Here is a 72,089-nt window from a genome sequence, read left to right as displayed (position 1 = left end):
ATGTGTCTACCAACTCACCATTTAAATTTCCCAAGTGCTTTGTACAGTGCTCTGTACACAGTAAGTGCCCCATAAACATCATTGATAGTAATAATTATAGTATTTGGTAAGCACTTAGTTTATTTCAAGTAGTGCACCGAGTAATGAGGTAGAGACAAAGTAATGAAGTCAAACACAGTCCATGTTCCACGTGTGGCTTCCAATCAGAATAGGAGAGAGAACAGGAATTGAATCCCCATTCTACAGATGAGGAAACTAAGGTCCAGAGAAACTAAGTGATTTGTCCAAGGTGACACAGCATCTAAGTGGTAGAGCTGGAATTGGACCTTGAGTTCTCCGACTCCCATACCCATATTCTCTTCCACTAGGAAATACTACTTTTCTCTTCCAAACAGGCTCATATTCATTCATTCATTCATTCAGTAGTATTTATTGAGCACGTACTATATGCAGAGCACTGTACTAAGCACTTGGAATGTATAATTCCACACATGTGTATACAATGGACAACAATTAATTGCCTGTTAATGGGCAAGCCCACCAGATATATATAGATATGTCTTCAAACTCTGTCATTTCCTTTAACCAGTAAATTATTTTAGTGCCTTCCTCTCCCACTATGTCGTGAGTTTCTTTAGTCCGGGGACTGTGTCCACTAGAATGTCACTGTAGTCTTCCACACACTTGGTACAGGGCTCTGCAAGGAGTAAATGCTCAATTCTATCTGATGGATTGGGTTTCCCGATCTCAGTCTTGAGGTTTTTCAGCAAGATCACAAACCTCCCAATTCTCTCAACGTTACATTTGTTGTGGAGCCCAGAATTAAATGCAATTTTCTCCCAAGACTGCTTCTTGTAACTTTTCACTTCCCATCTCTTTATTCAGAGTTAGATTGAAGCTTCTTGAGGGTACGGACCAGGTCTCTTCTCTTTTACTCACTCCAGAGCTTAATAGAAGGCTTGGCCCTCAGATGTACCCAGTGAGTACAGTTGAATAGTATGTTACTGAAAAATTCCTGAATAATGGGAAGCAGTGTTACCTAGTGGAAAGAACACGGTCCTGAAAGTCACAGGACCTGGGTTCTTATTCCAGCTCTGCCACTTGTCTGCTGGGTGACCTCAGATTAGTCACTTAAATTCTGTGTGCTTCAGTGTCCTCATCCGCAAAATGCAGATTCAAACCTGCTCTCCATTCTACTTAGAATGTTCATTCATTCAATCATATTTATTAAGCACTTACTGTATACAGAGCACTGTACTAAGTACTTGGGAGAGTACAATATAACAGTGAACAGATACATTCCATGCCCACGATGAGCTTATATCTTAGACTGTGAGCCCCATGTGGGACCCGTTTATCTTGAATCTACCTTTCATCACTTAGTATAATTCTTGGCACATAGTAAGCACTTAAATGCCATGCAAAATGTCTTTTACAACTTTGAGGTAGGCACAGTGAAACCACTAATTACTATTTCCAAGGAAAGGAAAATTCAGAGGCACAGAGAGGTTCATTAATTCATTCAATTATTGAGCGCTTACTGTGTGCAGAGCACTGTACTAAGCGCTTGGAATATACAATTTGGCAACAGATAGACACATTCCCTGCCCAACAATGGACTCACAGTCTAAGAGGGGGAGATAGACAGCAAAACGAAACAAGCGGTCAGGCATCGACACCATCAAAATAAATAGAATCATAGATAGATACAACCATTAATAAAATAGAGTAAGAAATAATATAAACAAATATACACAAGGGGAAAGGAGTAGAGCAGAAGGAGGGAATAAGGGCAATGAGAAGGGGAGTAGGGGCGGAGGGAAAGGGAGGGCTCAGACTGGGAAGGCCTCTTGGAAGAGGTGAGCTTTGAAGAGGGGAAGAGAGTTAGTTTGGCAGAGGTGGGCAGGGCACCAGGTGGGAGGGCATTCCAGGACCGTGGGAAGACGTGGCCCAGGGGTCGACGGCGGGATAGGTGAGAACGGGTGATGGTGAGGAGGTGAGCGGCAGAGGAGCGGAGCGTGCGGGGTGGGCGGTAGAAAGAGAGAAGGGAGGAGAGGTAGGAGGGGGCAAGGTGATGGAGAGCCTTGAAGCCTAGAGTGAGACGTTTTTGCTTCGTGAGGAGGTTGATAGGCAACCACTGGAAGTTGTTGAGAAGGGGAGTGACGTGCCCAGAGCGTTTGTGCAGGAAGATGAGCCGGGCAGCGGAATGAAGAATAGACTGGAGTGGGGAGAGACAGGAGGAAGGGAGATGGGAGAGAAGGCTGACACAATAATCCAGCCGGGATATTATGAGAGCCCGTACCAGTAAATTAGCCATTTGGGTGGAGAGAAAAGGGCGGATCTTGGCGATATTATAAAGGTGAGACCGGCAGGTCTTGGGGACGACTGGGTGTGTGGGGTGAATTAAGAGAAGCAGCGTAGCTCAGTGGAAAGATCAGGGGTTTGGGAATCAGAGGTCATGGGTTCAAATTCCGGCTCCACCACTTGGCAGCTGTGTGACTGTGGGCAAGTCACTTAACTTCTCTGTACCTCAGTAACCTCATCTGTAAAATGGGGATGAAGACTGTGAGCCTTACGTGGGACAAGCTGATTACCCTGTATCTACCCCAGCCCTTAGAACAGTGCTCTGCACATAGGAAGCACTTAACAAATACCAACATTATTATTATTATTACTATTGAATGAATGAATGAAACAGCGCTTCACAAATAATTTTAGTCAGTCACTCTCCTAGCATCCCAGGGCTCTTTATTTCTCCATCTTCCAGATGGGAAAGCAAAGCACAGAAAGGTAAGGAAACCTGGCCGAGGTCAAACAGCAAACAGCTGGAGAACTGAGTTTAAAAAAAGTCCACCAATGTCTGCATTCTAGTCTGTTGTTTCAGCCATTAAGCTACACTTTAATCCTAGCGAGGGTTTGTTTATTTCTCGTGTTATAGTTCCAGTTCTGTGATTCATACTAAGGAGGAAACTCTGGACCGACATTTCATTAGATGGATCACGTGGAAAGAGACGCTCTCAAGAGTAAATTTACTCATCCAAATACAACCAATGACCTATTCTGAAGGGTGCGGTACCAATTTAACATAAACCAAAAGTCAATTAAAGATTGAAATTGCAAATGTAAACACTCTGAAGTGGAAAAATGAAGGAGTTTAGTTTCTCTCCTAGTAACATTAATTTATTCACTTTTCACACACTGATATTTTACACTATGGTACAACTCGGTGTTGTATATAGAAACTTAATTACACAAAAATATGTAGTGAAGGAAAGTTAATTAACAATAAGAACATTACCTATTGTGTTTCCAGATTTAGGGGTGTTTTCTTTTTACAGCTTTAAAAGTTACACCGAATGGGCTTATTTCTAAAATAATTAGAAATTATTTTATCTTTGTCTCACAGCCAATACAATTTGCAGAAATGAACAAAGATCCCCCTCAAAACATTGAATCCATTAATGAAAACCATTCTCTACATATATCTGAATAGTCTCAGGGATAGCAATAGATTGGAGATTTTTGGCACTGGAGGTAATGTGGAATAGGGAATCACATTACGGAATGGCTACTCTGCTTGGTTCTTCAGAAGCCACAAGGAGAAATCCAGTTAGATTCTTACTCCCAGGCTCCTCCATGAAGCTTATTGTTTTCAGACAATATCAAAGATGCCAAAGAAGATACACCCCACATGCCAAAACATATTTTCATCTCTCAAGGTGGCTATAGCATTATTTGAGAACACTCATTTTACAAAATGAGGCCTACTGAGAGCTCTCCTCCTCCAGGAGGCCTTCCCAGACTGAGTCCCCCTTCTCCCTCTGCTCCTCCTCCCCTCACCTCCCCGCCTCCCGCTCTCAGCTCTTCCTCCTTCCCTTCCCCTCAGCACTGTGCATAGTTGTATATATTATTTATTACCCTATTTATTTTGTTAATGAGTTGTCTATCTCCATGATTCTATTTATCTTGATGATGTTGTTTTGTTTTCTTCTGTTTTGCTTGGCTGTCTCCCCGTAGAGACTGTGAGCCCATTATTGGGCAGGGATTGTCTCTATCTGTTGCTGAATTGTACATTCCAAGCACTTAATACAGTGCTCTACACATAGTAAGCGCTCAATAAATTCCATTGAATGAATGAATATGAGCCTGTTTGGATAGAGAAAAGTAGCATGGCCAGGTGGAAAAGAATATGGGCCTGGGAGTCAGAGAACTCAAGCTCCAATCCCAGCTCTATCACTTAGCTGCTGTGTGACCTTGGGCAAGTCATTTAGTTTCTCTGGGCCATAGTTTCCTCATCTGTAGAATGGGGATTCAATTCCTGTTATCTCTCCTATTCTGATTACATGGACTGTGTTTGACTTCATTACTTTGTCTCTACCTCATCGCTAAGTGCACTACTTGGAATAAACTAAATGCTTAACAGATAGTATAATTACTACTATCAGTGATATTTACTGAACACTTACTGTGTGCAGAGTATCGTAGAAAGCACTGGGGAAATAAAATGCCGAGTTGGTAGATACATTCCGGACCCACAACAAGCTTACGGTCTCAAAGGAAAAGCAAACATGAATATAATTTACAGAAAGTCACAAAATTATAATGCTTACCATTAATATAACTCCAAAGTTTTAGAAGAAAGAGTTCAAATGACTGTAGAAGAGGGACACTGTGCCCCTGTGCAAAAGTCCAGTGGTATACTAAGTAGAGGAGAAGCAGCGTGGCTCAGTGGAAAGAGCCCGGGATTGGGAGTCACAGATCATGGGTTCTAATCCCAGTTTTGCCACTCATCAGCTGTGTGACTTTGGGCAAGTCACTTCACTGCTCTTTGCCTCAGTTACCTCATCTGTAAAATGGGGATGAAGACTGTGAGCCCCATGTGGGACAACCTGATCACCTTATATCCCCCCAGAACTGAGAACTTAAGTGCTTTGCACATAATAAGCACTTAACAAATGCCATCATTATTATTATTAGAGGCAGACTTCACCTGCACAATCTCACAATGGTGTTAGTTGGATGAAAGGTCTTATGCATTTAAGTTAGTGGACAGGTCTAGTTGCTGGAATGTAGATCCAGGTAATTACCTGAAAAGATTTCTCACTAATCTTTTTCAGGGTGAGTAAATCTTCTCAGTTAATGCCGAATAAAATCCCCAAACCCTTTATGTGGAGGGTGAAATCTCTTTCTCTTTTTTCTCCACTTCTCTGTTAATAAACTCTTTGTTGTCCAATTCTATTCCCCCTGGTTCTCCAAACCAACACACACACATACATGCATCCATCCATCCATACCCTTCCTCTCGCCTTTCTGGATCACTCAAGCCTCTCTTAAACCTCTTAGTTGTCTTTCATCTCATCTCTCAGCTCTGTGTTATTTGGCCCCGATTCAAAGCCGCACATGCCCTGTTCCCCACTGCCGTGCCACACTCACCAATCAGGTATCTTTGATTATGATTGCATTGATTGCAGCCAAGGAAAGGGAAGAGCTCATGAAACTGACAAAACCTGACTCACTCAAAGCAGCAACACTCATCAACGTGAGGCAGTGAGCTGCAATTTAGGAGATCTGGATTCAGATTTCAACTCTTCTGCTGCATAAAGTTGAGCAACTGTCTTTTTAATGACACTCAGCTTCCCCACCTGCAATACGGGGATAACTACTCTTGTCTTCAAGAACTTCACACAAATATACAAATGTCACCTGGAGAGTTTCCAGTACAGGAGGGAGAGCCAAGCAGTGGCACATCAATTCCATTCTTAGTTTGGGCAGTGGCTAGCAAGTGGAAGCCAATCTGCTACAATCAAAACTCACCTGTGCTGGGCAGCAGCGGCACCGGAGAGAGATGAGGACAGAGACTAAAGTTAACTGCAGGGACGAAGGCAGTGGTAAACCATTTTGTCTTTTTACCAAGAAAGCTCTATGGATATATTATCAGAATGATTGCAAATGGAGAGTGGGACATTCTGATAGAGATATATCCCTGAAGTCGCTAAGGGTCAGCGACAGCATAAGACAAGACATTAAGTAAGAAAGGCCCAGGGCTGGTGTTATGGAGAAGGAAAAGGGCAGAACAATTGCCCTCTTCATTTCTGGTCAAACCTGGGGCTTGATGGCCAGCCCTGACTAGCCACTTGGGGCCTCAACACTATCATTTTCAGGCTACTAAAATATGTACTTGGTATTAACACTCCATAGAGTGCTGTAATAATAATGTTAATAATGTTGGTATTTGTTAAGCGCTTACTATGTGCAGAACACTATTCTAGGCATTGGGGTAGATACAGGGTAATCACGTTGTCCTACGTGAGGCTCATGGTTAATCCCCATTTTACAGATAAGGTAACTGAGGCACAGAGAAGTTAAGTGACTTGCCCACAGTCACACAGCTGACAAGTGGCAGAGCAGGGATTCAAACCCATAACCTCTGACTCCCAAGCCCGGGCTCTTTCCACTAAGCCACGCTGCTTCCATAATGTATAATGTTGACAATGACCTGTACGATCTGTTTCATGCAGGAAACACTATCTGGATAATTCTAGAAAGAAAATAGACTATTTTCTTGATTTATCCAGTTGATTTGCAACTAAAAGCAGAGATTTTTCTCTGGATTGAGTTACAGTGAGGTTGGGCATTAGCCATCATTTTTGATGATTGGACTGTCTACATTTGAACATTAGAAGCAGCTTGGCCTAGTGGGAAAAGCATGGGTCTGGGCTTCAGTGGACCAGGGTTCTAATCCCGACTCTGCCCATTGCTCGCTGTGTGACCTTGGGCCAACCCTGACTTCTCTATCCCTGTTTCTTCAACTGTAAAATGGGAATTAACTACCTGTTCTGCCTTCCTATTTAGACTACGAGCCCCATGTTGGTCCAACCTGATGAACTTGAATCTACCCCAGTGCTTAGAACAGTGCTTGACACATAGTAGACCCTGAAATACCATGATAATAATTAGTAGTTGAATTTTGACATTTAGGCATTTTGAAAATTTGGTTTCCAGGCTCTTCTTCTCTACCATCTTCCTTAGGGCAAAAATTCAGCTGACTCTCTTCTATGGGCAGAACCGAAAGAAATTCTTCGAACTCGGGTGTGACTGGGAAGAGGTAAGTTGAGGAGCCAGTGCAGGACAAAGCCATCACAGCACAGACTGAGGAAAACACTGACTCCGTAGAAATGGATGCTCCATTTCGCTTATCTCATGGCTTCGACTGTCAATACACTGCATTTATAGGGGGCTAAAAGAAGGGAACCCCATGAGCTGGAATCAGAAATGTTCTCCTCCTCAGTTTGAATGAGGTAAACCGGAAGTGTTCCCTGTTTCCAGGTAACGTGACCTTAAGTCTCTGTCAGGACGGCTTATTTTCAGGGAACCGTCGAAGGAGCCACAACACCAGGCAGCCCTTAATTAAGTCAGTCAGCATTTATGCACCATGGCCTAGGGACTGAACATGTGCCTGGGAGTCGGAGGACCTGAGTTCTAATGTTGGTCCACTTGCTTTGTTTTGCGGTCTGACTCCCCTCTTCTAGACTGTGAGGCAGTTGGGTTGGGATTGTCTCTATTTATTGCCAAATTGTACTTTCCAAGCACTTAGCACAATGCCCAGCACACAGTAAACGCTCAATAAATACGATTGAATGAATGAATAATCTTCCCTCTGCCACTGGTCTGCTATATTGAGAAGCAGTATTGTGTAATGGATGAGCACTAACCTGGGAGTGAGAATGTTATGGGTTCTAATCCGAGCTCCATCACTCGTCTGCTACGGGACCTTGGGCAAGTCACTTCACCTCTCTGTGCCTCAGTTACCTCATCTGTAAAATTGGGAATGAAACTGAGACCCCCCATGGGTTTGTGTCCAACCTAATTTACTTGGATCATTCCAGCATTTAGTACAGTGCCTGACACATCGTAAGCACTTAAGAAATACTACAATTATTATTATTCATTCATTCAATAGTATTTATTGAGTGCTCACTATATGCAGAGCACTGTACTAAGCGCTTGGAATGTACAAAGCGGTAACAGATAGAAACAGTCCCTGCCCTTTGACGGGCTTACAGTCTAATAATAATATAATTATTATATAAGCTTGTCACTTATCTTCTCTGTGCCTCAGTTCCTCTTCTGTAAAAAATGAGAATTTAATACCTGTTCTCCCTTCTCCTTAGATTGTGAAACTCATGGGAAACAAGGACCGTGTCTAGTGTAATTATCTTATAAATTACCCCAGTTATTAGAAGAGTGCTTGAGTGCTTAAGAAATATCACAGTTACTACTTGTGGAGCACCTATGTGGTGCCTGACACTTTTCTAGATACTTGACGATAAGCTGTTTTGACCTTGGAGATATACGGTGTCAATACAAAATACAACAAAGCATATAAACAATATTTTTGCAGAAGATATTTTCCCCTCTTGAAACATATCCCAGAATGAAACCTCATATTACAAACAATTGATGGGCACACTACTCTTGGATGAAACTAAGATGGGCACACTACTTTTAGAAGAAACTCCTACTCCTCAGGGAATACTGTTTGGAGCTCTCTGTTCTTTTCCTTCAATATGAGTCCTTCCTTCCTCTGCTCCTTCATTTAAACATTCACTTCTCCTTCCTTCCTAAAGCAAAACCAGTGACAGAGTGCTGGATGTCACCCCAGTGAAAGCGATTGACCCTCTTAGCCATATCTGTTGTGTGTACTTGGGAGAGTCACTTAACTTTTCTGTGCCTCAGTTGCCTCATCCGTAAAATGGGGTTTTAAATTATGAGCCCCACCTGGGGCAGGGACTGTGTCCAACCCTATCCTCTTGTTTGCGCCGCAGCACTTAATACAGTGCCTGGCATATACTAAGTGCTCAACGAATACTATTATTATTATTATATCTACCATAGGCCATTTTCAGTCTCCTAAAACTTGTAGCAAAATTTCTTGGTAATAATTATCATGGCATTTGTTAAGCGCTTACTATGTGCCAAGCACTGTACTAATTGCTGGAGTAGATACAAGGTAATCAGGTTCAACATGGGCTCACTGTCTCAGCAGGAGGGTTTGAATCCCCATTTTGCAGATTAGGGAACCGAAGCTCAGAAAAGTTAGTGACCTCCCCACGGTCACACAGTAGTTCTGAGGCAATGCTGATTCGAACCCAGGTCCTCTGACTCCCAGACCCATGCTCTTTCCACTAGGCCACGCTGTTTCCCTGAGCAGCTCCGAAGAAGCAGAAATCGAAGTATGTTTAGGGGGGTTGGGGTGATAATGGCCTATGTTTTAGCTTATAATACCCAACTTCTCCTATCTGATTTCTGGAAAGAATGAACAAAAGTGTTGGAGGAGGAAAAGTGACTCACTAACCAAGTTTGACTCAAATCCAGGTAAAATAAATTTAAGATGTGCTCCCCATTACATCAACTATACCATATTGTTATGATCATATTTACTGAGTGCTTACTGTGTGCAAAGCACTGTACTAAGCGTTTGAGAGAGTACAAAATAGCACAGATACATTCCCTACCCACCATTTCTTGGCAAAATCCATATCAACATATCAGTGGCCTTGTAGAAAAATTATCCACAGTATAAAAGCTGTTAGGAGACAAGAAAGAAGTTTGTATGTGTGAGTAAAATCACTTTAAGTTGGATGTTTAATGAAGAAAGAAAAAAAAAGATGAATCATTAATGAGTACAATTTACCAAAACATATAAACACTGGCCTGCATTCAGGAACAATGTTATGATTATATTTCCATTACCATATATCTCTTGGTAGCTTGATTAATTGAAGAACCCAATATATACATATCACAGACAGTTGTTTCTCTGATGTAATGAATTTTAAACTTGATATAAAAATTAAAATAACACTAAGCCTCTTAATACTCCGAAATGGTCATTCTCTCTTCCCGAGGGGTGATATGAACCCTCAGAAATACTTAACAAAACTGAACGTCATCATTCCCTACCTATTCTCCAGAATCTATTATTACTTGGCTCTTAGCAACTCCAGGACATTTGGAAACATTAATCAGTTCTTAAAATATGTCGTTCGTTGTTAGCCAGTATTTTTTAGCTCTTTCAATACAACCCGGAGTCAAGAAAAATTAGGGGTCTTCCCTGACTAAGCCCTCATTTCTTCTTCTCCCACCTGCGTCACCCTGATTTGCTCCCTTTATTCACCCCCTACCTCAGTCCCACAGCACCTTTGTACATATCCGTAATTTATTTATATTAATGCCTGTCTCGTAGACAGGGAACGCATCTACCAACTCGGTTATATTGTTATATTGTACTCGTCCAAGCACTTAGAACAGTGCTCTGCACCCAGTAAGCGCTCGATAAATATGATCGATTGATTGATTATGGGCAAATTGAAGGGAGGTTTTCCCCATGATTCTCTCACAGAAACCCTGAGGCGTCCTTGCTTCTGAACTGGAACTCGAAAGGTTTTGACTCAGTTTTTACAGACATTAAGTTAGAGTTCTTAAAAAAGGCTTAATTAAGATATGATTCATTCAAAGTAATTATCCCTGTTTAAGTTTGAATAAAATGAAACTTAGAAGAATACTAATTATGGCTTTATCCCTCTGATATCCTCAAGCTATAAAAGGCACTTTCAGTAACTAATTTTGCCTTAACTTTCCTATTTGCCATTGCCCCCATTCTCTGATCCATTACCTTGTTTTTCCTCTCTTACAGTGCCATCCTACCTTCTGCTCAAAAATCCAAATTTCCACTGAGTAAGCCTCCTTCAGTTGCTGATAAGGGACATCGTTATTTCCTAAGGCATTGAACACACCTTCAACAATTCTTGATATCTAACAACAAATATGATGAGCAGCGTGGCTCAGTGGAAAGAGCATGGGCTTGGGAGTCAGAGATCATGGGTTCGAATCCCGGCTCTGTCACTTGTCAGCTGTGTGACTGTGGGCAAGTCACTTCACTTCTCTGTGCCTCAGTTACCTCATCTGTAAAATGGGGATTAAGACTGTGAGCCCCACTAGGGACAACCTGATGACCCTGTGTCTACCCCAGCGCTTAGAACAGTGTTCTGGACAGAGTAAGCACTTAACAAATAGCAACATTATTATGATGATAATAACAATGGTGTTTATTGAACACTACTATGTGCCAAGCATTGTGCTAAAGTCTAGGATAGATACAATATACACATACTGGACACCATCCCTTTCCCCCCTGGGCTTTACAGTTTAAGCAGGAGAATTTTTTTAATGGCATTTCCCCTCGCTCTGATTTATTTCTCGTTCGTCATCCCCTGTAGACTGAAAGCTCCTTTTGGAAAGGGATCACACCTATCAATCTTCTTTTATTGTACTCTCTCAAGTGCTTAGTACAGTGCTCTGCATACAGTAATGCTCAATGAATACCGCTGACAAATCAATTAGTCTGTGAGGGCCGTGTGGAAAAGGGACTGTGTCATCTTATGGCTTACCCGGTGCTAAGCTCCTAGAAAATGTTTAGGAAATATTGTTATTATTATTATTGTTATTATTAGTAACGGTGACAATACTAATAACAGTGTTAATAATAACAATGATAATAATCTGTAGCACTGGGAATAATAATATAATCTGCATACATAGTCTAAGTTCAGATGCCATAAAATGCACTTCTGCAAATTTGTACATATGACATTATTTTATTACACAGTGTGTTTGGTATAACAGATGTGATGGATCCTACCTCTGGCCTGGAATGTCCTCTCTCCTCACCTCCACCAAACTAGCTCACTTCCCCCTTTCAAAGCCCTACGGAGAACTCACCTCCTCCAGGAGCCCTTCCCAGACTGAGCCCCCCTTTTTCTCAACTCCTCCTCCCCTCACCATCGCCCCTACTCCCTCCCTCTGCTCTACCCCCTCCCCACCCCATAGTACTTGTGTATATATGGACATATTTATTACTCTATTTTATTAATGATGTGTATATATCTATAATTCTATTTATTCGTTTTGATGCTATTGATGCCTGTCTACTTGTTTTGTTCTGTTGTCTGTCTCCCCCCTTCTAGACTGTGAGCCCATTGTTGGGTAGCGATTGTCTCTGTTGCTGAATTATACTTTCCAATGCAGTAAGCGCTCAATAAATACGATCGAATGAATGAATGAAGTCATTTGTCTGTAGCTGTCTGGTATCTCTGAGAGCTGTCAGTAGCCACCCTAGGCAAGCCCCAGGCTTCAGGAAGTACCAGAGAGGTCTCAATAGAACATCTCTCAAACAAGAAACAGCATGTCTTAGTGGAAAGAGCACAAGAGTGGGAGTTTGGAACCCTGGGTTCTAATAATAATATTGACGATGATGATGGCATTTGTTGAGCACTCACTATGTGCCAAGCACCGTTCTAAGAACTGGGGTAGATACAAGGTACTTAGGTTTCCCACATGGGGCTCACAGTCTTAATCCCCATTTTACAGATGAGGTAACTGAGGCCCAGAGAAGTGAAGTGACTTGCCCCAAGTCACACAGCTGATAAGTGTCGGAGCTGGGATTAGAACCCATGACCTCTGACTCCCAAGCCCGTGCTCTTTCCACTAAGTCACGCTGCTTCTAATCCTGGTTCTGCCACTTGCCTCTACTGTGATTTTGGGCAAGCCACCTAACTTATTTTTGCCTCAGTTTCCTCATCTGTAACATGGGAATTTAATGTCTGGTCTCCCTCTTACTAAGACTGTGAGCCCGAGTGGGACTGGAACTGTGTGACCGACCTGATTATCTTGTATCTACCTCAGCGTTTAACACAGTGCTCGGCACATTGTAAATTCCTCCACCGAATTGTAAACTTGTTGAGAGCAGGGGTTCTATAATAACGTTGGTATTTGTTAAGAGCTTACTATGTGCAGAGCACTGTTCTAAGCGCTGGGGTAGACACAGGGGAATCAGGTTGTCCCACGTGGGGCTCACAGTCTTCATCCCCATTTTACAGATGAGGGAACTGAGGCACAGAGAAGTTAAGTGACTTGCCCACAGTCACACAGCTGACAAGTGGCAGAGCTGGGATTCGAACTCATGACCTCTGACTCCAAAGCCCGTGCTCTTTCCACTTAGCCACGCTGCTTCTCTAATCTACCAACTCTTTTGTACTGTACTCCCCCAAACACTTAGTACAATGTTCTACACTCAATAAGGACTCAGTAAACATCACTGATTGACTCTTAGCATTCAGTGCATCTACAATTATCACCATTAACCGGACTCGTGTAGCTTCCATCCGTTTTATCCATTTGTGATGACGGAATATTTAAACGGTTTCTCTGCTTACCGGCAAGACGAACGCTAAGATCTTCCCTGGAGATTAGTTCCTGATGGCACTTTCCAGAAATTATGACTTATTCTTTTTTTCTCCTCCCCAAAGTACTTTAACCAACTTCCTGTTTTCCCAACTCTCCAAATATCAGAAGAAGAAGAAGATCATAATGATGATTGCTTTTTCTGTGGGGTGAGCGAAATGAATAGCCAAATGGAATCCATTAGACAGTGTGAGCCATGCTGAGTCGTTTGAGAGGCGGAGATGTGTAGGTTGAAACTGTCTTGTTGCTCACACTTAAGGCTCAAATTTAAATAATTCAGGTTTCTTGGAAATCTTCAAAAATACTCAGTGTTCATTTTACTTTAAAACAAATGGCTGTTGTTTCAAAGAGGTATCTGTCTGGCCACAATTTGTCACCCAGGTTAACAACGGATAGAGATTCCTAGCTGACTCACCCCTTCGTCCCCGTAGACTGGAAGGCACCAAGCAATGCAGAATATTCTGGGAGAGATGTTAACTGCCAGGAGGTTAGCGTATTTCAGCCCAGGGCGACATCACCAAGACCTAACACAGGGTGGGCAACGACCTGGCAGTGGGTCCCAATGTCAAACAAGACCCCTCCCAAAGAATCTGGAGGGACCCATCTAAAGAGAAGGGACACAGGGAGACAGACATGAAAGAAACCAACGAGTAACTAATGGGTAAGGTGCTGCGGATGAAGAATTGAAAAGTAGTCCATGACTATGAGCTATGAGGTAACAACTTACCCTGCAGGCTTGGAAGCCAGAGAACGGAGTACTCTGAGTTATTATTATCATTATTAGACTTGTTAAGCGCTTACTATATGTCAAGCAGTGTTCGATGCACTGGAATAGATATATGATAATCAGGTTGGACACAGTCCTTGTCCCACATGGGGCTCAAATTTAAGTAGGAGGGAGAACAGGTATATATTATTTATTACCCTATTTATTTTGTTAATGAGGTGTATATCTCCATGATTCGATTTATCTTGATGTTGTTTTGTTTTGTTCTGTTTGGCTTTGCCGTTTAGACTGTGAGCCCGTCATTGGGCAGGGATTGTCTCTCTCTGTTGCCGAATTGTACACTGCAAGCGCTGAGTACAGTGTTCTGCACAGAGTAAGCGCTCAATAAATACTACTGAATGAATGAATGAAGGCACTACATCCTCATTTTGCAGATGAGGAAACTAAGGCACATGGAAGTTAAGTCATTCATTCATTAGTATTTATTGAGCGCTTACTATGTGCAGAGCACTGTGACTTGCTTTAAGTCGCACAGCAGAGAAGTGAGGGAAGCAGGATTAGAACCCAGGTCCACTGAATCCCAGGCCCTTGCCCTTTCTACTATATTATGCTGCTTCCCTGCGTTTTTCACTCCGTGTCAGATAGGATACGCCAGGAGAATAAGGTAGCGTACCTCTGACAACATGTGCCTGTCTAGATACAGTGACAGTGACGCAGAGGGAGTATCACAGCATGAATTTTTGATATTTCAGGGTTCTTCGAGAAAACAGCTCCTGTGTCACAGTAGAACTGGGTGTAATGGATAGATCGCATACCAGATCCTCTGGCTCGCCACTGGAACCTTGCCATGTAGCAGCCTAAGAAACGCTGGCTGCTGTGATGTACGGTCACCATGGGAGCAGGGGCAGGAGGGAGAATGGAAGCATACGACCTCTTGGCCGTCATTTTAGGAAATTTGCTTCAGGTCTGAGGTGCTGTGGGCCCAAGCTGGGTTAGCCGAGGTCGATCAATTAAACGATCGTGTTTGGAGAAGTAGCGTGGCTCAGTGGAAGGAGCCCGGGCTTGGGAGCCAGGGGTCATGGATTTGAATCCCGGCTCTGCCACTTGTCAGCTGTGTGACCGTGGGCAAGTCACTTCACTTCTCTGGGCCTCAGTTACCTCATCTGTAAAATGGGGATTAACTGTGAGCCTCACGTGGGACAACCTGATCACCCTGTATCTCCCCCAGTGCTTTGAACAGTGTTCTGCACATAATAAGCGCTTAACAAATACCAACATTATTATTATTATTATTACTGTGTGCAAAGCACTTCACTAAGCGCTTGGGAGAGCACGATATATGGTCATCCTCCACAGATACCCCAGAAATGGAACGTGCAGGCCTTCTGAAGATAGGAGAATGGCTATCCCTGAGGAAATCATGACTTCATGGTTTCGCCTGGCTTCAAATACCACCTCTGTGCAAATGATACCCAAATCTACATCTCCAGCCCTGATCTCTCTCCCTCTCCACAGTCTCGCATTTCCTCCGGCATTCCAGACATCTCTACTTGGATGTCCTTCCATCACCTCAAACTTAACGTGAGGCTCACAAAGAGAACAAAAAGAGAACCTCATCTTACCAACCAATCCAGTCCTCCCCTTGACTTTCCTATCACTGAAGATAGCACCACCATCCCTCTTGACTCACAAGTCCATAATCACGGTGTTCTCCTCTGACTCCTCTCGCTCGTTCAACTCAACGTATTCAATCCATCGCTAAATCCGATCGGTCCCACCAATATGGCTAAAATCCGCCCTTTCCTCTCCATCCAAAGTGCCACGTTAATCCAATCACTTGTCCCTTCCTACCTTGATTACTGAATCAGCCTCTTGCTGACCTCCCAGCCTCTCCTCACTCCAGTCCACACTTCACTCTGCTGCCCGGATCAGTATTCTACAAAAACATTCGGGATATGTCTCCCCACTCCTCGAGAAACTCCAGTGGTTGCTTATCCACCTCCTCATCAAACAGAAATTCCTCACCATTGGCTTTAAAGCAGTCAATCACCTTCCCCCCTTCTACCTCATCTTGCTACTCTCCTACTACAACCCAGCCCGCACACTTTGCTCCTCTAATGCTAACCTTCTCACTGTACTTCCATCTCATCTACCTTTGGCCCATGTCCTGCCTCTGGCCTGGAAGACCCTCCCTTCTCATATCTGACAATGACTCTGCTCGGTGACAGAGTCTTATTGAAGACACATCTCCTCCAAAGTCCTCCTTTCCTCCGCTCCCACTTCCTTCGCGTCACCCTGACTTCTTCCTTTAATCATACCCCCTCTCAGCCCCGCAGTATTTACATACATATCTGGAATTTATTTATATTAATGTCAGTCTCTTTTTCTAGACTGTAAGCTCTTTGTGGGCAGGGAATGTTTCTATTTATTGTTGTATTGTACTCTCCCAAGTGATAATAATAATAATAATAATGTTGCTATCTGTTAAGCGCTTACTATGTGCCGGGCACTGTTCTAAGCGCTGGGGTAGACACAGGGGAATCAGGTTGTCCCACATGGGGCTCACAGTCTTAATTCCCATTTTACAGATGAGGTAACTGAGGCACCGAGAAGTTAAGTGACTTGCCCAAAGTCACACAGCTGACAAGTGGCCGAGCCGGGATTCGAACCCATGACCTCTGACTCCAAAGCCCGTGCTCTTTCCACTGAGCCATGCTGCTTCTCAGATGATCAGGTAGTCCCACGTGGGGCTCACAGTTTTAATCCCCATTTTACAGATGAGGTAACTGAGGCACAGAGAAGTTAAGTGACTTGCCCAAAGTCACCCAGCTGGCAAGCGGTGGAGCCAGGCTTAGAACTCATGACCTCTGACTCCCAACCCCGGGCTCTTTCCACTGAGCCACGAGTGCTTAGAACAGCGTTCTGCACGCAGTAAGCATTCAATAAATATGATTGAATGAATAAACTGACTGATTGAATGAATAAATAAATACGATTGAGTAACTGACTGACTCAAGGTGACTGCCTGCTGCAGGTCACAGCACAGCAGCAAAGCTTCAGTCATCACCTGCGTAAAGAATACGGGCCTGGGAGTCGAGGGATCTGGGTTCTAAACACCACACCACTACTTACTGTTTTGTGACCTTGGATGACTCACTTATATCATAATTATTTTTATCTTTTCTATACCTTAGTTTCCTTATTTGTAAAATGGTGAATAAATATGATTAACTGTCAGATCCCTCAGCTCTGTTGAATCGTACTCTCCCAAGCATTCGGACAGTACCCTGCACATAGTTAGTGGTCAATAAATACAACTGAATGAATGAACGAATGAATGGCCAGAAGACCAAAGACATGGTCTTCTGCAGGCTTTACCAGTTCAGTGACCAAAAAAAGTATTTTTTTTTTTAAATCACCGATATTTATCAAACACCTATTATGTGCTGAGCACTAAATGAAGCATTTGGTTAGTATCCCTCAGCCTCTGCCAAATCATGTCTTTGAAACAGCAAGACTAGACTCACTCCTGTAAAAAATAGTTCCACCCTGGAGTCACCACCTCAGTTAATAATACTAAGTATCGTGGTACTAGTTAAGTGCTTATTATGTGCCAGGCACTATTCATTCATTCATTCAATCATATTTATTGAGCACCTACTCTGTGCAGATCCTTGTACTAAGCCCTTGGAATGTACAATTCAGTAACAGAGACCATCCCTGCCCAACAACGGGCTCACGGTCTTAAAGGAGGAGACAGACAACAAAACAAAACAAGTAGACTGGCATCATTACCTTCAAAATAGAAGAATAGAATCATAGATATATACACATCATTGACAAAATAGAGTAATAAACAATATATACAAATATACACAAGTGCTGTGGGGAGGGGAAGAGGGTAGAGCAGAAGGAGGGAGGAGGGGCAATGGGGAGGGGAAGAGGGGCAGAGAGAAAGGGAGGGCTCAGTGTGGGTGGGAAGGCCTCCTGGAGGAGGTGAGCTCTCAGTAGGGCTTGGAAGAGGGGAAGAGAGTTAGTTTGGAGGAGGTGAGGAGGGAGGGCATTCAGGGACAGTGGTAGGATGTGGGCCAGGGGTCAACGGCAGGTTAGGCGCGAACGGGGGACAGTGAGGATGTGAGCGGCAGAGGAGCGGGGTGTACTGGTTGGGTTGTAGAAGGAGAGAAGGGAGGTGAGATAGGAGGGGGCAAGGGGATGGAGAACTTTAAAGCCAAGAATGAGGAGTTTTTGCATCACGCGAAGGTTGATAGGCAACCACTGGAGGTTTTTGAGGAGGGGAGTGACATGCCCAGAGCGTTTCTGTAGGAAGATAATCGGGACAGTGGAGTGAAGTATAGACTGAAGCGGGGAGAGACAGGAGGAAGGGAGATCAGAGAGGAGGCTGTCACAGTAACCGAGTCGGGAGATTATGAGAGACTGTACCAGCAAGGTAGCAGTTTGGATGGAGAGAAAAGGGTGGATCTTGGCGATGTTGTGAAGGTGAGACCGGCAGGTTTTGGTGACTGTTCTTAGTAGTGGGGCAGATACAAGATAATTGTGTTGGACACAGTCCCTGTCTCATATAGGACACCCCGTTTTAATCCTCATTTTACAGATGAGGGAACTGAGGCTCAGAGAAGTGAAGTGACTTGTCAAAGGTCACATAGCAGATAAGTGGTGGAACTGAGATTAGAACCCAGTTTCTTCTGACTCCCAGGCATGTGTTCCAGTCACTAGGTCACGAGTTGTTTTCCTGCCGCCTTGTACATTCCAAGTGCTTAATACATTGCTCTGCACCTAGTAAGTGCTCAATAAATGCTATTGAATGAATATTTTCAGAGTAAAGCATGAATGTCTCAAACTCCCCAGGTGTTTCATCCAAATTGCCCTTATTCCCACTCATTAGATATTATGCTCTTTAGTTCAGGACTTTGAAAAGTAAAGCTGAGTCAGGTTTCAAGGGAACTGTTGAGTTTTCTTCCACTGTACATTTTTTAAGGAAAAAAAAAGACTTCCTTCAGCTTTAACAAATTGGGAAAATTGATACATTTTCAATCTTCCCATTCCCTTTTGCTGAGCAGCTGCCCCCATGGACCTGGGAGTCAGAAGACCTGGGTTCTAATCCCAGCTTCACAACCTAACTGCCGTGTGAAATAGGACAAGTCACCTAACTTCTCTGTGCCTTTGTTCCCTCGGTTACCTTTCTAGTCCAGCATTCAGCACAGGACCTGACACACAGTAAACACTTAAATAATATTAAAAAAAGAAGAAAATGTTGATGGCATTGAGGAAGATCCTTAAGTGCTCATTAGAGAGGATAATTGCATCACTCACATATTTGCTGTTTCACTCAATCAAGGTGTGTTTGAAAACTCAACTCTGATGATTTCCTAAGATAGCTTTATCATAAAAATTAAAAAATAAATTATACCTCCTTCTCATTCTATCGAGGAATTCCCTGCAAAAGAAATTATATTGCTGTTTATACCAAAACAATCAACTTGGCATATATGATGAGCAAATAGAAAGATGCCTTCAGGGAAAAATTATGCTCAAGGGGAAATCATAAAAGATTTTGATTATCTAACCTCTGTGAGTTCACAGGATTATGACACTAAAGAGAAGCAGCTTGGTTTGGTTGATAGAGCACAGTCCTGGGAGTCAGAAGGAGCTGGGTTCTAATTTCAATTTTGCCACTTGTCTGCACTGTGAACTTGGACAAGTAATTTAACTTCACTTTGCCTCAGTTACCTCATCTGTAAAATGGGGATTAACACCGTGGGCATCATATGGCAGATGGGCTGTTTCCAAGCTTGTATCGACCCCAGCCTCTGGCTCATAGTAAGTGCTTAACAAATAGCATAATAGTAAAAAAAATATATATCACCACTGCTCACTAATAAGATGATCCATAATAATGATAATAATAATAATAGTAATGACATTTGTAGAGAGCTTACTAAGTACCAGACACTATGCTAAGGGTTGGGATACATACAAGCAAATCGGATTGGACAAGAGTCCCTGTCCCCTGTGGGGCTCATAGTCTCAATCCCCATTTTACAGATGAGGAGACTGAGGCCCAGAGAAGTAAAGTGACTTGCCCGAGGTCACACAGCAGACAAGTGGTGGAGCTAGGATTAGAACCCATAACCTTCTGACAGATGGCTAGGAAGAACCGAAATGCTGAGTTGAAAATTAGGTCATTCAGATTCTATTGGAGGCCTGAGAGGAGATCAGGATTCTAATTCCAGTCCCACCTCTCTCCTGCTGTGGGACCTGGGACAAGTCACCTAACTTCTCAATGCCTCGATTTCCTCATTGATAAAATGGGGATCAAATACCTATTTACCCTCCCCGATAGAGTGTTAGCCTGTGGGACAGGGACTTGTGTCTTATCTGATTATCTTGCATCTACCCTAGTGCTTAGTAAGTTCCTTGACACAGAGTAAATGCTTGACAAATATCACAATTATTATTATTATTACTACTATTATCATAATCATTATAGTACTGAATATATTTTGGGGACTCTTTCCCCTGTCATCTTTATAAGCTATCTGAGGTCAGTGATCAAGTTTATTTAAGTCAACTGTAGTTTCTCACGCACTTAGTACAGTACTCTGTACAGGTGAAGCATCTAATACCAATTTAGTTATTATTAATAAATACTATTGATATTTCATTCATTCAATCAATCACATTTATTGAGCGCTTACTCTATGCAGAGCACTGTACTAAGCACTTGGAAAGTACAATTCGGCAACAGAGACAATCCTTACCCAACAACGGGCTCACAATCTAGAAGGGGGTTCTAATAATAATAATATAATAATAATAATAATAATAATAATAATAGAAAATTATTATCAAAGAGGATAAAAGGAAAGCCCTAGAGGGTGCATTTCGACCTTAATCAGTCAACCATATTGATTATTATCATTATAGTATTTGTTAAGTGCTGACTATGTGCCAAGAACTGAACTAAGCACTGGGTTAGTCAGGTCAGACAAAGTCCATGTATCACATGGGACTCAGAATCTGGAGGTATGGTATTTTTAGAGTTCTTACTGTCTACTAAACATTTGGGAGAGTACAATACAATCGAGTAGGTAGACACGAGGCAGGGAATGAATGAATGAAATGAAAAGTACATCCCGAGACATCGAGGATGCAAATGGCAGCTGTCATTTTTGAGACAGCCTCCAAGGCGCTTTCTGAAAAAAGCCCCCCTCCCAGGAGAGATTGTTGACTAGGACTGTTGGAAGGGCTGGGGCAGATCCAAGGTAATCCAGTTGGACAAAGTCCCTGTCCCATGTATGGTTTATGGTCTGAAACTCCATTTTACAGATGAAGTAACTGAGGCACAGAGGCGTTAAGTGACTTGCCCAAGGTCACACAGCGAACAAGTGGCGGAGCCAGGACCTTCTGCCTCAGGCCAGTGCCCTGGCCACTAGGCCACGTTGCTTCTCAGCACCCCTGCTTCCTGGACCTTCCTTGGAAATCCAGGGGTCTTCTGAACTGGGGAAGACTAGCTGGCAGAATAGACTAGACGCCCACTGAAACGGATCGACCCCCACCCACCCGACCAGAGTGGAGGAGGAGTGAACCAATAACAATCTCCAGCCCCGGGGGGGAATCTGCTCACCTAGATGCCGGAGGGGATGGACAATCAAGATGATTGGGAGGAGGAAGAAATTCAGTAGGGTTCATTCAATCATATTTATTGAGCGCATATTATGTGCAGAGCACTGTACTAAGCGCTTGGAATGTACAATGTGGCAACAGATAGAGACAATCTTTACCCAACAACGGGCTCACAGTCTACAGGGGGAGACAGACAACAAAACCAAACCAAACAAGTAATCTGGCATTTGATCACTAGTAAATCATCGTCTCGATCACCTCTTTTAATAATACTTGGATTTACACCCTTAGTCACCCCTCCCTAATAAATAATTATTCATTTACGAGAGCAACGTGGCTTAGTGGATAGAGCAGGGGCCTGGGAGTCAGTAGGATCCGGGTTCTAATCCCGGCTCTGCCACACGTCTGCTGTGTGACCTTGGGCAAGTCGCTTCACTTTTCTGGGCCTCAGTTACCTCGCCTGTAAAATGGGGATTAAGAGTGTAAGCCCCATGTGGGACAGGGTCTCTGTCCAATCTGATTACCCTGCATCTACCCCAGCACTTAGAACAGTGCTTGGCACATAGTTAAGTGCTTAACAAGTGTCATAAATATTATCAATGTCTGTCGCCCCCTCTAGACTGTAAGTTCTCTGAGGGCAAGGGGACGTGTCTACCGACTGTGATTTAGGGCCAGGTCTGATTTAGGGGCCAGGTTCTGTATGGGGACCTTAGTATAATAATAAAAATTATTATTAGGGTACTAGTTAAGTGCACACTATATGCCAAGCACTGAGGTAGATACAAGTCAATCAGTTTGGACACAGTCGCTGTCCCAAATGGGGCTCAGAGTCTAAACAAAAGAGTAGTACTTGACCCCCATTTTACACATGTAGGAACCGAGGCCCAGAGAAGTTAAACAACTTGCCCAAGGTCACACAGCAGGCACTTGATAAAGTCAGAATTAGAACCCAGGTCCTCTGACTCCCCGGCCAGTGCTCCTTCCACTAGGCTTTGCAGCTCCTACTTAGACTGTTTCTATGTGACAAAGTCAAGTCTGGGCCTTCAAAGAAATACATCATTTTGAACCCAAGGAGTGGGCAGGATCTTCATTGAGAAAGTTCTAGCTTTTTTCAGAAGCAGCGTGGCCTAGCAGAAAGAGCAAGGATTTGGACGTCAGAGGACCTGAAGTTTAATCCCAGCTCTACCATTTGCCTGGTCTGTGGCCTTGGGCAAGTCACCTGACCTCTTTGTGCCGAAGTTTCCTCCTCTGTAAAATGGGGATTCAATACCTGTCCCCCCCTACTTCTTAGACTGTGAGTTCCAGGTGAGACAGGGACTGTCTCCCACCGGAATAGCTTGTACCTAATCCAGTGCTTAATACAGGGCTTATCACATAGCACTTAACAGGTACTATCATAATCATCACTATGCCTGGGCCATGATTCTCACTTCTTTTTCCCCGCCAACTTCATCAAAATTATTTTGGCGTGAAAAAGGAGGAGAAAGTGCCATCGTACCTCTGGGGTCTTCAAGAGAAGGCTGGGATCTTCCCTTTCCAGCAAAATCTGACACCCACCCTAATTCTCCTAGACCTCTCAGGTGGCGCTGATCCACCTGATCCTTAGCGAGCCTCCTAAAATCCTCTATGGGAATGGCGGGAATTCCCTGGTTATTGGTCTTTCCTTTCCTTACCTGGCTCTTGGTCTTTCTCTTTGAATGTCTTGGGGGCTGTGACCTTCCTCTACCATCACTGGGGTTGCGCATGTTTTCTCTAGCATTTGCTTCTCTTCTAAGAACGCCATCCCTCGTCATACCTGGCAGATAATGATAATAGCTGTGGTATCTGTTAAGTGTTTACAATGTGCCAGGAACTGTACTAAGCACTGGGGTGGATCAAGCATATCGGTTTGGGACATGGTCCCTGTCCCACATGGAGCTCCTGGTCTTAATCCCCAGTTTACAGATGGGGTAACTGAGGCACAGAGAAGTGAAATGACAGGCCCCCTGTCCCACATGGGGCTCACAGTCTTATTCCCTATATTACAGATGGGGTAACTGAGGCACAGAAAAGGAGTGAAAGCAGACAAGTGTCAGAGTCAGGATTAGAACCCGGGTCCTTCTGACTCCCAGGCTTATGCTCTATCCACTAGGCCGTGCTGCTATCCCAGCAGTGATGATTAATCTCCCCACTTCTAAGGCCTAATTAAAAACAGATCTCCTCCTAGAGGGCTTCCCCAACTCAGCCCTCATTTCCTCTTCTCCCACTCCCTTCTGGATCTCCCTTGCATTTGGATTTGGACCCTTATTCAATCCTCCCTTAATCCCTCAGCACTCATTTATTTATATTAATGTCTATCTCCCCCTCTAGACTGTAAGCTCTCTGTGGTCAGGGAACGTGTCCACAACTCTGTTAAATGGTATCTGAGTTCTTAATCCAGGGCTCTGCAAAAAGTAAACACTCAGTATAAATATGATTGATTCATTCATTCATCGGATTTACTGAGAGCTTGGGAGAGTCCAGTATAGCCACAAAAAGACACATTCCTGCCCAGAGCGAGCTCTTAGTCTGGAGGGGACGACTGACATTAATATAAATTTATAAATAGAAAAATAAATTAATAAATAAATGGTTGATTGATTTCCCTCTTATTCCATGTCCCAGTTCGGTCCCTGTACATTTTTCCTAGTGAAGGTTTGCCAAAACCCAATTATTCTCTGACGTTTTCTCCTACATTTTGATTTGACCGCAGTTCCCACTTTTGTACAGGAGATTTTTGGAAACTGTAGGCAGAGCGGGAGGAATAGCTGGACTATTAATGATGACTTTATTAATGTGAATGACTTCAATTCTATTTCTTCCTGATCTCCAACCTCATTTTAGACCTAAAAAGCTGCATGCAACATAATCATTTTCTTGCATTAAAAATACCATGCTCAAGACATAGCACGGGAAGCTTAGTGGCCTAGAGGAAAGATCACGGGCATGGGAATCAGAAGACCAGGATTCTAATCCCTGCTCCATCATTTACCTACTGTGTGACCTTGGGCAAGTCACTTTACCTCTCCGTGCCTAAAATTGGGATTCGATATCTGTTTTCCCTCCTACTTAGATGTGAGTCTCACGTAGAACACCAACTGTGTCCAACATGATTATCTCCTTTCTACCTCAGCGTGACATATCATTATTATTATTATTGCTATATTGATTATTTTAGTGTCTATTTTAGAGAGAGAAAATGAAGGTCTTTTTCTTTCTCTTGGGATAACGCTGAGAATAAATAACAGCCAGCAGAAAAGAACCACCCGTTAATCCTATCCTGTGATAAAAGTTAATTTGACAAGAACACTGAGTTACATTTCCAAATAACAAAAGTCACATTTAATTAGAACTTAACTTGTGCATGTTCCATTCACTTGGTTGTTCAGTAACAGACAGGAGGTCCTTTCAATGTGCTGCACTATTATAGTCACATTAACTGTTATATTTTAGCAATGAATCGCCAACTAATGATGTCTGATTAAACACAAGAGTCCAGAGTTGATTATTGCTATTTTGAGCTAACTGAGGTTGGTTTTTCTATTCAAATTGTCCCTTTAGTCAGGGCTTGCAAGCATTTGTTAAGATGAGATTCAGATCTGTTCATCACGATAATGGAACGAACCACTAAGGCCATCAAAGGGCAACTGTGCTGGCAGGGTTTGAGCTGGCTGATCACTGAAACCGGAAATATTAATCAATCAGAAATAAACCGAGTCGATTTCCCTTCGTTTACATTGTGGCCATTTGGATCAAGAGGGAACGTAACTCAATCTACACTGTGGTATTTGTAGAAGACGTTGAAGAGGACAGAGTGCGTGTTCAAGTCATTTGCGTTCAGGATCACGCCACGTCCGGCAGATGGATTTCTGGTTGTTTCACTGAGTCATGTTTCGTTTCCCTTCAGTTCTGTTTTTTTCTTGCTTGGTCATCTGAAGTCAGGTGGAAGTTGTCTTAAGCACAAGTTCAGCCTACCAACTAAGTGGTCCCTATCACTATTGTTCTTGTCTGTCCGTCTCCCCCGATTAGACTGTAAGCCCCTGCTCTTTGACTGTCTCTATCTGTTACCGATTTGTACATTCCAAGCGCTTAGTACAGTGCTCTTCACATAGTAAGCGCTCAATAAATACTACTGAATGAATGAAATGTCATATTTTTTTATGGTATTTCCTAAGTGCTTACTATATGCCAGGCACCGTACTAAGTGTTGGGGTAGGTACAAGCTAATCAGATAGGACTCGGGCCATGTCCCACTTGAGGCCCACAGCCTTAATCCCCATAATTAACTGATGAGGTAACTGAGGCCCAGAAAAGTGAAGTGATTTGCCCAAGGTCACCCAGCGGACGAGTGGAGGAGCCAGGATAAGAGCCCAGATCCTTCTGGCTCCTAGGTCCCTGCTCTTTCCACTAGGCCACGTAGCTTCTCTGTGTATCCCATTTACAGCAGAGTTTTTGTTTTAGGTTTTGTTGAGGCACAAGAAGCACCACGTTGAGAGGGAAAAAGGTTTATCCTCTACCAAAGCCTCTAACAAGCTCATAACACTTATCCCGAATGAAAGAAAGCTGAGCCCACAAGACTGGCACCACCCTGCTTCTTCCCTGGAAATCGAGGTTTTGTCTTCACAGTGTTTCCAGTATGGGTTTCCTTGAGCATTTTTTTTTGTTTGAGCTAAGGAAATCATTCTTGGGTTTTGATCAGAAATTTCATCTTGGGCTCCTCAAGGTCGGAAAGAGCAAGGGTCAGGGTGACAGGAGACCCGAACGCTCAGCACGACTCCGCCGCTTATATGCTGTGTTCTTGGGCAGAGTGTAAGCTCATTGTGGGCAAGGAATGTATCTGTCAACTCTGTTCTGTTGTACTCTCCTAAGTGTTAGTAGAGTGCACTGCGCACAGTAAGCGCTCAATAAATACCACTGAAGAAGTCACCTGCTCTGTACCTCAGTTTTTTCAGCCTTCAAAAACCCGTTCTCCCTTCCCTCGGAGTCTAAGTGTCACATTTGGCACAAGGACTGTTTTTTGGCTTTGTTTTCATTTAAAATGGAATTTGTTCTCAAGGCTCCTTTCAATTCTCCATCTCAGTCTCTCCCGTGCCTTCAACTACCATCTCTACACAGATGATTTCCCAACCTACATCTCCAGCACCGACCGCTCTCCCTTCTCTGTAGTTTCACATTATAGCCCGCCTTCAGGACATCTGTAATTGGATGTCCCACTGACATCTCAAATTGAACATGTTCAAAACACAACTCCTCATCTTCCCACCCCAACCCTGTCCTCTCTCCAACTTTCATATCACTGTAGGCCACACCACCATCTTCTGTCTCCAAGTTGGCGATCTTTACATTACCCCTCAACTCCTCTCTCTCATTCAACCCATACATTTAATTGATAATGATATATTGTCGGTTCTACATTCACAACAGCTCTAGAACTGCCCTTTCCTCTCCATCTAAATTCACACCACACCGATCGTCTCCCACTTTCACTACCGTATTAGCCTTCTTGCTGTGCTCCCTGCTTCTCGTCTCTCCTATTTCCAGTCCATACTTCACTCTGCTACCTGGATCATTTTCCCGAGAAACCATTCAGTCCATATCTCCCCACTCCTCACAAATCTCCAATGGTTGCCCATCCACCTCCACATCAAGCAGAAATGCTTTACCATCAGCTTTAAGGCACTCAATCGGATCTCTCTCTCTCTCTCTCTCTTACCTTATCTCACTGATTTCCTACTACTATCCAATCTGCAGACTTGGCTCCTGTAATACCGACATCTCTGTACCTCAAACTCTTTTATCCTGCCATCAACCCCTTGCTCATGTCTTTCCTCGAGCCTGGAACTCTCCCTCTGGCCCCCTTCATATATGACAGTCAACTACTCTCTCTAGTTTCAAAATTCTCCCAAAAGGCTATCTTCACCGAGAGGCCTTCCCTACATAAAATTCTATTTTCCCTACTTGCTTTCCCCTCTGTGTCACCCATGCACTTGACTGTGTACCTTTTAAGCATTTTGATTTCTATCCCAGCCCTACCGCACTCATCTATATATCCTTATAAGTACTACTATTCCTCTTATCTGTAATTTAGAGTCTAGACTGTAGGTTTTTTGTGGACAGGAATCATGAGAGCCAACTCTCTTGTGCTGCACTTTCCAAGCACTCTGCACACATAATCATCATGGTATTTATTATTAATAATAATAATAATAATTGTGATATTTATTAAGCATTTACTACGTGGTAGGCACCATATTAAGTGCTGGGGTAGTTACAAGGTACCAGATTGGACTCAGTCCCTGTCCCACGCAGGTATCAAAGTCTCAATCCTCATTTTACAGATGAGGTAACTGAGGCCCAGAGAAGTGAAGTGACTTGCCCAAGGTCACACAACAGGCAAATGGTGGAGGCAGGATTAGAACCCAGGTCCTTCTGACTCCCGGGGCCCATACTCTATCCACTGGGCCGTTAAGCGCTTAGTCTGTGTCAGGCACTGTACTAAGTGCAGGGGTGGATACAAGTCAATCAGGTTGGAGAGTGCCCCTTTCCCATGTGAGGCTCACAGACTCAATCCCCATTTTACAGATGAGGTAGCTGAGGCTCAGAGAAGTCGAGTGACTTCCCAAGATCACACGGCAGAAAAGCGGTGGATCTAGGATTGGAACCCAGGTCCTTCTGACTCCCAAGCCCATGCTCTATCCACTAGGCCACGCTCCTTCCTAAACATTAAGCTCTCCTTGAATCCCACTGATGGGCTGATTAATTGATCCATTGGGCTGAGTCTGATTTTCTTGTATCTATCTCTCACTTAATACAGGGCTTGAGCCATAGAAAGTGCTTCAAACCCTACCGTTATGATGATGATACTATGGGTACAAGCACATCCCGAAGGAACTCTTCATTGGACTCCCGTTACCTCCACGGCCGGCTGGCTCGCCGCCTTCCGTTATGACGACGGGCCGCGTCTGGCACGAAGGCCACGACGGCCCGCATCCTGCTCATCAGTGCCGCGCCGTGCTCGTGACCGCGGCTTTCGTCCAAGACGCTCAAGGCGGGAAAACCCTTCTGACACGCAGGAGATATCCGATTTTTAATCACTCAGGGACCGGGTACTGTTGAGAATGCATTATGTCTCTAATGGAACTTCTAATTGGGTAACCTCAGCACTTAGAAATAAGGGTCTTGCCCGAGGAAAGCCCGGTTCTACACCTCTGTGAACTTGTCACAAATTCAACTGAATACATTTGTTTTAAAGGCACAGACTGTTGGAATTATGGCAGCTGACAAAGGCAAGATTGCTGAACACCACAGAATCTTCCGTGGGAGTTCAGGAAAGAAAACCGTGCAAAATCAGAGCACACTTTATTCTTCTAATGCCAACCTATCCACTGTACCTTGATCCCGACGGACTCACTGCCAACTCTTGGCCCACGTCTTCCCTCATGCCAGGAACTCCTCCCCGTTCGTAATCTGGCAGTCAGTCAATCGTATTTATCGGGCGCTTACCGTGTGCCGAGCTCTGTACTACTGTGGCACTTGGGAGAATATACTAGAAACATTCCTGCCCACGATGAACTTACAATGTAAAGGGGGAGACAGACATTAATATAAATAATTACAGATATGCATATAAGTGCATATATCTATAACTCTAGTTATTCATATTGATGCTATTAATTATAATAATAATGATGTTAAGAGCTTACTATGTGCAAAGCACTGTTCTAAGCGCTGGGGAGGACACAAGGTGATCAGGTTGCCCCACGTGGGGCTATCAGTCTTTATCCCCATTTTACAGATGAGGTAACGGAGGCACAGAGAAGTTAAGTGACCTGCCCAAAGTCACATAGCTGATGAGCAGCTGAGCCGGGATTTGAACCCATAACCTCTGACTCCCAAGCCTGGACCCATTCCACTGAGCCACGCGGCTTCTCTACCGATGCCTGTCTATTTGTTTTTGATGCCCGTCTCCCCCTTCTCGGCTGTAAGCCCAGTGTGGGCAGGGATTGTCTCTCTCTATTGCCGAAATGAACTTTCCAAGCGCTTAATACAGTTCTCTGCACCCGCTAAGTGCTCAATAAATACAACTGAATGAATGAAAGAATGAATAAGTGCTGTGGAGCTGGGCTCACAGTCTTAATCTCCATTCTACAGATGAAGTAACTGAGGCACAGAGAAATGTAGCGATTTGGCCAATGCCTCAGAGCAGACAAGTGGCGGGGTCGGGATTAGAACCCATGACCTTCTGAGGCCCAGGTCCGTGCTCTATCCACCGTGCCACGCCGCTTCTCTATAGTTCCGCTACAAGGTCTTTCTTTACACCGAAGAGTTCCAACTTCAAGCAGGCTCTGCACCCTCAAAGGTGAAACGGTAAGAAACATCACATGGAAGCAGCCTGGCAATTATAAAAGAAAAGTTGGTATTTGTTAAGCACTTAATCCCCATTTTACAGACGAGGGAAGTGAGGCACAGAGAATAATAATGTTATCATTTGTTAAGCGCTTACTATGTGCAAAGCACTGTTCTAAGCGCTGGGGTAGACACAGGGGAATCAGGTTGTCCCACGTGGGGCTCACAGTCTTAATCCCCATTTTACAGAGGAGGTAACTGAGGCATAATAATAATGTTGGTATTTGTTAAGCGCTTACTATGTGCCGAGCACTGTTCTAAGCGCTGGGGGAGATACAGGGTAATCGGTTGTCCCACGTGAGCCTCACAGTTAATCCCCATTTTACAGATGAGGTAACTGAGGCACAGGGAAGTGAAGTGACTTGCCCACAGTCACACAGCTGACAAGTGGCAGAGCCGGGATTCGAACCCATGACCTCTGACTCCCAAGCCCAGGCTCTTTCCACCGAACCAATAGTCAAGTGTTTATGGGCTTTCACTGAGGAGCTAATTTTGCACTTTGTTTGATCAGTTCAGTCCACGGGTTAAAAAAAAAAAGCTCTGAGAACGAGAAAATTGTCTATTCCTCCCAACTTACAAAACATTACAACCCGATCAGATACAGACCTCTATTGTCACCAGGAATCAATCGGGAAGATGGCAATGAGGACCTAAGGAGCCTGGAGCGGGAATGGAAATGGAGAAAAGAAGGGGGCCAAAATGGGCCTACGGGCTACTTCTCCTGGTTGAACAGCAGAGAGTTTCCAGAAAAGGAAAACTGAAAATACTTCTTTAAACTGAAAATTCAAACTTTGGTCCTCATCCGCTGTTAGTTCCTGCCCTCTAGTGGCATTCTTTCAAATTCTTCATTCCGCTCCAAGGACCTAAGCAGCCGCAATAGTAGTGATATTAGTGAATTATTATTATAGTTATTATTATTAATAATGTTGGTATTTGTTAAGCGCTTACTATGTGCAGAGCACTGTTCTAAGCGCTGGGGTAGACCCAGGGGAATCAGGTTGTCCCACGTGGGGCTCACAGTCTTAATCCCCATTTTACAGATGAGGGAACTGAGGCACAGAGAAGTGAAGTGACTTGCCCACAGTCACACAGCTGACAAGTGGAAGAGCCGGGATTTGAAGTCATGACCTCTGACTCCAAAGCCCGGGCTCTTTCCACTGAGCCACGCTGCTTCTCCACTACCAGAACGACTGCAGGTGGAAGTGGGACATCCTGGGAGAGATGTGTCCACGGCGTCGCTATGGGTGGGACACGACTCGGCAGCGTAAGACAACGACAACAATTATTATTATGCTATTTGTTAAGCACCTACTGTTTGCAAGTCACTTTAATAAGCACTGGGGTGGATACGGTAGTCAATCGGTCAATCAGTGGTACTTATCGAGTGCTTACTGTGTGCGGAGCACCGTACTCAATGCTGGAAAAGAGTGTACACACGGTCCAACATTTCATACGGCGCTCTGCATGCAGTAAACTTTCAATAAACACCACTGATCGGTTGACTCTGATGTGCATGAATCAGAGGACAGAGGAAGAAGCGGGGAGAGCGGCGTTCAGCTAGACGGTTGGCTGGAGAAGAGCGAAGGCAGAGGGTCGGGGAACGGAGATGAAGAGAAGAGAAAGGTTTGATCGGGCCAAATGGCGAAAAGTCTTGGAGCCAATCGTGCAGAGTTTTTCGTTTGATGGAAATAATAAGAATTATTATTATGGCATTTGTTGAGCATTTACTATGTGCAGAGCACTGTTCTAAGCGCTGGGGTAGATATAGGGTAATCAGATTGTCCCACGTGAGGCTCACAGTTAATCTCCATTTTACAGATGAGGTAACTGAGGGACAGAGAAGTTGTGACTCGCCCATAGTCACACAGCTGACAAGTGGCAGAGCCGGGATTCGAACCCGTGACCTCCGACTGCCAAGCCCACGCTCTTTCCACTGAGCCACGCTGCTTCTCTAAGCTTCACTGCTGCTACTTACGAGGTAACTGAGGCACAGTGAGGTTACGGGACTTGCGTACAGCAGACAAGTGATGGAGTCGGAATTAGAACCCACGACCTCGGACTCCCAAGCCCGTGCTCTTGCGCTAGGCCATGCTGCTTCTCTAGGGTGTACCAGGGTGCCAACAGTGGGGTGAAAAGGAAGGGGGTGAATCTGGAAGATGCTGAATAGGTCAGACCGGCAGGCCTTGACAGTGGACCGGAAGACTGTGAGCCCGTCGTTGGGCAGGGATTGTCTCTCTGTTGCCCAGTTGTACACTCCAAGCGCTTAGTACAGTGCTCCGCACCCAGTGAGCGTTCAATAAATACCACTGAATGAATGAAAATGAGAGTTGAAAGACGGCAAGGAGCGAAAACTGCCCCATAGGTTGGGTGCCTCTAGGAAGGGGGGAAGCAGCTTTGGCCTAGTGGAAAGAGCAAGGGCCTGGGAGTTGGGGGAGATGGATTCTAATCCTGGCTCTGCCACTTCCCTGCTGTGTGACTTTGGGCAAGGCACTTACCTTCTCTGTGCCTCAGTTACCTCCTTGGGAAAATGGGGATCAAGACTGTGAGTCCCATGTGGGACAGGGATGGTGCCTGAACTGACTTTCTTGTATTTAACCTCAGTACTTGGGGTAGCGTGCTTAACAAATGCCATAAAAATAATAACAGTTATTATCACGAAGGGTAGGATGGCGTTGTCGTCGACCTAACTAAACCACACTAATAATAATGTTGGTATCTGTTAAGCGCTTACTATGTGCAGAGCACTGTTCTAAGCACTGGGGTAGATACAGGGTTGTTCTACGTGGGGCTCACTTTTTTTTATTTTTTAATCCCCATTTTAACAGATGAGGAAGCTGAGGCCCAGAGAAGTTAAGTGACTTGCCCAAGGTCACAAAGCAGACAAGTGGCGGAGTGGGGATTAGAACCCACGACCTCTGACTCCCAAGCCCCGGCTCTTCCTACACTATCCGAGCACAGTCTCACATACCTCTGCACATCTTGAGTCTTTTCTTCAATGTGAAATCTGCAGGATTTCCTCATTTAGAAAGAACAAATAAAAGATGGATATGAAGGACAGATATACAGTCCCCTCGAGACTGTAAGCTTGTTCTGGGCAGGGAAGGTATCTGCTAATTCTCCCAAGCGCTTAGTACAGTGCTCTGCACATAGTAAGCGTTCAATAAATGCCACTGATTGATTGATTTTCATTCATTCAATCATATTTTTGAGCGCTTACTATGTGCAGAGCACTGTACTAAGCGCTTGGAAAGTACAATTTGGCAACAGAAAGGGACAATCCCTACACAACAACGGGATTTCTCAGTCTAGAAAGGGGAAACAGACAACAAAACAAAACAAAACAAACAAGTAGCCAGGCGTCAATAGCATCAATATGAATAAATAGAATCATGGATATACGCACATCATTAATAAAATAAATAGAATAATAAATATGTGCACAAGTGTTGTGGGGCAGGGAGGGGTGTAGAGCGGAGGGAGGGAGTCAGGGCGATGGGGAGGAGGAGCAGAGGAGAAGCGGGGCTCAGTCTGGGAAAATCCGATACGATTGATCGATGACTAGATTTTCTGTTCCTGCCTTGGCCTTTCATATGGTTCATTCCAAACGCTTAGTACAGTGCTCTGCACATAGTAAGTGCTCAATAGGGGAAGCAGCGTGGCTCAGTGGAAAGACCCCGGGCTTGGGAGTCGGAGGTCATGGGCTCAAATTCTGGCTCTGCCGCTTGTCGGCTGACTGTGGGCAAGTCACTTAACTTCTCTGTGCCTCACTTCCCTCATCTGTAAAATGGGGATTAAGACTGTGAGCCTCACGTGGAACAACCTGATTACCCTGTACCTATCCCAGAGCTTAGAACAGTGCTCTGCACATAGTAAGCCCTTAACAAATACCGACATTATTATTGAATGAATGAATATGATTCAGAATTCACAGCCTAGACCTTATGACAATTAGGGATTTGGGGATTAGTGGTATTGTCAAACTCACCCTCTGAATTGGGAGTTTGGCCAGTAGGCCCAAATCCCTTTCTTATAGCACACTACTCCCCAAAGCGTTTTCATTTCTGCCATCCGATCGGTGGGCTCTGATTCCATCTCCGCAACCCTTCTGGAAAGACACACAAAAGTAAGTCTAGAGTTCAAAATGCCTTAGAAAGTTCGCTCAGCTTCTTTTTTTTTTTTTAATTATACACACTAAGTCTTTGAGGATCTGTTGTACTCCGTACTGCCTTTCCCGCTCCTATTTTTGACTGTTTGGTGTTGGGACCATCCTTGAATGATTTTATTATATCTTCCCTGGTGTCAGATACAGTTCTTCATCCTTCAGGGTAGTCGCCACGAAGACGACTGAATAAATAGCAATGAAAACAATAGCCTAATGAGAAGTAGCCTTGCCTAGTGGAGAGAGTCAGAGGACCTGAATTCTAATCCTGCTCTGCCTCTTTTCTGCTGGATGACCTCGGGCGAGTCACTGAGGTTATCAGTTATCACGCCTGCAAAAAGGGGCTATGATACCTGTTTTCCCTCCCTTTCACCCTGTGAGACGGGAACTGCCCCTAAGCTCGTTACGGGCAGGGAACACGTCTGCTAATTCTGTCGTAGTGTATTCTCCCAGGCGCTTAGTACAGGTGTTTCGGCCTAGAGTAAGCACTCAATAGATACCACCGATGGAGTGATTGACCTAATTATCTTGCATCTCTCCCGGCATATATTAAGTGCTTAACAAATCCCACAGTTCTTCATCACCCAATTCTTCTGGAACAGCAAAAGATGTTATTATTCCAAGACTCACTATTTAAACGCAATTGTCAAAACTCAGCCTCTCTCCATTAGGAAAATGTCTAAATTAGTGACAATAAAAATTTTTTTTGAGAATCATTAGTGGGGCCACCTTTTGGGGTTCACACCTTTTTAAAGGTAGCCTCCTGATAAACGATTTTACAAAGAAGAGGTCTAGACACGTTACTCGTTAAATATGAATATTCTGACTGCAACTCGTTATTTTTTTTTATTTGGTGAACCGATTGGTGGTGTGCCAAGATGATCATTTTCCCATTTCATTTCCTGACCGCTTTCATCTCGAGATCACTAAACACCATCTGTTTATGCACAGGTCTTCACAGAGTAGCATTAAAAATGATTATCTCTTTCCTAGAAACGTACAGAACCTCAATAGCTTAGACCATTAGCTTCATTTAGAAAGGGAAATATGCCAAAACATATGTTTTCACCACATCCTTTGTCTAGAGAAGCAGCGTGGCCCAGTGGAAAGAGTCCGGGCTTGGAAGTTGGAGGTGATGGGTTCTAATCTCGGCTCCGCTGCTTGCCAGCTTTGTGACTTTGGGCGAGTCACTTAACTTCTCTGTGCCTCGGTTACCTCATCTGTAAAATGGGGATGAAGACTGTGAGCTTCATGTGGGACACAACCTGATCACCTTGTCTCCCCTGGCACTTAGAACAGCGCTTTGTGCATAGTAAATGCTTAATACCCTCATTATTATCATTAGAACATAACAGTAGAATTTGCAAATTTTCTTCTGCCAACACGAGCTTGTCTGGGTGTAGTCCAATGCGGAGTGGGAATCAGTCTATCAATAAATGGTATTTATTGAGCACTATTACGCATAGAAGACTGTACTAAGCACTTGGGAGATTTGGTAAAGATGTTACCTGCCCACAGCGAGTTTATTTCATAGGTTGAAGAGAGATGGGGTCCCCCAGCAGAAACCCTCAAAGAGTCAGGCACTTCTGAAACACGGAGCATTACCAGGCAAGTCTGATGAAGTGTTTCATTTTTTTCCATTTTACTGGGTCCCCGATTTCTAAATCGGTGAGATTTCTAAATCAGCTATTTCAGTGAGAAATTGCAAGAGGATCCCATTCAGATCAGGAAGAGCAGCCCCAGATCCCTTTTCCCATGGTTCCCGGTAAATATTAATGCCATCCACTTTGAGAATCACCCTCTTCCTCTAAGAGAGAAGCCCAAAGCTATGCTCACAACTGTGGGAAGCAGCATGGCCTGGTGGAATTAGCCTAGGGAGTCAGAAAACCTATGTTCTCATCTCAGCTCCACTACCTTCCTGCTGTGTGACCTTGGGCAAGACACTTCACTTCTCTGTGCCTCAGTTACCTCATCTGCAAAAGGGTGATGTGGGACGGGGGCTATGTCTGATCTTATCAAGTCGTATCTACCTCAGCGCTCAGAACACTGCTTGACATATAGGAAAGGCTTAACAAATAATAATGATAGTAATGTTGGCATTAAGTGCTTACTATGTGCAGAGCACTGTTCTAAGCGCTGGGGTAGATACAGGGTAATCAGGTTGTCCCACATGGGACTCACAGTCTTAATCACCCTCTTACAGATGAGGTAACTGAGGCACAGAGAAGTGAAGTGACTTGCCCACAGTCACACAGCTGACAGGCGGCAGGGCCGGCATTCGAAGCCATGACCTTTAAAATACCATTTTAAAAAGTTACATTACTTCTGGGGACAAACTGCAAATAAGAAGGAGCAGCATGGCCTACTGGAATTAGCCTAAGGAGTCAGAAAACCTGGGTTCTCATCTCAGCTCCACCACCTTCCTGCTGTGTGACCTTGGGCAAGGCACTTCACTTCTCTGTGCCTCAATTACCTCATCTGTAAGAGGGTGATTAAGACTGTGAGTCCCATGTGGGATGGGGGCTATGTCTGATCTTATCAAGTCGTATCTACCTCAGCGCTCAGAACAGTGCTTGACACACAAGAAGAGCTTAACAAATATCATTTTAAAAAGTTTTATTATTTCTGGGGACAATCGGCAAATAAGGAGGAGCAGCATGGCCTAGTGGAAAGAGAGTGGCCTGGGAGTCAGAGGATCTGTGTTCTAATTCCAGCTCCAGCACACGCTTGCTACGTGACTCTGGATGAGTCACTTAACTTCCCTGTGCCTCAGTTACCTCAACTGCAAGATGGGTATTCAATACCTGTTCTCATGAGGCCCGTATGGGACTGGGTCTCTTTCTAACCTGATTATCTTCTATCAGCCCCAGGTCTTAGAACGCTGCTTGACACACAGTAAACGCTTAAAAAATACAACTATTAAATCACACTCCAAAAAATTTATGAGGTAGACATCGTATAAACATCAGCTCACCACGAAATGGTCTCTCTTCTGGGCTCTTCTTACTCACCTCTTCGCTGTTTCTCCATCCCGTAGAGATGCGCAGACGCTGGCGCCTTTTTCTTCGTTTCTCCGTATCACTCCTCGGGGCAGCAATTGCTAGAGAAATTGGACAAGTCACGTAACTTCTCTGTGCCTCAGTTACCTCATCTGTTAAAATGGGGACGAGATTGTGAGTCCCATGCGGGACGGGGACTGTGTCTAACCTGATTAACTTGTATCTACCCCAGTGCTTGGCACATAGTAAGCACTTAAAAAGTACAATATTATTACCCACAGCGCTTGGCACACAGTAAATGCTAAACACGGAGAAGCAGCGTGGCTCAGCGGAAAGAGCACGGGCTTGGGAGTCAGAGGTCGTGGATTCTAATCCTGGCTCCGCTACTTGTCTGCCGTGTGACCTTGGGCGTCACTTCACTTCTCTGTGCCTCAGTTACCTCATCTGTAAAAATGGGGATTAAAAAATGTGAGCCCCACGTGGGACAATCTGATTACCCAGTATCTATCCCAGTGCTTAGAACAGTGCTCTGCACATAGTAAGCACTTCACAAATACCATAATTATTATTATTAAATAAATATCGCACTTACAAAAATCATGATTTGCTCATAATGTCGTTACCGTCCACTGACTCCGATCCCTGTACATTAATAATGATGGTATTTGTTAAGGACTTACTATGTGCAAAACACTGTTCTAAGTGCTGGGGGGATACAAGGTGATCACATTGTCCCTCATGGGGCTCACGGTCTTAATTCCCATTTTTACAGATGACGTAACTGAGGCACAGAGAAATGAAGTGACTCGCCCAAGCGGTGGAGCCGGGATTAGAAGCCACGACCTCTGATTTAATAATAATAATAATAATGTTGGTATTTGTTAAGCACTTACTATGTGCCGAGCACTGTTCTAAGCACTGGGGTAGACACGGGAATCAGGATGTCCCATGTGGGGCTCACAGTCTTAATCCCCATTTTACAGGTGAGGTAACTGGGGCACAGAGAACTTAAGTGACTTGCCCACAGTCACACAGCTGACAAGTGGCAGAGCTGGGATTCGAACTCATGACCTCTGACTCCAAAGCCCGGGCTCTTTCCACGGAGCCACGCTGTTTCTCTAAGTGTGATGACAAGACAGTCTTGTAAAATGGACTTCATCACTCACAGAAGTTGAACTCCAGCTTGATCAGAAGACTCTTCTCTGGGCTGAAACTACAAGCTTGTCACAGTAACAATGACTGCGAAGAGAAGCAGCGTGGCTCCGTGGCAAGAGCCCGGGCTTGGAAGTCAGAGGTCATGGGTTCGAATTCCGACCCTACCACTTGTCAGCTGTGTGACTGTGGGCAAGTCACTTCACTTCTCTGGGCCTCAGTTCCCTCATCTGGAAAATGGGGATTAACTGTGAGCCACACGTGGGACAACCTGATTACCCTGTATCTCCCCCAGCGCTTAGAAGGGTGCTCTGCACATAGTAAGCGCTTAACAAATACCAACATTATTATTTGTTAAGTGCTTACAATGGGTCAAGGACTGTTCTAAGTGCTGGGGTAGACAGACGTTAATGAGGTCGGGGGAAGTCACACATGAGGCTTACAATCTAAGTAGGAGGGAAATTAGGTATTGAATCCCCATTTTACTGAAGAGAAAACTGAGGCGCAGAGAAGTTAAGTGACTTGCCTAAGGCACACAGCTGGCAAGGACTAAAAAACCAGGTCCTCCGGCTCCCAGGCCGGTGATCTTTCCGTAGGCCTTGCTGCTTCACTCTTGTCACCTGGTCTTTCGCTCTGTTCCAGAAAACTAAACTGGTCTCACCTGATTAATTCTTCAAAGAATGTTTTTCTTGCTCCACCATATCTAGTGCCTCCAGGCATTTGAAAATGGTTTCATTGTTCTCATTCATTCATTCAATAGTATTTATTGAGCGCTTACTATGTGCAGAGCACTGTACTAAGCGCTTGGAATGGACAATTCGGCAACAGATAGAGACAATCCCTGCCCACTGACGGGTTTACAGTCCAACTGGGGGAGACAGAAGGACAAAAACAATAGCAATAAATAGAATCGAGGGGATGACATCTCATTAACAAAAAAAATAGGGTAATAAAAAATACATACAAATGAGCAAATGAGTTAACATCTCAATGGAAAGTGTTAGAGCAGCTTCAATATGTTAAAGAAGAGTGAATGCGGGGGCCATTTGGGCAAAAGGATGGGGCCCTCTCCCTCCTCCCTTTGCTGAGCATAGAGCTGGGAGCCAAAGAGACTCCATCTCAGTTGGTCCAGGCTCTAAGATCAAACACGCTGTCTACAGGATCATTCATTCAATGGTATTTACTGAGCGCTTACTTATGTGCAGAGCACTGTACTAAGCGCTTGGAAGGTACAAATCGGCAAAAGATAGAGACAGTCCCTGCCCATTGACGGGCTTACAGTCTAATCGGGGGAGACGGACAGACAAAAACAATAGCAATCCCAATAGTGCATGGGAGAGTTGGGATCACTCCCAAGGCCTATCAGTTCTGCTACTCCATAGGGGTGACATCATGTTCCCAACCATCCCTGCATTAAGGAAAACTCACACGGCAACCACAAATGCACTTTTATATGTGCACGAAAACAACTCTTCCAACCTTGCATTCGACCCATCTGATGGATGTTATCAGGAAAAACCTCCCCTTTAGAAGCAGCATGGCCTAGTGGATAGAGCGCTGAAGTGGGAATCTGAAAGACCCGGATTCTCCTCCTCGCTCTGCCACTTTGCCACGTGACCTTGGACAAGTCACTTCACTTCTCTGGGCCTCAGTAACGTCGTCTTTAAAGTAGGAAGTAAGACCGTGAGCCCCGTGTAGGCCGGGCACGGTGTTCAACCTAATTAGCTTGTATCTACCTCAGCCTTTAGTACGGTGCCCGACACATAGTAAGCGCTTAATGAATGTCTTAAAAATAGAGCCCGGGAGAGTTTGGATGTATTTTGTGAGTGGGTTCCAACTGGATCATCTAAAAGAGACTGGGGAAACATCAAGATTGTTCCCCAGGGCCAAACAGGGATCAATTTCCTTTTCACTTTCCTCCTCCCTCTCTCTCACTGCCCAATCCCAGACCGGCAGGGAATTTTCCAGCACTAGGGGTGCAGTGGCTCGGGGGGCTATAAACTAGTCACCCGAACACCAGCAATTAGTAGTAACAGCATTCGTTGAGCGCTTGCTGGATGCGGAGCACTGTACTAAGCGATGGGAAAGAATACATGGGTGGAAATTAGAACTAGCAAACGGACTGTGCTCCGGCAGGCCCGGAGCCTGGTGAATCTGTCAGCAGAGAAGCCTGAGGGGTGACAACTCTCCGCTCAAACCAGTTAAATGCTCTGAGATAATCCCAAAGGATGGCAAATTAAAAACCGATGGCTACTGTTTAATCTCCCAAACCCAAATTCCGAGAATGCGCCCTGTATGACGACTAAGAATTCAATGGGGAAAATTCATTTTTTTAGCTTGACGATAAGCACTGGGAAATGCGTACCTGTGTCAAGTGCTATGCTAACAGCTGGAGTAATTGCACTCTGATCAGATCCCAGAGACACAATCGCTGTCCCACATGGTGTTTCCCATCTAAGAGGGTGAGAGAACAGTGCGGTCTAGTGGATAGAGCATGGGCCTGGCGTCAGAAGGACCCGAGTTCTAATCCTGGCTCCACCACTCGCCTGCTGTGTGACCCCGGGCAAATCATTTCACTGCTCTGTGTCTCAGTTCCCTCATCTGTAGAATGGGGATTAAGGCTGTGAGCCCCATGTGGGACAGGGATTGCACCCAACCTGATTATCTTGTATCTACCCTAGTGCTTGGTAAAGTGCCTGGCACATAGCAAGCGCTTAAATACCACAATTATATTATTATTATTACATTATTACTAACAAATGAGGAAACTGAGGTGCAGAAAAGTTAAGTGCCTTGCTCGAGGTCACACACCAGGCAAGGGGTGGAACCAGATAGAGAACCCAGGCCTCCTGACTCAGTCACTTTTCACTAGATGTCACTAGTGAAAATCCCTAAACAGCAATCAATCGATAATAATTGTGGTACTTATTAAGCACTTATTGTGTGCCAGGCACTGTACTAAACTCTGAGGTAAACCTGAGCATTTCGGGTTGAACACAATCCCTGTCCCACCTGAAGGTCAGTCTTAATTCCCATTTTACACATGAAGTAACTGAGGCCCAGAGAAGTTAAGGGACTCACCACGCAGTAGACAAGTGGCAGGGTCAGGATTAGAACCCAGGACGTTCTGACTGCCAGGCCTGTGCTCTATGCCCTAGGCCTACGGAGTCTCTAGTCGATCAATTGTATTCACTGAACACTTACTGTGTGCAGAGCTTTGTACAAAGTGTTTGGAAGTGTATAATATAGAAGTGTAACAGAGTTGGTAGACAAGTTTCCTGCCGACGAGCTTACCGTCTATGCCACAAAACTATACTTCACAGAAGATAGTATCTAGTCCTCGTGTCGAATCATTCTATTCTGTTTTGATTAAAACAGTCAACCCAGTAAATGAAACAACATTTATTGAGATTCAAAATCTCCATATCACAGTTCCAAGTGTGAATGTTGAGAACATTTGCTCTTAGAAAGCGCCATCAGCAATTACAGACAACATTTATACCAAACAGTCATCGAGACGAACCTTCTCCCACACCACACGGGACATTTAAGGCATTTTAATTTAGGGCTGCAAAGATGAATCCAATTACCCAAACATTTGCTAACGAGCAACTCCTGCGCAAAAGACAAGACACATCTAGTTCTCAGATAGCGCAGGGGGTTGTGTTCTTATAAAACCTAGCGTACGGTAAAAACTCCCCGTGGCCGTTGCCATGTGCTTGCGCACACATTCCTGCTTCCAACGCTGCAGCGCTCCGCATCCAAACGGGCTCACCTTTCTGGACAAACACTCCTTCATTCCCCGATAGCTGACGGGAAACAATCTTAACGGCAGAACCGAGTGAACTGAAATAATCCAAATGAACGCTGAAAAAAATATCAGGGGTGCCCCTACCCAACCCCGAAAAAATGGCATTGTGATAATAACTGGAGACGATAGTAACCCAGAGATCTCCACAGCTCGTGATGAAATTGAGATGTTTATTATTAAATACTATTGGTAAATTTTCCCCTTTGCAACCCTAATCTATTTAGAATAAACATTTTACGCTCAGCCACGAAAGCTTGCACACATCGACCAACAGCAACATTACTCACAATTCCATTTCATTAATAAGAATCAAGGACCACTAAAACAGAGAACTATAGTCAGACTTGACTGATGGGCTGAGATTTTTTCATCTCCTTCTGAGCTCTTGCCGGGCAAGCGAGAGACAGAATTTAGAAATAAGCTGGTATTAATTCAGTCTTTCCTCCCGTGGTCACCACCTGGATTAGACTTCCTGAGCTTGGTCTGTTTTTTCCCACGATCCAGTCATAAAACGTTCTGTCAAAAAGAGGAGAAAGACCGAAAATTTAAAAATACAAAAAACCCACCAACACCAAGAGAGAAACGCAAAAGAGACTGCTTGATAATGATAACAATAAGGATTATAATAGTAATATTTGTTAAGCATTTACTGTATGTATACACTGCACTAAGCACTGAGGTAGATACGAGACAATCAAAACAGTCCCTAGCCCATCTAGGGTGCTGCAGTCCAAGTAGGAAGGAAAACAGGTATTGATACGCCCTATTCTATGGATCAGGATACCGACACTGCGAGCCCGTCATTGGGCGGGGATTGTCTCTATCTGTTGCCGAGTTGTACATTCCAAGCGCTTAGTACAGTGCTCTGCACATAGTAAGCGCTCAATAAATGCTATTGAATGAATGAATGACACAGAAAAATTAGGTGACTTGCCCAAGGTCACACAGACGGAAGGTGGGAGAGAAAGGATTACAAGTCATATCGCCCGACTCCAGGCTTGTGTTTTTTCCACAAGGCCACGAAGCTTCCAAAAGGTGATAGAAAATATTTGGTTCTAAGGTATAATCCAGCTCGTAATGAAGATTCATGCATTGTGCTCACCAAGTTTGCTAAAGGAATTTACTTAAGAGGGCAAATTCTCCAGAACTTCATCACATACACACGCTTAGCGGCTAGCGATTAACCCCCCACTTCAAGTCAGAGCCCTGTAGCTTTACGCCTCGACTCTGCCTTTCAGTCCTCAGACCTGGAAATCTTAGATTAGAGAATCCCGGGCTGAAGGAGAAACTGAAAACAAGGAGGAGCTCTCGGTGGGCAGGGATACTAATGTCTGTCTCCCCCGCAAGACTGTAAACGCGTTGTGGACAGGGAATATGCCAGTTTATCGTTATATTATGCTCTCCCCAGCACTTGGTACAGGGCTCTGCCCACAGTAAGGGCTCAGTAAATACAACTGATTGACTATTCTACTGTATTTTCCTAAGCGCTTAGTACAGAGCCCTGCCCTCTCTAAGTGTTCAATAAATACCAACGTATGAATGACTCATTGATTGATCCCTGAGGAAAGTCTCTTTAAGGATCGGGTCACACCTAGGAGACAAAGGAGGATTCCAGTCACCCTTCCAAAGGGCAATCAAGGCAGCTCACATACAGGGGGAGATGCCAGTCACGGCCGTTCAAGAACGGGGGAGATGCCTGATGCCGAAAGGTTTCAGGAGTTTCGGGCGAACACTAATCAGGTGCAATCGCCATCTCTTCCATGTTTCACCGATTCCATTTTAGATTAGCTACTTCACCAAATAAGAAACGCATTTCTGCTTTCTGGGAATTTATAATGCTGGTATTCGTTCAGCGCTTACTATGTGCAGAGCAATGTTCTAAGCGCTGGGGTAGATACAGGGTCATCAGGTTGTCCCATGTGAGCCTCATAGTTAATCCCCATTTTACAGATGAGGTAACTGAGGCACAGAGAAGTTAAGTGATTTGCCCACAATCACACAGCCGACAAGTGGCAGAGCTGGGATTCGAACCCATGATCTCTGACTCCCAGGACCGGGCTCTTTCCACTGAGCCATGCTGTGAATTTTGAATGATGCTTGAAAAAGAGTGGAGACAGCAATGAGGGGAGTTAAACTGAGTACCTACAAAATTCCTGACATCGGGTCTGGGTTGGTTACGTGCACTGGGTTGCAAGCATTAAAATCCTACTGATATTTGGGACTACCATAAAATACAGATCCCAAATCCCTCTTTCTCTTTCTTTCTCTCTCTCTCATCAACTGGGGACCCATTTTCCAGAACTGCTCTGCCGCATAAATAGAAATAGCAGTCTGTATCTCAACTCTGGTGATTTCAGCCCAATGGAAGGGCCGGAAACATGTCGATTTCTCAGGTTAGGGAGCATGCGGGAATTTATATAGAACAGAATACATCTGAATTTTTGTCCCCATGTACTGATCCTACGATTGGCTCAGGTAGGGCTCATATAGAGAGACTGGTTAGGAGGTCTAGGGAGTGGCATTTCTGCTCCAATTTGACAGTCTCCTTTCGTCGAAAGGGCTAGTTTCTGGAGGTGAGAAACTATGGACAAAATGGCCCTGGGGGGAGGAAGGGGAATAAGAAAGATGGGGTCGTATATGTGAGGATCCCTCCCTCTTCATACCCTCCTGACCCCTCCACGTTCATCATCAAATCCTCGGCACCATCTCCCACAAGAACAGACCCAAGACGGTGGCCGAGGTCAACGGCACGAGCAGCAGCGGGAAACCTAACCCTGTGTCAAACCACAGCTACGAGGGCAGCGATCTCTCTGTGCTCGTCTCCCTATCTCCATCCCTCTCAGGTCGTTTCACGTGCATCAGTATTTGGTCATTGTCGGACTTACTCGACCAGGAATTCCAGAGGGGTCCAGGAGCTGAAGTCTGCATCAGGCATTGATTTCCTGTTCATCGGCGTATCCAGAGTCACCCTAAGATGAAGAAGGATCAGTCTTTTGTTCGTACGGCACTTATACACTATACTCTTCCTCCCCGGGCTGGGCTCTGGAGGACAAGAAGCCCTTGGAAGCCGTGTATCGCGGTAGGGCCGGAATCACATGTTGGGCAGGTCCATTAAGTCGGCAAAAGGGAGGAGTACCTTATGGGTCAAACACAGTATCTGACACTAGATTAAATATTTCTTTAATTCATTTTTAATCCAAACACTATAAAAAGCCCAAACGTTAAAATGGAGTTAAATGTTTGCATGTGAAATTTGAAATTAAGTCCTCCCCATTTCCAAAATTAAACATAGCACAATTAGGTAAAAGATGCATATATCTGATGTTTTAGCATAATATAGTGATTCCATAGGACCCTTTCGACTGTAAACTCCTTGAGGGTAGGGATTGCACCTAGAAACTAAACTGTACTCTCGCTAGCACTTAGCAGAGTGCTCTATCCAATGTAAGTACTCAATAAATGCCAATAAACTTTATTCCCACCTGTGACTTAATATGACAATGAAAAGTATTTACTATAAACTATATTCCCACCTGCAACTTAATATGACAATGAAATGCATTTACTGAGTACCTACTATGTGTAGATCACCGTATTAAGTGCAGAGAGTACATGGAAATTAGCATTGTTAATGCTAATTTCAAGGGTTTTAGTACAGTTCTCTGCATACAGTAAGTGATCAAAAAATATCACTGATTGACTGCCCTCAAGGAGTTTAAAATCTGCCAGGACAGACAAATACTAAAATAAATTAGAACTTGGCTTTAACAATGACAGGTAACACAAATTATTTCAACTGAATTCTCATTGGTGCAAATGGAAAAATTACCTACATTTTTAATAATAATAATAATGTTGGTATTTGTTAAGCGCTTAATATGTGCCGAGCACTGTTCTAAACGCTGGGGTAGACACAGGGGAATCAGGATGTCCCACGTGGGGCTCACAGTCTTAATCCCCATTTTACAGATGAGGTAACTGAGGCACAGAGAAGTGAAGTGACTCGCCCACAGTCACACAGCTGACAAGTGGCAGAGCTGGGATTCGAACTCATGACCTCTGACTCCAAAGCCCGTGCTCTTTCCACTGAGCCACGCTGCTTCTCCTGCTGCTTTTCTTCCCCGTGGCACTTTTTAAGCACTTACTATGTGCCAGGCACCATTCTAAGCACTTGGATAGATATAAACTAATTGGGTTGGACACAGTCCATCTCCCACAAGGGGCTCCCAGTCTTAATCCCCATTTTCCAGGTGAGGTAACTGAGGCCCACAGTAGTGAAGTGACTCATCCAAGGTCACATACCACACAAGTGGAGGATCCAGGAATAAAACCTAGGTTCTCTGACTCCCAATCCCACGCTTTAAACCTTAGGTCACGCTGCTTCTTGAAAGGAGTCAGTTAGTCAATAGTATTGGAATACAATATCCTGCAGGATCAGTACTGCTCTAGGAAATGAGCAGAGAGCAAAAATAAAAACAGAAAAACAGGAAAAGCGGGGACATTGTACCTACCCCCTAAGAAAACTTACAATCTACAAAGAAAAGTTGGATAAACATAAATGAAGAACATTCAAATAAAGATGCATAAGAAAATATACTGGAGACAAACACACACACACATACGATGAGGGGTTTCTGTTGTGACTTTGGAAAGAAGAATGTCATGGCTTAAACATGAAAGCAGGCATTGGTCAAAAAAAGAATTTTGGAGGTAGGGAAAGAGATGTTTTTCTTTTTCCATGTCTAAGATCAAACCAGGTATAAAACATTGGAAAATTATGCAAGTATGGACTAAAGAAAAACAATACGAAGTACCAGATGACAGTGAATGGAAGTAGTTGGAAATTTGACCTTTGGCACTCCTGTAATAACCCTGAGTCAGGTCCAAAGAAATCAGTACAGACAGTGCTTTCCACACAGTAAGCGCTCAATAAATACAACTGAATGAAGACTACCTTATACTGGCTTAAGTAAATTATTTACCCACTAAATTAAATCTGAACATGATTTTTACACATCAAATACCAAGCTGTTTCACGAGACGGGAAGGGATAATTTGGGAGAAAATAAAAAAAGAAAGATGGGTCAATTCTGAATGAAAGCTGAGGTGTTTTTTTTAAAAAAAAATCAAAAAGTGCCTCTCTCTCCACAACTTCCCAGTCATTTATCTGGAATCTGATTTCTCCTGCCATAATTTACTGATGTACCCGAGTTAGTACTCTTCAAATAGTTTCATGAAATTTGACTCACAGGTGAAGGAATGCTAAATGAAGCCTAGTTTTCCATAGGAGATAATAGAAAATGCATTCATGTCCCCAAGGTCCCCCCAAAATGGACCAAAACACTACAAATTGTTTTTAAAGTAATTAGAAACATAATTACCTGGACATATAATATAGAGATATACCAATGAAAGACTATTGAGATGTTAATACTCAGTTTTCCAAGTATTATCTTTCATATCTTACTCAGTACAAAGATATCCAGTGCTAGCACTCAAGAGATCTGTTGTTATCCATACCACTAGATCTGCCATTATCTAATGCTTAATCACTCTAATCGCATTAGCCGAGAGACTTCAAAGGCTAATAAGGAGAGGAAGGGGTGTATTTCAGCCCATGAAAAACTTTGCATCTTCATCTCCAAGTAAGAGAAGGATGTAAAACAGAGGAATTAAAATTCCAATAAAGCTATTGCAAAAAAACACGCTAATGGCTGTATCTTCAAACTGGAGTCTTTCCCGTAGCTATCAAATGTTTCCTGCAGTTCCTCTCATGACAAAAGGAGTTTCCGAACACGAATGTATGAGATAAGCTTTTTTGCCCCCCACTTCTCTATCTCTACTTGTATCTGTTTTATATTTAACGTTGGATTTTCGGCTCTCCTGGAAAGAAAGGCAACCCCATCTCTAGGAGCCTTCCCATTTCCAGAAAACTATTTGCTTTTTTTTTTTAAAAAAAAAATTTATGATATTTATTAGGCGCTTACTCTTTGCCAAGCACTGTATTAAGCGCAGGAGTAGACGCAAGATAAGCAGATAGGAAATAGTCCCCCTTAGGGATTACAGACTAAGCAGAAGGGACTTGGATTTAATCCCCATTTTACAGATGAGGAAACTGATGCACAGAGAAGTGAAGTGAGTTGCCAAAAATTACACAGCGGACAAGTGGCAGAACAAGAATTAGAACCCGGATCCTTCTGATTTCCAGGCCCGTGCTCCATCCGCTAGGTCACACTGCTGCTCATGGGTCTGAATGGTTATGGCAGCCCAGCAAAAATTTGAGCAGTGCAAAATCTATCGCCAGATTTTAAGGGAAATAACCTTGAGCACCTTTATGATAATAATAATTATGGTATTTGTTGAGCGCTTACTATGTGCCAGGCACTGGACTAAGCAGTGGGGAGGATACAAGCAAATCAGGTTGGGCACAGTCCCTGTCCCACGTGGGGCTCACAGTCAATCCCCATTCTACAGATGAGGGAACTGAGGCACAGAGAAGTGAATGAGTCGCCCCAGGTCACACAGAAGACAAATGGCAGAGCCGGGATTTGAACCCACAGCCTTCTGACTCCCAGGCCCTTGCTCTATCCACTACGCCATGCTGCCCCCAGCAAATATGTTTAAATGCTCAAGTTATCCTCCTTCCTTTCAGAGCGGGAGGTGAATGACGGGAGGTCCCGGGAGACAATGATCCTGAATGACATCAGAGAAAGGAATAAAACAACAGCCGGTGAAGGGAACAGAGACAGAGGGACAGGGGAAGGGAGAGGGAAAAATCACTCACGGTAAGACAGCAATAGCCGCAGAACCGGGCGGCAAACCACTGTTATTCCCAGCGAGGCTTTGGCAGAGTTGATGTACCGCTCCCTTGGCCATGCCATATCCAATCATGCCTAATCAGTTGGACGAGAAACAGTCTTGCTCACCATCCTTTCTTCGGAGGACTAATCCACTCATCACATTAACGTCTGTTTTAACTGAGACCCGTTCTCATAAACATCATCTGAGACTGATATTCATCCCACCCTCGGCCCCACAGAACCTCTGTAAACGTCTGTAATGTATTTATTTATATCCACGTCCGTCTCCCTCTCTAGACCGCAAGCTCCTGTTGGCAGGGCAAATGCCTACCTACTCTCTTGTACTATGCTCTCCCAAGAGCTCGGCACAGTGGTCTGCAAACAGTAGGCGTTCGATCCCGCCGACTGACTCATTTGTCACCTCCCACGCTTTTGGTAACCAAAGAATCCCATTTTAGAGAGATGGAAATCGTGTCGCTGGTTACTCTACAACTAGTATTTCAATTCTCCCAGCAACACGCGGTAGTGTTCTGCTCTACCTTCATCTTGTATTCCTTAGCCAAGAAAGACATCGCGGTAACCTCGCAGAGCTCATGGAGGAAAGCCGCTGTCGGCCACAGACACCCAGTTCCAGTGGCCGTAATCCACACGCATTCTCCCCGGTCTGTGTCTGCATCGCAACCCTGGTGGACTCTGTTTCCTGCCAGCTGGATTTCACCAAAGCAAGATAGAGCAAAACAATTTTGAGACTGGAATTTCTGTTTCACATCAACATGAGCGCATGGAACCCTAGGGCAGTCTCTTGGCGGGGGCGATGTTCATCGGTCCGCTCTGCTGACAGAATGAAACTGGGACGAGAGGGGGAAGTCCCCCCGGCCACCCTTCGCCCATGCCTTTCTGAGCAGTTTTCAACCTGCGGGTTTAACTCGTGTCTCCCATCGAGGCAAGAAGGAAAAGCTTCAATCGAAGCAGATTTGTGCTATTTTTGCGGGAGTTAGGAAAAGAAACCCAACAGCCAATCAGCCCAGATGTGACTGCCACGGAGAGCAAGTCTTCAGCGTTCTCCTTTCCCACACCCCAAAACTTCGGAACGATCACATCGGAATGGATATGTGTTTTAGGATTAAAATCGGAGTCAAATGCTATTCGGGGAGTGTCGGTGGTGATAGAAGAACTCTGTTCCTGTGACTTCAAGACTGAAAACCTGATTGAATCAATCAGTAGTATTTATTAAGCACTTTCTATGGGTAGAGCACTGTGCTAAGTACTTGGGAGAGTACACTACAACAGAATTGGTAGACAGAATAAATATGACTGATGGTTTGATATGTTTCCTGCCCTCAGAGAGCTGACAATCTAGTGGGAGCTAACTCCCAAGTGCTGAGTACAGTGCTCTGCTCATAGTAAGCACTGAAATATCACTGATTGAATGATTATAGCCATAAGTATTTCACACGATCCAGTCATAGAACATTCTGTCAAAAAGAGGAGAAAGAAAATAACACAAATCCACCCAGGCTGGAATCACAGCTATAGCTAGGCAGGCAGTGGTTTTGGTAGCCACTTTGGTGTTAGCCACCCACACTGGCCAACTATTTTTGTGGATTAGGACACTATTCAGAAAAAGTACTACTAGCTTGGATAATTTTATTTAATTCTGTTCCCTTGGTGACAAGCATTCAGCATTAAAACATCTGTGATGAGAGGAAGGGGCCTATTGAGCTCTGCAACTCAAAACTACCTGTGAGCCCAAATGGAGAATTAGAATTTCTAAAGGCTACCTGAAGGTACAAAATTTAGCTGTTGCAGAAGTGATTCATTGTATTGGTAACAGAACAGATTTAATTGATAAACTAAATTGCACGGTTTTCTTCCTCCAGATCTAAATATTTGCACTCTACCAAGCGCCTAGCACAGTGATCTGCACAGAGGGGGTGCTCAATAAATACCACTGTTGATAGTGATAATGATGTAGTCCCCAGTAATTTCAGATACTTAAGCAATTACTACATTCCAGGCACTGTACTGGGGTAGATACAAGTTAATCAGGTTGGACACAATCCTCCCCACATGGGGCTCACAGTCTAAATCAGAAGGAGGAGGATTTAATCTTTATTTTATGGATAAGAAAACTGAGGCACTGAGCAGTCAAGCGACTTGACCAGGGTCACACAGCAGACAAAGTGGAGCTGGGAATAGAACTAAGCTCCTCTGACTCCCAGGCCCACGTTCTTCTACTAGGTCACGCTGCTTCCAATTGTAGGTGGGATCCGTATTACCCCATTTTCAGTTGCCAGATTTTTTTTATTACCTTTCTTGTGAATTGGACCCAAAACAGTTAACATCAACTAGTCCTAGAAATATTTGCTCACTACTGCAGTGGAAAACTCACCAAAATGGCTACAATGGGACCTGGGAAAATTCAGGGAAATTTCCTCAAATGACACAAAATAGCACCGAGGAGGTCTATAAAATGGGGACCTCTTTTTGCCACCGTATATTGACGGGGGAGACCACAGTCCACGGAAATTAAACCAAGATACGAGGGAAGAAGAGCTAATTATTTCAATAACTCCACCTGAGGGCCAAAGGGCCAGGGATGTTTAAAAGACATGTGCTGAAGTTGAACACCAAAAATCATTTGCAGTTCCTGTCACCTCTATGTAATCATGTGCATGTGTGGCTAAGAAGTCCCCAGCCTTCATGAGGCCTTAATAATAATAATAGTAATAATTGTGGTATTTGTTAAGTGCTTACTATGTTCAGAGTACTGTTCTAGTGCTGGGGTAGATACAGGGTAATCAGATTGCCCCCCACATGGGGCTCACATTTTTTAATCTCCATTTTTACAGATGAGGTAACTGAGGCCCAGAGAGGTTAAGTGACTTGCCCAAGGTCACACAGCAGACAAGGGGTGGAGTTGGGATTAGAAACCATGACCTCTGACTCCCAAGTACGTGCTCTTTCCACTAAGCCATGCTGCTTCTCAGCGTGAAGCTTAAGTGACTGAAACCATCCAGCTCAAACAGGAAAGCAAATTAATCGGGTCCCCTGCCTTCCCAAAGTATCAAGGGAAAAGAATCTAGTTTTTTCTTTTAATTTCAAACGATATAAGATGGGATCATTCGCTCTAGTAAAGAAACACTTTTTTTTAAGAATCACCTTCACTCTGCAGAGTATTCATTCATTCATTCAATAGTATTTATTGAGCGCTTACTATGTGCAGAGCACTGTACTAAGCGCTTGGGATGAACAAGTCGGCAACAGATAGAGACAGTCCCTGCCGTTTGACGGGCTTACAGTCTAATCGGGGGAGACGGACAGACGAGAACAATGGCACTAAACAGCGTCAAGGGGAAGAACATCTCGTAAAAGTATGGCATCCTTTGCTGAGTTTAGAATGTAAATAAGAGCAAGCCACGTCAATGGGAAAAATTGCAATTTGTAAGTAAATAAAATTATTTTCCAAATGATAAGTGGGTCGACCTAATTTACATAATCCAAAATATTTACTATCTTAAGAAAACAGTCTCTGACAAAAATCTCCTCATTCAATAAAGTCACTTTTTGTGTGTCTTTTTTAAAAAACTTCACAAGGGGAAGAATTGTTTCAGTTCAATCGATTCTTAATAATGATGGCATTTGTTAAGCGCTTACTATGTGCAAAGCACTGTTCCAAGCACTGAATTCTTGGCTAAATGGTGACAGAATCAAGGGAATGTTAACCCTTGATTCCTCTGGTTTGTAAATGCTTCCAGACTTCCCTGTTTCTGAACACAAGGAGATGAGATTTAAGACTACGAAAAAATTGATTTTAAATAACTAATACAGGTGGAAGATCAAACCCGAAGCACAGCCAACTGGAATCAGAACAAGTCCAGCGTTTTAAAGACAAATGACATTTGCCTTTTCAACAAGCATTTACTCCAGAAAAGAGACATTTATGAAACGTTTTTCAAAAAAGGTTTCTTTTCGTTTTCTCTCCTTTCTAACCGGTGCGCTACCTTTGCCATCATTTTGAAAACGTCTCTGCCGACGGCTGCGTTGTAGAACGCGGAGTTTCTTCATGCTAATTACGGAGCATGTAAACAGCTCCGTTTACAAGAGAGCGGGCCTAGGAACGTGTTGTCTTACAAGCTACTCTGAGACATTTACGGTGACTTTAAAGAGCAAAATTAAAATCTTCCATCCCCCAAAAGCTTCGGCTTATTTGCCCCAAGGCCTTTTACCCTAGCATTTCTGAATGCAAGACTCAACCACGTACCGCAGCTGAGATGAAGACGCTACTTGCCACCTCCTGGTCACCCATCCAAATCCCTTCAACCTGCCAGAGAGGAGTGGGACGGGATAAGAGGGAAGTTCAGCGCCCACTCGAATTTTCTCTCCAGAAAGGCGCTAGCCTACTCCGAGGGTGCATCCCGAGGAAGCACCTCCCCGAACTCGTCAGCTGGAATCGGGCAAAAGGGGCAACTTGGCTCCCCGAGGGCTGGAGGCTCTTTCCTCCTCACCCTCCCCGCGCCCTCCGTACGTACCTGGGGTGCCATCCAAAGCGGCCTTGGCCCCGGCCAACGTCAGGAGACCCCCTTCCTTCAGGTGCTTGGTGGCGAGGTGGCTAGAGATCGTTGAGGTCCACATGCTCTGCTTCCACATCAGGTCACAGTTTTTGAACAGAGCTAATGGCGAAATAAACAAGTCAGCCACAGGGGATAACGAGGGCGGGTCCCGTCTCCGAGGCCGGCGGACAGCCCGGAAGCATGGCCGTACGCTGGCCCTCCGGAGCTCGAGTTACATCTCTCCCTGCCTCTGGCCTCCGGCGTTTCAAATTAAAATTAAGATGAGGAAGAGTGGCTCTATCTGATGCCGAGATTTTTAGGGGAATCTAATTTCATTGACTCGGGCAAACCGTTACCTTCAGTGCAATCTTTAAAAATGCACTTTTAAGCCTGTACACTGCCCATTCCCCACACGCTCAGGGCTGCTTTTTCAATTTTACTTTCAATTACTTACTTTAACTGGAAATTATTTTATATCTGCCTTCCCATTAGAGTACACGCTTCTTATGGATAGGAAATGTGTCACTTGCCTGGTTTTACATTTCCCAAGAGTTTAGTCCAGTGCTCTGCGCATAGGAGAGATTAAATAAATACGACTGCATAACCCCCGGTGCAGTTCATTTTTGTGATATTTTCACAAGTGCTTAAAACAGCATATTGCAGCTAGTGGGCTCTCAATAATCGATCACTCAGTCATATTTATTGAGTACTTAGTGTAGGCAGAGCACTGTTCTAAGCACTTGGCTGGTAGACATGTTTCATACCAAAGATGCCCCATGGCCTAAATGGAGTCAGAGAACCTAGGTTCTAATCACAGCTTTGCCACCTGCTTGCTGTGTGACCTTGGGCAAGTCACTTAGTGTCTCTGTGCCTCAGTTTCCTCAACTGTTAAAAAAAATGGAGTTTTTGTTAGACTGTGAGCCCCATGGGAGACAGGGCCTGTGTCCAACCTGATAAATTCGTATCTGCCTTAGAGCACAGAATAGTGCTTGGTATATAATAATCACTCAGCAAATATCACTATTGTTATCATGATTACTATCATTATTATTACTATTATGCTACTTAACACAGTCATAACTATTACAGCTACTAAGCAGTAACTATGTTGCTTAACCCCAGCCACCGGTCCAGATGGGCAGACAAAACCTCTTGCCTCTTCCTCCTCCTCCTCCTCATCTTCGCCCTCTCCGCTCTCCGGCCACAGCCACGTCACAAGGCCATTTCCCGATCCCCGTGTTCCCACTGGATTTCAAGTTGGGAAGGTTGGAGCTGGAAGCAGGATTCGAGGAAGGATCTTACCAGTGCTGAGTTCACCTTCCAACCCGCTGAACCTTTTACTTCCAATTCGGAAGAGGTTCTTCTCTGGAACCGAGAGCTGAATTTCCCTCAAATGGGGCGGTGGGACGCTTAGGACGTACCCTTGGCCATCTCCTCTTCCACCCCATCAATCCCTCTCTTCCCACGCCTTTCATTTGATTCCAAACTTCCCCACCCCCGCTGGAAGGCTGACTTCTAATTACTATAATTATGTTTTTAGATCAGCCACCCAATGGGAGTCAGCCATGCAGACACAAAAGAAATGTCATTTTAAACAGCTGAGCTATGAACCTCGTCTATGAAATAAATGGAGAAAACACAATAGGTGTTTGTATAAATCTAACAGGGACTTCATGTCCTCTGTCCAACAGCAACAGGAAAAGACATTTTCTCTACGCCCAAATAAAGCAAGCAAAGACGAATTGGTCACGAATGTGCTGGTGCTCCCTCCTTTTTAATTGCCACGTTCACCTTAATATAGAGATTTTCTCTAACTAGATCTCTTGGGATCTCAGAATCAACTCCTTGGTCAAGCGGTCAATCAGTGGTATTTATTTGGTGCCTACGGTGTGTGTGCAGAGCACTGTACTAAGCGCTTGGGAGAGTACAGTACAACAGAGTTGGTAGATGCAATCCCTGCCCACAGTGGAGCAAATGTCATCTAATAATAATGATAATTATGGCATTTGTTAAGCGTTTATTGTGTGCCAGGCACTGTACAGACTGCTAGTTTGGATACAGCCAATCGGGTTGACTGGGGCTCACAGTCTTAATCCCCGTTTTACAGATGAGGGAACCCCACAAGTATGGCCTGAATGGAGATTCAGGACGCTTCATTTTACTACTTAAGCCCTGATATTTGTGACCCTTGCAGTCAGCTCTCCTTTAATGAGCACTTTCACTCTCCATCTGGGCTAGGACAGACAATTAGGGAATGTCCTTCCAACCCTAAAGTCTGTCCGGATAGGACAGAGATAATAATAAAATTATACATTATAATTACCACAGCAATTATCATTAACTATTAATTGTTATAACTAATTATGTGACTTAATTGATCAATTTATCAATTCTTTTATTAATAAAATAATTATTAATGATGACTGTCATTATTACTGGGCTTGTTTAGTGCTTACTATATGCTAAACACTGTTCCAAGTGCTGGGGTAGATAGGAGTCAACGAGGTTGGACACATCCCTGTCCCACACTGGGGTTTAGACTCAACCCCCATTTTACAGATGTGATAACAAGAGGCCCAGAGAAGTGAAGTGACTTGCCCAAGGTCCCACAGCAGACACGTGGCAGAGCCGGGATTAAAACCCAGGTCCTTCTGACTCCCAAGATGGGGGGGTCAATGCTTGTGCGTAAGCAAGCGGTGCTGGTCAAGTTCTAAATACGGCAATATGATGCCTCCTTGATAATAATAATCATGATGGCATTTCTGAAGTGCTTACTATGTGCGAAGCACTGTTCTAAGCGCTGGGGTTGATACAAGATAATCAGTTCGTCCCATGTGGGGCTCACAGTCTCAACCCCCATTTTACAGACAAGGGAACTGAGGCCCAGAGAAGTCAAGTGACTGGCCCAAAGTCACACAGCTGATCGATGGCAGAGCCGGGATTAGAACCCATGACCTCTGACTCCTCAAGCCCGAGCTCTTTCCGCTAGGCCAGGCCAGGCCGCTTGGAACCCCAGTGCGGGAAGAGTACGAATGGAGAGAGCAGCTTACATTTCGCCTTGGCACTGCCTCCGGCCCAGCCACCGGCCACACAGAGGATGGCATCCACCTTCCGCTCGCCTAAAAGCTTGTCCACATCCACCGTCACCTTAAACACAGGAGAGAACACCAGACGATAAACATTTGGACACCGAAGAACTGAAGACCGGAACGGATATCTGTATGCCGAAGAGCACCTGTTTTTCATTTGATTTGCCAAAAATATAGTTTAGAATTGGATTAAGGGATGAGATTCAAATCTTAAGACTCTCTGGAAACCAGAAAAAAAAATCAACCGCTCTGCAACCATATCCCAGGTGTTCCTCCGGACAAACCACTTACAACTGGGTCCCAGCTAGGCTAAAAAAAAAGCCCCACGCCTCTATCTCATGAGATAGGATACGAGTCCCAAGGCAGTCTGCTGGAGCACAGCTTTAGGGAAAAACAAAACTACAAGCTACTTCTTGAAGCACTTACGCTCATCCAGAGAGGCGGCACGGAGGAAAGAGTCAAATTCTTGGAGGCGAAGGTCTTGGGTTGAGCCCCAGCTCTGCTACTCGCTTGCCAGGTGATTTGGGGGCAAGCCATGAATCCATCAGCGGTAATCAATGAGCACTTTCACGGTGCAGAACACCGTACTAACCTCTCGGGAGTGTAAAATATAACGCCTCTGCCTACGCTTCCGCTTCCGTATCTGCAAAGTGACCCTTTCTCTACCTCATCAGGTTGTGGTAAAGAGAAAAATGAGCTAAGTAACGCAAAAACGCTTCAGGAATAAAGCACTGAATAAAATCCAGGTATTATATGAACTTTAGAAGATACGATCAAGGACCGCTGTGAATTAGATTAAATAACAATCGGGCCAATCAATGGTAGTTATTAATTGACCCTCTAGACTGTAAACACCTTGTGGGCATAAAACGTGTCTACCCACTCTGTTCTACTGTAGTCTCCTAAGCGCTCGGTACAATGCTCTGTACACAGTAAGGTCTCAATAAATGACTGAATGATTGATTGATTGACTGAGCACAAGAAAAGTCTGCTCAAAAGCCATTCTGCTGATCAGCCCCATTTTACAGACTAAAATTTTCAGTTTTCTCTGTCAGGTGTGCATGCCTTCCAATTGCATCATCTAGGATGCTTTGGTAAATCAAAACTCAAGTTCCTTGTGGTGACGGAACATTTCTATCAATTCTGTTTTTCTGTACTCTCCTGAGCCCTTAGTACAGTGCTCTGCACACAGTAAGCACCCAACCAATACCGTGATTGACTGTCCATCATCAGTTTCAGTCCATCATTTCATTCCCTGACCCGTTCTGAGATTAAATTATCCCTTGGAGAATATGGTTTATAGGTGGATTTCTTTTGTCCCACAAAGCCTCCTCCATTCTCCTAGTTTCATTATAATACTATTATGACTATTATTACTACTACTAATAATAATAGTAACAGTTACTATGTGCTATGTACTGTTCTAAGCATTGAGGTAAATATAAAATAATCACATCAGATACAGTCTCTGTCCCGCATCAGACACAAAACCTAAATAGGAAGAAGGACAGGTATTTACTTCCGATTTTACAGGTGAGGAAACGGAGGTGCAGAAAAGTTAAACGACTTGCCCAGGGATGCAAGGCAGGCAAGTGGCAGGGTCAGGATCGGAACCCAGGCCCAATGACTCCCAGGCTTGGGCTTTTCCCACTAGGCCACGCCGCTTCCTCGGTCTCTCGTTAAACTTTTGAAAAATCCTGTAACCTGGATATCTTATTGATCTTACTTCCATCGTCCGTATTCTCGCCCCCTGCACGTTCAGTGGGCATCGTCTCAATTGAGGAGTTATCTCCTGACATCCACTGAGTACATTTTATTACTATTAATAATAATAATAACAAAAACAAAAAATGTGGCATTTATTATGTGCTTACTATGTGTCAAGCCGTAATCTAAGCACAGAGATAAATAATAGATAATCAAGTCGGACACAGTACCTGTTCCACACAGCGTTCATGATCTAAGAAGGAGATCAGTACTGAATCCCCATTTCACATAAGGTAACTGAGGCACAGGGAAGTCAAATGACTTAAGGGTCACAGAGCGGTGAGATGGTGGGACCCGGATTAGAACCGAGGTCCTCTGACTCCATGGCCTGAGCTCTTTCCACTAGGCCAGCTGCTCCTCAAAAAAGATTCAACTTTGCGGAGCTCAGTGGGGAGGCTTTTGCCAAAACAGAGGTTTAGCACATTAAGCTATGACTACAGATGGACGATTAGCTTTTAAGGGTCAGATTCTGTTTTACACGCACACCTTGGAGGTCTGTATTTCGATCACGCTGGTCCCGAGACTTATCATACGCTGTCTTGACTAGTGCATCGGCCTCCTCGCTGATCTCCCTGTCTCCCGCTTCTCCTCTCTGCCATCCACACGTCACTCTGCTGCCCAGCTCATTTAAAAAAAAAAGTTCAGTCTGTATCTTTCCGCTCCTCTAAAACCTCGAAGGGTTGTCCACCCACCTCTGCAACAAATACGAACATAAATCCTGTTCACCTCCTAGTTCAATCCGGCCCACACGATCCACTCTAAAACCAACCTAACTTCTGCACCTCCATCTCGTCTCCCACAGCGTCTACTTGTTCACATCCTCCCTCCCTCTTCATAGCTGACAGAACACTTCTCTCCCCACCTTCAAATCCTTCCTAAAAACACATATCCTCCAAAGGTTTTTCCCTCACTAAGCCCTCTCATTTCTCCTATTGATCCTTCTTCATGAGTTTTCTATTGCACTTGCATTATTATTAATAATAACAATGATAATGATAATAGTTGTGGTTTTTTTAAGCACTTACTCTGTGCTAGGCACCCTGCTAAGCGCTGGGGCGGATACAAGCAAATTAGGTTGGCCACGGTCCCAGGCTCAGTCTTAATCTCCCATTTTACAGATGAGGTGTCAGGTAAAAATATGTAATTTGCCCAAGTTTACATAGCAGACCCCTTTTTTACGCACTTGATAGGCACCCTGCCGCAGGCTCTCAGCACAAATATATCTATCCTTATTCTCCATCACCCTCCCAACCCATCTCTCCCCCTGCCCTCTGTAATCTCCTCGCAAGCAAGGGACATGTCTACCAACTCCACTGTACTGTACAGTATTATTATTATGGCTTTTGTTAAGTGCTTACTATGTGCTGAGCATTATTCTAAGCGCTGGAGTAGATACAAGGTAATCAGTTTGTCCCTCGTGGGGCTCACAGTCTTAATCCCCATTTTATAGATGAGATAACTGAGGCACACAGAAGTAAAAAGACTTGCCCGAAGTTACACAGCAGACAAGTGGCGGAGCCGGGATTAGAACCCGGATCCTCTGACTCCCAAACCCGGGCTCTTGCCACTAGGCCACGCTGCTTCCGATGACACGGTAAGCACTCAATCGATCAACGATATTCACTGAGCGCTTACCATGTGCAGAGCACGGTACTAAAGCACTTTGGAGAGTACAACACAACAGACTTGGCAGACACGTTCCCTGCTCACAATGCACTCACAATCTAAATCACAATAATAATGGTATTTGTTAAGCGCCTATGTACAGAGCACTGTTCTAAGCGCTGGGGTAGATACAGGGTAATCAGGTCGTCCCACGTGAGGCTCACAGTTAATCCCCATTTTCCAGACGAGGTAACTGAGGCACAGAGAAGTGAAGTGACTCACCCACAGTCACACAGCTGACAAGTGGCAGAGCCAGGATTCAAACCCATGACCTCGGACTCCCAAGCCCATGCTCTTTCCACTGAGCCACGCTGCTTCTGCTTCTAAATACGCTGCTTCTAAATATCACACTGCTTCTAAATACCACTGATAGATTAGATAACAGGCTCCTTCCCTTCTCTGCAACCTCTTAGCTTAATCTCTACTATCGTGGTGGAGATCACTTTGAATTCAACGCTTTCTGCTCACTGGCTCCTGATTGGTACCTTTGCAGAGTATTTTGTTTTCTCATCTGGGTAATTCTATATTGGACTGAATCTCCTCTATTGTGAGCCATAAGGCCAAAGTAAGAGTTGTTTTAACTCAGTCTTAATGTGGGACAAAGAAAATTGAACCAAAAGGCAGGAGACAGTTCACTCGAAGTAGCTCAACCTTAGCGTTTAAAGTGAAACTGTACAAAAAAAACAAAAGAGTTTGATTTAAAGTTTCTCCTGATTTATTTTTAGGAGCCTGAAATGGAACGACTTTAGAAAGCTTTGAATTATAGAACGAAAGCAGACAACTGGGGAAAATAATTGAGAACCAATTTTGCAACTGAAAAACTATTGTTTGTTCTCTTTTATTCCCCACCTACTGATTGTCGCCACCGTGCTGCATGTTCAAATTCCCTTAGCCCACACCTCCATTTTTCTCGTCGACATTTGTTACAACAGAACTATATCAGTGAATTCATGGAAACCCAGATATGAATTTTTTGGGGGGGGGGGGGGGTTTGTATTTGTTTAGTGCTACGTGACAGGCACTGTACTAAGTACTGGGGTAGATACAAACTAATCAGTCTCTGTTCCACGTGGGGCTCACAGTCTTAATCCCCATTTTACAGATGAGGAAACTGAAGCAGAGAGAGGTTAAGTGACTTGCCCAAGGCCACTGAGCAGACAAGTGGCGGAGCCGGCGTTAGAACCCAGGTGTTTCTGACTCCCTGTCCCATTCTCTATCCACTCGGCCACGCTGCACAGGCTGATTTTCCTTTCCTAATTTTTGCAGAATTCTAGACTATGGAGCAGGCGAACAAAATTGACTCAAAACATGGGCCATCCAACATTTATCGGTTTAGTGATGGCCAGTCCAAGGCACCACAGTCGCACACAACTCATCAATTCTTTCTCCCACCATTATGAATCTTTTCTGTCCGGGTGTCCCTCATTACATCAACGGCAGGAGGGCAGTGCTGGTGTAGCTGGCTGCTGCTGCCGGCCCTCAAATCCTCCGTTCAGTTCTGAGCACTGGGTGGGATTACTGGGAACATCACTGATCGACAGACTGGGTCCAAAGGCCTCTCCTCCATCCTAATCCTCCGCGACCTCTCAGCTGCCTTCGACTCCGCAGACCGCCCCCTTCTCCTGGAAACGTTATCCGATCTTGGCTTCACCGACACTGTCCACTCCTGGTTCTCGTTGAGGCAGGGTCGCGCCTACCGACTCTGCTATACTGAACTCTCCCGAGCACTAGGTAGATGGCTCTCCCCACGGTAAGCGCTCAATAAATATGATTCATTAGACTGAAGCAACTTCTGGAGGCTGGCTTATTGGTAATAACTGTGGTATTTATTAAGGGTGTAATAGATGGCAAGTACTGTACTCAACACATATAAGCAGGATACAGTCCCAGTTCTATATGTGTTTACAGTCCAAGGGAACTTTGAAGAAACTCGATTGTTTGGGAAGGAGTGTGACCTTGTGGAAAGAGGCCAGGCCTGGAAATCAGAGGACCTGGATTCTCATCTGTGATCTAGAGCAATTTATCTGTACCTCAGATATTTTAATCATCTGTAAAATGGGGATTACGACTGCGATTCTCATGTGGGGGAAGGGACTGTTTCCAATCCAATTTTGTTGTATCTACCCCCGCGCTTAGTAGAGTGCCTGGCACACGATGAGTGCTTAAAAATATCATAAAATAAAAATTGATCACATCAGAGGAATCAAGGATTTAAGGGCTCAACAAGGGCATCTGGCCGTGCGGTATTTTTTCCAACCATTTTGATAATCGCCGCAACTTCAGGATTGCAGAGAACCTAGGATTTCTCATCTAAAGACAGAATATACATTACTGGTGGCAGGTATTAAGGGCTTATTGTGGGCAAAGCACCATACCGAGTGCTGGAGAGAGAGTACAAGAGAGTTGGTTGACATGATCCTCGCTCACAAAGAGCTTACAGTCTAGAGAGGCACTAAAACAAATTAGAGATAGGGAATATGGCGGAATATAATGAAATATCCATAAATTCTGTGATACTGTGGTGAGTATCGAAGTCAAATATATAGGTGAGGCACCAGGGAGAGCAAATGGAGATATGAGGATTTAGTTAGGAAAGGACTACGGGAAGAGATGTCATTTAAGGAGGACTCTGAAGGTGGGGGGTGGGTGAAGGTAGGAAGGGAAAGGGAGTTTCGGGCCAGAGGGAAGATAGGGACTAGGGGTCGGTGGTCAGACTGGTAAGACTGAGGTACAGAGAGGAGGTGGGCCTTAGAGGAATGAAGTGTGGAGATTGGGTTGCAGTAAGACATCAGTGAGGAAACGGAGGGAGGGCAAGCTGATTGCTTGCCTTAAAGCAGATGGATGTTTTTTCCTCAGAAAACCCCATAGCCTTGCCCCCTATTACCTCTCCTCAATTCTCTCCTTCTACGACCCAGCCCACAGACTTGGCTCCTCTAGTACTAACCTCACTCTGCCCCCATCTCCCCTGTCTCACCGCAGACCCCTACCCCACGTTCCGCCTCCGGCCTGGAACGCCCTCTCTCCTCAAATCCGACAGTCTCTCCCCTTCAAAGCCTTATTGAAGGGACATCTCCTCCAAGAGGCCTTCCTAGACTAAGCCCCACTTTTCCTCATCTCCCGCTCCCTTCGGCGTCACCCTGATTTGCTCCCTTTGCTCTTCCCCCCTCCCGGGTCCACAGCACATATCTGTAATTCTATTTATTTGTACTGATGTCTGTCTCTCCACTCTAGACCGTGAACTCGCTGTGGGCATGGACTGTCACTGTTTATTGTTGTATTGTACTTTCCCAAGTCCTTAATACAGTGTTCTGCACACAGTAAGCACTTAATAAATAAGACTGAGTGAATGAATGAAGTAAGGACTGGAATGGGAGAGACGGGAGGCATCGGGGAACATTCTGGATACACGGAGTCTTAACACTGTGGTTCTTTTGCTCAGATAAGGAATTGCTGACTGACGGATACAAAATACCCAGGCTCTGGCAGAATGTTTCATCTGAAACGGAGCCAAGAAAACAACCACTCTAAAGTGGTAAAAGCAACAACAATGAATTGATTAAGGTCTTTCTCCGGGGCCAAGCACTGCTCTAAGAACTGGGGTAAATATGAGAGGATGAGACTGGTCACCTGAGCCTGCCCCACTCAGTGTTGGATGTCTAAGGAGGGAACAGGTATCAAACAAGATGAAGAAGCTAAAGCACAGAGCAGAGAGATGACTTACCCGAGGCTACACATCAGGAAAAGTGAGGGAACCGGGACTACACCCCATTTCTCCTGTTTCCCGGCCCTCGGCTCTTCCCACTCGGACACCCTGCCTCCCACCTTCCCGAGGGCGGAGCAACTGCAGTTCTCATAATTACCTGAGCTGCTTGTTCGGTGAAGGAGTCTGTCATTTTGACGATGACACTGGCGTGGGCTTCTTCATTTTCGACCACGTCGATGCTAGCGACCCACTGGCACAACAAAGAGAGACAAAGTTAAGCGGAGACACCCTGGGCTCGCTGTCCCCGATCGAGGCACGATTCATGGACGGCTTTCCCTGTGTGATGACTCGCTACTGTTATAGTTAGTTACTAAAATATAGTTAGAAACAGCATGGAGTAGCGGATAGAGCACAGGCCTGAGAGTCATGGGTTCTAATCCTGGCATCACCACATGTCTGCTGTGTAGCTTTGGGCAAGTCGCTTCACTTGCATAGAAGCAGCGTGGCTCAGTGGAAAGAGCCCGGGCTTGGGAGTCAGGGGTCATGGGTTCGAATCCCGGCTCTGCCACTTGTCAGCTGCGTGACCGTGGGCAAGTCACTTCACTTCTCTGGGCCTCAGTTACCTCATCTGTAAAATGGGGATTAAGACTGTGACCCTCACATGGAACAAGCTGATGACCCTGTATCTACCCCAGCGCTTAGAACAGTGCTCTGCACATAGTAAGTGCTTAACAAATACCAACATTATTATTATTGCTGGACTTTGGCAGTCGCTGTCTGGCCCAATTTATTTTTCAACCAAAATGCCTATCGTGCCCCTCGCCGGGTCTCCCCTTGGGGGTCTGGTTTTTCTCTCCCCCAACCCCTGGCTCACACGCATCTGACAATTCCTCTGGTTAGAGCCCGGGCTTGGGAGTCAGAAAGCCATGGGTTCGTTCATTCATTCATTCATTCATTCATTCATTCATTCATTCATTCATCGAATTTATCGAGCGCTTACTGTGTGCAAAGCACCGTACTAAGCTCTTGGAAAGTACAATTCAGCAACAAATTGAGACAATCCCTACCCAACAATGAGCTCACAGTCTAGAAGGGGGGAGATAGTAATAGAGGCAAATGAAATGGCATCAATAACACCGATATAAATGATCAGAACTACAGACATGTACACAACTTAAATAAATCGAATAGTGAATATGTACAGATATACCCAAGTACTGTGGGGCGGGAAGGGGGTAGAGAAGAGGGAGTCAGGGCGATGGGGAGGGGAGGAGGACCCAGAGGAAACGGGGGGCTCAGTCTGGGCTCTGCCACTCATCTGCTCTGTGACCTTGGGCACGTCACACGACTTCTCTGGGCCTCACTGACCTTGTTAATGAGATGTACATCACCTTGATTCTATTGATTTGCTATTGTTTTAATGAAATGTACAGCCCCTTGATCCTATTTATCGCTATTGTTCTTGTCTGTCCGTCTCCCCCGATTAGACCATAAGCCCATCAGAGGGCAGGGACTGTCTCTATCTGTTACCGATTTGTCCATTCCAAGCGCTTAGGACAGTGCTCTGCACATAGTGAGCGCTCAATGAATACTAATAATAATAATGTGGGTATCTGTTAAACGCTTACTATGTGCAGAGCACTGTTCTAAGCGCTGGGGTAGATATAGGGTAATCAGGTTGTCCCACGTGAGGCTCACAGTCTTCATCCCCATTTTCCAGATGAGGCAACTGAGGCACAGAGAAGTGAAGTGACTTGCCACAGTCACACAGCTGCCGAGTGACAGAGCCGGGATTCGAACCCATGCCCTTTGACTCCCAAGCCCGGGCTCTTTCCACTGAGCTATACTGCTTCTCTATTATTGAAAGAATGAATGAATGAATCTGGAAAACGGGGATTGAGACCGTGGGACAGGGACAGTGTCTAATCCAGCTCGGATCCACCCCAGCGCTTAGTACGGTGCCTGGCACACGGCGCTTAACGAAAGCCACCAGTCTTCTTATTTTTTAGGATTAATACGCTACCGATGTATGTTCAGACTTAAGGCCGTCGGCAGCTGCAAAGACGGGAGGAGGGAAAGGAGGAGCGGGGAGACCCTCCTGCCCAGATTTAACCTCCTGGTTGTCTGTTTCCAGGGATGGCTCCCCGCAAAGTCCTACTTATGAAGCAGCGTGGCTCAGTGGAAAGAGCACGGGCTTTGGAGTCGGAGGTCAGGGTTTCGAATCCCGGCTCCGCCACTTGTCAGCTGTGTGACTTTGGGCAAGTCGCTTCACTTCTCAGTGCCTCGGTGACCTCATCTGTAAAAACGGGGATGAAGACTGTGAGCCCCCCGTGGGACAACCTGATTCCCCTGGGTCTACCCCAGCGCTTAGAACAGTGCTCGGCACATAGGAAGCGCTTCACAAATACCAACATTATTATTACTCAGAGGAGAGGGGCTCAGCCCCGGGGGGCAGAGGGGACAGCGAGGGCCCAAAGGGTCATCCAAAAGACCGATTCCATAAACCCTGAATCTCCGCCGATAAGGGATGTTTAGACAGCAAACACATCTATCTGCTCAGTCGGGCAAAAATCGAAGGCTGGAGGGGGAGGGACTCCAGCCCTCCCCGCACCCCTTATCTGGAACCGAAGCCACAGAGGTCTTTCCAAGTAAGACTCGGGGAGAGGGGGAGAGGGGGGTTCGGGGGGAGGGAAGGGCAGGATGGTGGGCGAACCCATGAGGTCGCAGGTCAACTCGGCCTCTGGCGCAGGCAGGAGAAGGGCACCCAAGGGGCGGGGAAGGGGAAGATGGCCTACGGCCGGCTTGGTCGCTGCACTCTAGTAAGGACGAAAATAATACTGATGATATTCGTTAGCGATAATAATGTGGGCATTTGTTAAGCGCTCACTATGTGCAGAGCACCGTTCTAAGCCCTGGGGGAGATACAGGGTCATCAGACTGTCCCACGTGAGGCTCAGTCTTCATCCCCATTTTACAGATGAGGTCACTGAGGCCCAGAGAAGTGATGTAACATTAATGATAATGTTGGTATTTGTTAAGCGCTTACTATGTGCAGAGCACCGTTCTAAGCGCTGGGGGAGATACAGGGTCGTCAGGTTGTCCCACGTGAGGCTCACAGTTAATCCCCATTTGACAGATGAGGGAACTGAGGCCCAGAGAAGGGAAGCGACTTGCCCACGGTCACCCGGCTGACAAGTGGCGGGGCCGGGATTCGAACCCATGACCTCTGACTCCCAAGCCCGGGCTCTTCCCGCTGAGCCACGCTGCTTCTTTAAAATGGGATTCGTTAAGCGCTCACTATGTGCAGAGCACCGTTCTAAGCGCTGGGGGAGACACAGGGTCATCAGCTTGTCCCACGTGAGGCTCCCGGTCTTCATCCCCATTTGACAGATGAGGCAACTGTGGCCCAGAGAGGTGAAGTGATTAGACCGTGAGCCCGTCACTGGGCGGGGACTGTCTCGATCTGTGGCCGAATGGTCCATTCCGAGTGCTTGGTCCGCTGCCCTGCCCATAGAAGCGCTCCATAAATACTATTGAAGGAATGACTGGGCCAACCCAGGTGGGATGGGAGGGAGCGGGCCGCCCGCCCGCCTCCCCGCGCCCCGAGAAGGCAACGCCCGGGCCTCCCCGGGGCCCCCTCAGCCTCCCCCAGAATAGCCTCCCCCAGAATCCCCCGCGCCTGACTTTGGCTCCCCCAGGCTCCCCCAGAATCCCCCGCGCCTGACTTTGGCTCCCCCAGCCTTCCCCAGAATCCCCCGCGCCTGACTTTGGCTCCCCCAGCCTCCCCAGAATCCCCCGCGCCTGACTTTGGCTCCCCCAGAATCCCCCGCGCCTGACTTTGGCTCCCCCAGCCTTCCCCAGAATCCCCCGCGCCTGACTTTGGCTCCCCCAGCCTTCCCCAGAATCCCCCGCGCCTGACTTTGGCTCCCCCAGCCTCCCCAGAATCCCCCGCGCCTGACTTTGGCTCCCCCAGAATCCCCCGCGCCTGACTTTGGCTCCCCCAGCCTTCCCCAGAATCCCCCGCGCCTGACTTTGGCTCCCCCAGCCTCCCCCAGAATAGCCTCCCCCAGAATCCCCCGCGCCTGACTTTGGCTCCCCCAGCCTCCCCCAGAATCCCCCGCGCCTGACTTTGGCTCCCCCAGCCTCCCCCAGAATCCCCCGCGCCTGACTTTGGCTCCCCCAGAATCCCCCGCGCCTGACTTTGGCTCCCCCAGCCTCCCCCAGAATCCCCCGCGCCTGACTTTGGCTCCCCCAGCCTCCCCAGAATCCCCCGCGCCTGACTTTGGCTCCCCCAGAATCCCCCGCGCCTGACTTTGGCTCCCCCAGAGCCCCCCCCGCACCCGCCAGGCCGCGTGCACTTTACCCAGTTTTTGGCTTTGAAGTAGTGCACGCACTGGGTGCCCAGGGCCCCTCGGCCCCCGTACACCAGCACCCGCCGGCCCTCCGCCGCCACCGCCGCCATCGTCCCCCGCTGCCCCGGACAACACGCCGCCCCCCGACCCCGCGCGCGCCCCCCCCCCCCCCCGGCCCCCCCCCCGGGCGCGCGCCCCCCCCCCCCCCCGCTCCCGGCCCCGCCCCCCCCCCCCCGCTCCCGGCCCCGCCCCCCGTGCGCGCCATCCTTCCCCCGGCCCCCGCCCCCTGCGCGCACCGCCCTTCCCCCCGTGCCCCGCCCCCTGCGCGCGCCACCCTTCCCCCAGGCCCCGCCCCCTGCGCGCGCCACCCTTCCCCCAGGCCCCGCCCCCTGCGCGCGCCACCCTTCCCCCCGGCCCCGCCCCCTGCGCGCGCCACCCCTCCCCCGGCCCCCGCCCCCTGCGCGCACCGCCCTTCCCCCCGGCCCCGCCCCCTGCGCGCGCCACCCCTCCCACGGGCCCCGCCCCCTGCGCGCGCCACCCCTCCCCCGGACACCCCCCCCCCTCCATAATAATAATGTGGGTATTTGTTAAGCGCTTACTATGTGCAGAGCACTGTTCTAAGCGCTGGGGGAGCTACGGGGTCACCAGGTTGTCCCACATGAGGCTCACAGTTAATCCCCATTTGACAGAGGAGGTAACCTGCCCACAGTCCCACAGCTGCCAAGTGGCAGAGGCGGGATTCGAACCCATGACCTCTGACTCCCAAGCCCGGGCTCTTTCCACTGAGCCACCACTACACCAGTAATGACATGTAGAAGTATTTTCTGTGGCTTGATTCACGTGCCGTGAGAGATTTCTGTCATCCTGTATCCTGAATGAAGACCGTAAAGCCCATGTGAGGCACGTACCGTGTCCGACTTGATTAGCTTGTGTCGACCCCAGTGCTCAGCACAGTATCTGGCACGTAGTAAGAGCTTCACAGATACCAGGGACAATAAGCAATGGGGTAGATACAGCGAATGCAGCTCCAGCGCCGTCCTGATCCCCTCTGCGTTCGCTAAGCGGGAGGGAGAATAAATAGTGAATCCCATTTTACAGATGAGGCTCCATCCATCGGTGGTAAACCCGACGCCGGGCAGGGACGGTCTCTATCTGTGGCCGAATTGTCCATTCCAAACGCTTAGTACAGTGCTCTGCACATAGTGAGCGCTCAATAGATACAATTGTTTTAATATCCCAACAGCCGTGGCTCAGTGGAAGGAGCCCGGGCTTGGGAGTCGGAGGTCATGGGTTCGAATCCCGGCTCTGCCACTCGTCAGCTGTGTGACTGTGGGCCAGTCACTTCACTTCTCTGGGCCTCATCTGTAAAATGGGGATTGCGAGCCTCACCTGGGACAACCTGATGACCCTGTATCTCCCCCAGCGCTTAGAACAGTGCTCGGCACCTAGTAAGCGCTTAATAAGTACCAACATTATTAAAATTAGAGTCTGTAGACAAGATACCTACCTACAAGGAACTTAGAGTCTACGGGGGAGGCAGACATTAAAATTAATTACAAATAGGGGAAATAATGTAAGGACGCGTACAGAAGTGCTGTGGGGCCGGGGTTACTCGTTCATTCAATAGTATTTATTGAGCGCTTACTATGTGCGGAGCACTGTACTAAGCGCTTGGAGTATACAATTCGGGAACAGATAGAGAAAGTCCCTGCCCTTTGATGGGCTTACGGTCTAATCGGGGACGCGACAAGGGCATAGGTGACCGGAGAGGAGGGTGGGTAGAGGAAATGAGGGCTTAGTTGAGCAAGGCCTCTTAGAGATGTGACTTTTTTAGGAGGGTTTTGAAGGTGGGGGAGAGTTGCAGACTGTTGGATCTTCGATTCGATCGTCTCTATCGAGCGCTTACTGTGTGCAGAGCACTGTACTGAGCGCTTGGAATGGACAATTCGGCAACGGAATACGACGGATATGAAGGGCGAAGGAGTTCCTGGGCAAGGGGTCGATGAGGATGCGGTAGTCGGTAGGTTGGCATTAGAGAAGCAGCGTGGCTCAGTGGAAAGAGCCTGGGCTTGGGAGTCATTCATTCATTCAATAGTATTTATTGAGCGCTTACTAGGTGCAGAGCACTGTACTAAGCGCTTGGGATGAACAAGTCGGCAACAGATAGAGACGGTCCCTGCCGTTTGACGGGCTTACGGTCTAATCGGGGGAGACGGGCAGAGGAGAACGATGGCAATAAATAGAGTCGAGGGGAAGAACATCTCGTAAAAACAATGGCAACTAAATAGAATCGAGGCGATGTACAATTCATTAACAAAATAAATAGGGTGACGAAAATATATACAGTTGAGCGGACGAGTACAGTGCTGTGGGGATGGGGAGGGAGAGGTGGAGGAGCAGAGGGAAAAGGGGAAAATGAGGCTTTAGCTGCGGAGAGGTAAAGGGGGGATGGCAGAGGGAGTAGAGGGAGAAGAGGAGCTCAGTCTGGGAAGGCCTCTTGGAGGAGGTGAGTTTTAAGTAGGGTTTTGAAGAGAGGAAGAGAATCAGTTTGGCGGAGGTGAGGAGGGAGGGCGTTCCGGGACCGCGGGAGGACGTGGCCCAGGGGTCGAAGGCGGGATAGACGAGACCGAGGGACGGTGAGGAGGTGGGCGGCGGAGGAGCGGAGTGTGCGGGGTGGGCGGTAGAAAGAGAGAAGGGAGGAGAGGTAGGAAGGGGCAAGGGGATGGAGAGCCTCGAAGCCTAGAGTGAGGAGTTTTTGTTTGGAGCGGAGGTTGATGGGCAACCACTGGAGTTGTTTAAGAAGGGGAGTGACATGCCCAGATCGTTTCTGCAGGAAGATGAGCCGGGCAGCGGAGTGAAGAATAGACCGGAGCGGGGCGAGAGAGGAGGAAGGGAGGTCAGAGAGAAGGCTGACACAGTAGTCTAGCCGGGATATAACGAGAGCCCGTAGCAGTAAGGTAGCCGTTTGGGTGGAGAGGAAAGGGCGGATCTTGGCGATATTGTAGAGGTTCGAATCCCGGCTCTGCCACTTGTCAGCTGTGTGACTTTGGGCAAGTCACAACTTCTCTGTGCCTCAGTGACCTCATCTGTAAAATGGGGATTAAGACTGAGAACCCCACGTGGGACAGCCTGATTCCCTTGTGTCTACCCCAGCGCTTAGAACAGTGCTCTGCACGTAGTAAGCGCTTAACAAATACCAACATTATTATTATTATTACTAGGCCACAATCTACCTCAGCGCTTAGTACAGTGCCGGGCATATAGTAAGCACTTTATTAAATACCACAGTTCTTCTTCTTCTTATTATTATTATTATTATTATTATTAACTGCAAAGTACTTTTGACCTTGTACTCTCCCTCCATATATGGCAGACCACCACTCTCCTCATCTTCAAAGTCTTATTAAGGTCACATCTCCTCCAAGAGGCCTTCCCTGATTGAGCCCTCTTCTCTATAACTCCCTCTCCTGCGTTGGGTTTATATTTTTTGAACCCTTAATAATTCACCCTGCTCCGAGCCCTACAGCGCTTACGTTTGTGACCGTAAAGTCCGTCTCCCCCCCCCAGACTGCAGGAAACATGTCCGCCGACTCTGTTGTGTTGCATTCTCCCAAACTCTTAGAAGAGCGCTCTGCACAAAGTAAGCACTCAGCAAATGCCACTGATTGACGTAGGGATGGGTGGGCAACCACTGGAGGTTTTTGAGAAGTGGGGAGATAAGTACTTAATATTTTATTTTTCAAAATAATGATCCGGGCCGCGGAGTGAAATATAGACTAGAAAAGGGAGAGACAGGAGGTAGGGAGGCCAGCAAGGAGGCTGATACAGTAGTCAAGGTGGGATAATAATAATAATAATAATATTGGTATTTGTTAAGCACTTACTATGTGCCAAGCCCTGTTCTAAGCGCTGGGGTAGAGGCAAGGTAATCAGGTTGTCCCA

At 45.7% G+C, this 72,089-nt stretch overlaps 1 protein-coding gene across 1 annotated transcript; it reads right to left on the bottom strand.

Annotated features, from left to right (window-relative positions):
• Window positions 1-41,794: 41,794 nt before the first annotated feature.
• On the bottom strand, window positions 41,795-68,279 carry LOC100074628 (dihydropteridine reductase). Its single transcript, XM_029063705.2, has 7 exons — window positions 68,159-68,279; window positions 63,953-64,045; window positions 56,622-56,718; window positions 53,551-53,691; window positions 49,003-49,111; window positions 45,104-45,187; window positions 41,795-42,734 (listed from the first exon to the last, which is right to left on the bottom strand). The coding sequence occupies exons 1-7, from the start codon at window positions 68,255-68,257 to the stop codon at window positions 42,629-42,631; spliced, it is 729 nt and encodes a 242-aa protein (XP_028919538.1). The 5' UTR covers window positions 68,258-68,279; the 3' UTR covers window positions 41,795-42,628.
• Window positions 68,280-72,089: the final 3,810 nt, after the last annotated feature.

The sequence above is a fragment of the Ornithorhynchus anatinus genome, chromosome 4, assembly GCF_004115215.2.
Source record: "Ornithorhynchus anatinus isolate Pmale09 chromosome 4, mOrnAna1.pri.v4, whole genome shotgun sequence".
NCBI classification, from domain to species: Eukaryota; Metazoa; Chordata; class Mammalia; order Monotremata; family Ornithorhynchidae; genus Ornithorhynchus; species Ornithorhynchus anatinus.
The sequence above is the reverse complement of the archived record's forward strand: the minus strand, read 5'-3'. Positions and strand labels throughout refer to the sequence as shown.

What these genes read in the sequence shown, in the direction of transcription:
- LOC100074628 (XM_029063705.2), bottom strand. Translation starts at nt 68,257, where the DNA reads ATGGCGGCGGTGGCGGCGGAGGGCCGGCGGGTGCTGGTGTACGGGGGC. An exon ending in TCACCGAACAAGCAGCTCAG is followed by an intron (nt 56,719 to 63,952) that starts GTAATTATGAGA and finishes CCTGTGTTTAAG; the next exon opens with GTGACGGTGGATGTGGACAA. An exon ending in AGGCAGTGCCAAGGCGAAAT is followed by an intron (nt 53,692 to 56,621) that starts GTAAGCTGCTCT and finishes TTTCGCCATTAG; the next exon opens with CTCTGTTCAAAAACTGTGAC.